The 72,089-nt window shown below is 33.0% G+C and overlaps 4 protein-coding genes and 1 long non-coding RNA gene across 5 annotated transcripts in view; 1 reads left to right on the plus strand and 4 right to left on the minus strand.

Moving 5' to 3' along the window:
* Window positions 1-21,938: 21,938 nt before the first annotated feature.
* LOC106391235 lies at window positions 21,939-23,331 on the minus strand. Its single transcript, XM_013831843.3, has 5 exons — window positions 23,206-23,331; window positions 22,861-22,956; window positions 22,670-22,785; window positions 22,390-22,595; window positions 21,939-22,295 (listed from the first exon to the last, which is right to left on the minus strand). Exons 1-5 carry the CDS (start codon window positions 23,216-23,218, stop codon window positions 22,076-22,078), a joined length of 651 nt encoding a protein of 216 aa, XP_013687297.1. The 5' UTR covers window positions 23,219-23,331; the 3' UTR covers window positions 21,939-22,075.
* An 11,117-nt stretch (window positions 23,332-34,448) lies between these two features.
* LOC106434985 lies at window positions 34,449-36,980 on the minus strand. The gene is made up of 6 exons (XR_007323394.1): window positions 36,645-36,980; window positions 35,841-36,172; window positions 35,633-35,760; window positions 35,443-35,550; window positions 34,808-35,317; window positions 34,449-34,725 (listed from the first exon to the last, which is right to left on the minus strand). It is a non-coding gene; the product is annotated as an uncharacterized LOC106434985 (long non-coding RNA).
* Window positions 36,981-51,739: 14,759 nt separating this feature from the next.
* On the plus strand, window positions 51,740-54,031 carry LOC106377759. Its single transcript, XM_048757312.1, has one exon. It carries the CDS (start codon window positions 51,740-51,742, stop codon window positions 54,029-54,031), a length of 2,292 nt encoding a protein of 763 aa, XP_048613269.1.
* A 1,623-nt stretch (window positions 54,032-55,654) lies between these two features.
* Window positions 55,655-59,858, minus strand: LOC106376207. The gene is made up of 6 exons (XM_013816274.3): window positions 59,383-59,858; window positions 58,091-58,944; window positions 57,309-58,010; window positions 56,775-57,049; window positions 56,599-56,680; window positions 55,655-56,521 (listed from the first exon to the last, which is right to left on the minus strand). The coding sequence occupies exons 2-6, from the start codon at window positions 58,940-58,942 to the stop codon at window positions 55,835-55,837; spliced, it is 2,598 nt and encodes an 865-aa protein (XP_013671728.2). The 5' UTR covers window positions 58,943-58,944; window positions 59,383-59,858; the 3' UTR covers window positions 55,655-55,834.
* A 9,703-nt stretch (window positions 59,859-69,561) lies between these two features.
* LOC106411529 (pentatricopeptide repeat-containing protein At5g39710) overlaps window positions 69,562-72,089 on the minus strand; it is a 3,023-nt gene continuing 495 nt past the window's right edge. Inside the window, exon 1 of the mRNA XM_013852313.3 lies at window positions 69,562-72,089. This exon is cut by the window's right edge and continues 495 nt beyond it. Coding sequence (XP_013707767.2) covers window positions 70,018-72,089 — 2,072 coding nt within the window. The 3' untranslated portion in view covers window positions 69,562-70,017.

Consider the following 72,089-nt stretch of genomic DNA (forward strand, 5'->3'; position numbering starts at 1 on the left):
ATGGCTTAAGTTTCTGTTGACTCCAGCATACACTCGGAACAAAATTGTTTTTGTGCACTTGTAAAATATTTGGTAACTTATAAGTCTATGAAATTACCAATATCCCTGTTCGTTTCTCCATTTGTCATCTTCGTCCAACTGTTCCATCTATGTGATCCATTCAAATGATCCATCCAGATTTTAGCGATTGTTCGCTTTTCCATTTAGATGAGTCATCTAAATGAACCATTTAGATGGATTTTATGTTTGTTTCTTTTTTTTCATTCCCATCCAAATGAGTTTGATTCACAAATTACAAATATAATCTTGTTTTGATTTAATCATATGTTTAATATTAATTTTAACTATATCTAATTTTTTATTATTTAGTCTAAAATATATTTACACTGAAATTATTTTAAATTAGCATTTCACATTTATAAAATTTTATTTCGTATAAAATGTATTTTTCGATTTTGGTGGAAAAACGTTTTTTATTTTTATTTTAGCGGGAAAACGCATTTTTAAGGTTTTGGCGGACAAATGCGTTTTTACGGTTTTGGTGGGAAAACGCGTTTTTACGGTTTTGGCGGGAAAACACGTTTTTACGTTTTTGGCGGGAAAACACGTTTCTACGGTTTTGGAGGGAAAACGTGTTTTTATGGTTTTAGCGGGAAAACGTGTTTTTACGGTTTTGGCGGGAAAACGCGTTTTTACAATTTTGGCGGAAAAACACGTTTTTACGATTTTGACGGAAAAATACAATTTTATGGTTTTGGCGGAAAAACGTAATTTTGTGATTTTATTATTTTCATGAATGACAAAATGATATTAGGTTTATGTTTGTAATTTGTTAATTACATAGGGGTATAATAGACATTATAGTTTTTTTTACAAACTCATCTCCATTCAAATGATCTAATCTAGATCAGCCAGCTGATGTTTAAAATTTAGCCTAAATTTTAAAAACTCATTCAAATGAACCATTCAAATGAATTGTACTTTTAATGTCTAAACGAACAAAACTCTCATTTTCAACCAAATGATTCATCTGAATGGAGAAACGAACAGCCCCTTATAATTCTATGAAATTACCAAATATCCGTCCATTACCCGCTGGATCACTATTCCCATTAGCCATGCAGCAGTTGGTACAACACGATGAGAAAGATCACCACATTTTTATGGATATTCATTTGGTTTCAAGCATGGGGTTATCCTAGAATGATATATGATCTGAGACGCTACAAATATTATACTCTTTGTGAGACCACCATAATTTTTACTTTGTCTATATATGATCTGGGACGCTACAATATATTTAAAAAAAAAACGATCATACATTTGCTAAGTCCTCATTGGCTAGGTCCAACGTACACTCGAACATGATTGTTTCTCAATAACCTACAAAGTCTAATTTAGTTTTTTTTAGTGGTCAGTGGTCACCGTAATTAAAAAAAACACGGACTCGTGGGTCGGTATAATATTGTTTTCGAGGTCAAATTTATCAATTACCGGCGGGGAATCTACGTTTCTTAATCAGGATTTCATTTTCTTTCCAAACACAAAACTATACTTTTCATAAAGGTTAAAGTGTTAATCGTTGCAAGCTCCAGCACTAAACTATTCATTTTATCCAAATTTCTGTAGTGAAGTTCTTAAATATTCTAAGCCAAATCTTTTGAGAAACATGGCAAAGTTCGTGGATTTACATCAGCCCATCGAAGATTTTGTTTTCTAACATAAACCATCAACCCATCAGACGATTAGCGCAACAAACATAAGAAATGAGAAAAACCTCTCTGCCCTCCTCTATGTGACTATGCCCATTTGATTTGTCATTTTTTGAAAAGCTTTTATGACGTTAGGAACATGTTAACTATTTCACACATGTTCTTTTTACAATCAATTTTATTTAAAAAAATAAGACATATCTATCTATAATAATAAAGTAGAGTTGTCTCTCACCTTATGCCGCCACGTCATCAATAAGCATAGGGCGTTTTGTGCCACGTGACATCTCAAAATTAACTTACGAATCTTTGAATCTTGAAGTTCCATTGGGCCGTCCTTTGCTATTTAGTTTTACAAACAAGCCAAAATGTTACACGATATGTACATCTATCTTCATCTAATCTGGTTTATACAAAAACGCCTCTCGGTACCTCTCTACCGACGGCCTTAGGTTATCATTCAATCTCTCCAATAATAACTGCATTTACGTCATCTCCACCACTTCCTTCACTCCCTCACATTCATTAGCCCTCTCACTCCTCTGTAGCAACGGAGGAAACCTTCTCCTATAAATAATATTGCAGTCTAGGGTGAAACTCATCACTCACACCAAATCATTACTTACATTCTCTTTAAAACCCAGATTCCATCTCTCACCTATTGCTCTTTGATTTGAAAGTCTGTCGTTCTGCTAAGACCGTGGTGCCGTGACTGCTCAGGTTTAGGGAGGCGCCTAATGTGACGAAAGGAGGAGATCACCTAGGAATGGGCATGATCTACCTCGATGAACAGGTAACTCGGCGGAGAACATACAACTTTTCTGATTACCAGTTTATCATAAATATCTCCCGCTGACCTCATGATTTTACGTTCCTCTATCCAAACCGGTAAAGCTTATCCAAGGTTGGTCAACGCCCACCGCTTGAACACTTTCAGATACCTACTAAGGAAGGTTCAATCTACTCGAGAACTGGGATAAATGGTTTGATGTTACAAGGAAAAACAGTAACTTCAAACTCTTTGACTCCCCGATCTCCATACACTTCAATAAGCAAATTGCGTTCAAAAATATACAGTTGCGGGCACTGCCAAGCTGCTCCTAGGAACTTAGGCCCTGCCGATTCACTTAAACCATGTATAAAGGCGGTGATTGATACAATTTGTTGTGAATTATGATGTCTAAACACAAAACAATCAGGGTACAGTTGGAACCTAAAGTGAGTATAAACTGACAGATACTTTTGAAACATGGTCTACAAACGAAAAATAAGACTAACAGTATATTGCACATAAAAAAGAGTATATACAGTATATTACCATACCGAAAGTGTACATTTTATAGTCTTAGAACGTACATTATGAGTGTAATCTATCTGGACATCTATGAACATCATATGAACATCTATACAACATTGATAATTTGACATCTAAGTTTGTTGGACATAGTAATCAAGAAATTACAAATCATCAATTATATTTTCTTGGCAAAACATACCACCTAAAAATAATTATGAACTGTATACGAAAGCATCAGACCAAGTCTAACTATTCACATTGTGAACAAGATAGTGTGTTGAAAGCAGCAGTTAATCGGAGCATAAGTTTAAAAATTAATGACCACAGCTTTTCAAAGAACATAATCATAATCGGGTCACAAATGCAATGACCACAACATATGGTCTACCATGTAACCACACTCACGAAACAGCATGTGCACTCTTGGAAATGATCAAACACTATCAGGTTCCAATTGTTATTTTTATATCAGCAAGCTAAAGGCTTTAACCATGACCCTCGAGTGTATTTGATTTTTTTTTTTTAAAATCAACGGCAGGTAGCTAAAATAGCTTATGTTTGTCTTACAACCAAACTAACAGCAAACAATCATCCCAAACATATCAAATTATCAATCATTGTTATAGTTCTCAATTAACTTTGATAAGACATTCAACAGAGTCAACATGAAGAGATATAAGATAGAATTATGAAAATCCAATAAGAAACCAACCTTGAGGATCCGATATTGATGTTCCTGTGAAGAACCCTGCCACAATCAGCACAACCGCCATCAATAAGCTCTCAGACCCAAAATAAGACATATTATACTATAAATGATGAATGGCTGATGGTTAAATGTGACATGAATAATTACATTTAATATTAATTTTTATTTTTGGTAAAACTTTTTAGAATATGACAATAATTCATATATCATCATTAAAATATATATATACTCAAATAGGATACTAAATAATATAATAATAAATATAAAAATACTTTATAAACTTTGAAATATTATTGAAGTCTATTTTTATACTATACAATTTTTATCACTAAAGAAGATTTTTAAAATTTTATACATTCTTTTAAAAAATTATAAATTAGTAACATTGTTATGAATCATGAAGTGGATGGTCCATAACCTAGACCATACAAGTTCACGACTAGAGTCCATTGGGGGTTTACATCCAGCCACATGGAAGACTCATTCAACCTTATGTCTTTATGAGTTTGACCATGTCATTATGTAGAGTATCTTTGTAATCAATTCTCCCTTTTACTCCACCTTGTATGAATCACTATATATAGTGGTGTAAGCAATAAGAAATATACAACACATTCTCACAAATCTTCTCTCAAATCTTAACACGTTATCAGCACGAGACTCTCTCCACCTGAGCAATCCCATCCGCCGGCGATCATCTCTTTTCCGGCCATCTCTTCCGGCCCTCAGCCTTGCTCCGCCGGCCAATTCTATCCCTCTCACGGTTTTCCGGCCAGCTCCTCCACCTCTCTCTCAACCAGCTCATCCGCGGATTAGCTCTCTCTCTCTCACGGTGGTCCATTCAGATCAATTTGGTGTTTTCTAAAAGGTAAACTAATCTATCCATAAAATCTAATAACACCACATATATGAATCCTGATTATTAGATCTATTTGAATCATAAAACTTATAAAAATCTATAGATCTAAAATTATCACAAATATTAATCTTGAATCTAAGATCTATATGAATCTTGATTCTAAAATTATTTGAATCTCTAAAGATCTAAGAATCTCTAAAAACTTATAAAACTTATTAATAATCTAAGATCTATATGAATCTTGTTTCTAAGAACTATTTGAAATTATAAAAGATATTAGAGAAAATCATAAACCCCTTTTAGCTAGCAAGCTTTAAAATCGGTTCCCCTTTCTCCTATTTTGATCCGGCCTTAAATCTGGATTGACTAAAGGATTGAGACCCATAATCTTTGTTTGGCCGTATTACCGGCTGTATAGCCGGATGAATAAGCTGGCCATCAAAATCTTAATCCCATTCGATGTGCTTACCGATCCAAATCGGCCGTTATCCACATCAAAATCTCAAATCCCCTTGTTTGTTTTATAACCGGATATGTATTTTGATGGCCATTATACATATAAATTCCCTAAATCCTTTTTGCTTGATTTTTATCAATCCCCTAAACTCTAAGCAATAATCGGCTGAATCCCTAAATCCAAATCCGGCCATGATTTTTTTTTCCGGCCATGACCTTTCCCGGCCACAATCTTTTCAGCCATAATCTTTCAGTCAACCCCAAAGATATCAAAACTTAAATCCTAATCAATGCATATCTTTGACTAGGTAGTATTTATCAAAATATTTTAACATATAGTCTTGATTTAAATAGTTATGACATAGGGTAAAATAAATACTAAGTTAAAATCATTTGATCACATAGTTGTTTGTCAAAATTTATCTAAATCTAAACCGGCCTTGAAATCGGTTCATTATAGTTCGAACAAATGATATAAATTTATCTTGATCTAAAAACCAACCTTGAAAACTGATTTTGTGATGATTGAATTATATACTGATCATATATACATACCTGATAGCATCTATTAGATCAAACATGGATTAGTAAATTGTTATATCATACACATATCATGAACTGATCATTTACATGCATCCGCTTGTCATATAGTTTTATTAAAACTGAGCATGCATACATATAATAGATCATTCTAAATTGGTTCATATTGCTTGCATCTAATTAGATTAAATCGGTTATTTTTAAAGTTAAGCATGTTTGTTTAATTTGAAAACATAAACCAGCTTTGAAACCGATTGATTGAAAATCTAATTGAATTTGTTCTAGACATATCCTGAAAATTATAAAATTTTCTTGTCTTGGTTTACCCTGTAAAAGGGGGAAGGAATCAGTTTTTGCTTTATGATCTTTGAAAACCAAATATCCTCATGCATTAGAAATCACATATAGATTGTTTAAGTCCAATGCTTAGTTCTGAACATGCATTCAGCTATTTCTTGATCCATGCATTTGCTTGATTTCATCCATCTTGCTTGATCTCATTTAATAAAATGATGATTGATCCTTATTCAAATTCTAAAGGGCCTTAATACCCTATATATATATAATCAATCCAATTTGAATTATAATTAAAAGGATTACTAGATGCAATGATCAATTGATCATTCTCATACTAAGATTGCTTAAGCAAATAGATTATATGATTTGGGGGAAAGCCTTATTGAAATCATATACATTGATTTATTCTATTGCTTACATAGAATTCTGAGTGCTTGAATTACTCGTTAAATATTCAGATGTCGAGATTTGAACCCTCAGATTACTCTGCCCTAAATCTCTCTGGAGATAATTACCTAGAATGGGTAAAGAATACTCTTGTTGCCCTGAGATCCAGAGGACTCGGACAATGCATCAATGAGTACAATGATATCATTGACAGTGAAAGGCATAGAGCTATAACGATTATTCGTTATCATCTCACTGAGGAATTAAGAGACATGTATCTCCATGTTGAGGATCCTTGTGACCTTTGGTTACAGTTAAGGAAAAGGTTCAAACCGGTATCGTGGCAAAAGGCCAACCATGAATGGGAGATCCTCAGATTCCAGGATTTTGAATCCGTGGACAAATATAATTCTGCTCTGATGGATATTGCTTATAGTCTTGAACTATGTGGTGAAAGGATAACACATTATTCTTTATTATATAAGACCTACTCCACATTCCATCCAAAGGATGTGCTGTTGCTACACACGGCTAAGAAGTTCACCACTTATAATGACCTTTTGTCATATCTTTTGGCTTCTGAACAAAGAAAGCAGAAAATCAAAGATACCATCAACAGATTTGACAAGCTTCAGAAAAGATACATTGAGCTAAAGAATAATGAGATGAGGCCTCCTATAGCTGATGAAGCTGAAGTTGAGCGCCATATGGCAACACATGCATTGTGAAGGCCATATTATATAATTGTCTTTTGACATTCTCATTTTCATGTTTCCTGAGTTTATGTTTCATGAATTGCTTTGATACTTTGCTTTATACACGACTTCATTAATAAAATGAATTACTTTGAGTTCATCATTATCTTATTCAAACTGTTGTTTGATAAGAAACTATATCTATATGCCTTTATTGTGCCAAGATAAATATGATTGAGGATTAATACCCCAACTCACTTTTTCAAAGAGTTCAAAGAAGCCTTTGACAAATGGCACGACATGCTCTACCATCCAGGCTCAGTTATAAAATACTCTTGAACTCAACTGGACATTCCTTGAAAGAAAGGAAAAGAAGCTCGACCAAGGCTTTGCCTAAATGGCATTATATTCACCCTATAAGGTCCATTGAATTAAGAAAGAAAAAATGGTTTCCAACAATGGACAAAAGGGAATAAGAGTACCTAAATTAAAATCGCCTAAGTGGTCGAGACTACATTCTCTATTGATCTAGTGATCAATATGATATTAGGCAAATAGCCAGGGCAATCATGTTTGATTAACCCACGAAATTTATCACTTAGATGGCATTACCATACTTAGCCATTCGGATTATGATGCAAATATTTAAAAGGGCACAAATGTTATCCCATAAGATCTCACGTGTGTGCAATATATCTATGCACAAGGGAATTTATTGTCCCAAGCACCACGAATTTGAGTATGTTCATGAGGGGGAGTGAGGACAAATCCCATGATACATGACCATACTAAAATCCGTGAAACATGGTCCACAACCATATTACATATTGGTTGAATTTGATATAAAGACCATTACCTATAAGGTTCAAATTCTAAAAGTCCATATGCTTGGGGACACCATGAGTTATAAAAGAATGAACCTGCATCAGGCCATAGTAATTATATCAGGCCATATAAGTGATCATAGATATTCCCACCTCAGACTGATACGGGTCATGAGTCCAGACATATATCATCTTAAGATATTATGAAAGAATCCACCACAAATATATGTGCCATCTAAGATCATGTGATCTTAGAATCTCATAAAGAGGATTGGGAATATATGTTGGATATATATTATGAATATACTTTCTCCATAAGTTTAAAAGAAACCTTGAGCCAAAATGGGTGATCTAATTATAGACCAAGGAACAAGGATTACATAAGGTTTATGAATCCGAATATCCAACAATGAAAGGAGAAAAGTAATAAGCTGGTATAAAGAATGATAAAGAATGGTATCAACCATCAATGTTTTGGCAAAGATCCTCGGACTAGAAAATAATTTATAGACGTCCATATGCTACAATGATAGCAAAATAAAATGCCAGACACATTGACCCGAGAGAAAGAATGACTATGTCATCCCAGCTTAGCACCACACGGTTTTGATGTCTTAAAGACACAACCAAGTTGCTACAAAGTCTATATAAGATAGACCAAATAAATGTTCCAAATAAAGTTCCATAAATTCTAAGGAACCTCGGAAAGAAAGAAAGGTGCATGATATAAAATCCGAGTTTTATTAAAGGAAACCATTCCAGACATTGAGATATAAGGCTGGCCAGCTGAACAACTAGGTACCATACCATATAGCTTGGGACGCCAAGTTATAAGGTTATTAAGGTCCTAGATAATGAAATCTCAAATTGATTTATACCATGTCTGGAACTAAAAGGAACTATATATATATATATATAAGTGTGTCGACACATACATTCATAGAAAATGCGCAAGTATGTAGCACATGAATACAAAGATATGTATCGAGGATCATAAACCCACACAAGAGTACTCATAATGAATAATGAAAGAAACGTGGGGTTTAAAGTGATATATAAAAGGCGTATTGTATTGGCCATGAATATGTAAACGCCATATGATGCCCAGTGAATATATAAATCCTGAAAGAAGGATAAATCGTGAGACAGACCGGGAAAGGTCTATATAATCCAATGTGGTGGATACTACTACATATTTCACTACATATGATGTCTGGAAGAAATTCAAAAGATGTAGTATGCTATATATGACTCACTGGATGATGATGATAATATTATTGGTACCAAAAGGTTTACCAAACGGTATTGAGCTCAGAATCAAAAGATGAGAAAAGAAGTTCTCTTGAACAGCATTTTCCTAAAGTTGTTCATGGACTGAATTAAATTACTACATGTAAGCAAGTGAAGAGTTCTATAAGAACAATTCAAATCAGTCCATAGAGGAATTTTAAATTCCTTGTGTTTTATACTAACCAGCCTAAGATAGGTTAAATGGTTATTCATTAAACCTTAGAAAAGGTTATAGACCATCACCACAAATTAGCCAAATTTTGGTAATACTTATGGTTGGTCGAATTCTCAGCATGAACCAACCAAGTTGTGGTATGAATGAATAAGCTATCATAAAGATAAGCTATAAGATCGAAGTTCATCTTTGAACAAAAGGTATAGGACCACATTATGCGTCCATATGCGACCCAACGGGTCCGACCATCATATATGAAGATAATGCAGCTTGCATTGCTCAACTCAAAGACGGGTATATCAAAGGTGACCGAACCAAACATATTCTACCCAAGTTCTTCTTTACCCATGAGTTGCAGAAAGCTGGAGAGGTCAACGTCCTTCAGATCCGGTCTAGTGAAAACTCAGCCGACCTCTTCACCAAATCATTGCCCTCTTGCACATTCAGGAAGTTCACGCAACAAGATTGGCACGCGTAGACTCAAGGACCTTCAGTGATGTCCAAATCAGGGGGAGTAATGTGTGTTGTACTCTTTTTCCTTTCTCTGGTTTCCCTTTTTACCACATTGGGTTTTGAGTTTTCCGGGAGAGGTTTTAATGAGGTAACATTAGCATGTTACAAACCCTATATGGTTATGGCATCGAAGGGGGAGTGTTATGAATCATGAAGTGGATGGTCCATAACCTAGACCATACAAGTTCAAGACTAGAGTCCATTGGGGGTTTACATCCAGCCACATGGAAGACCCATTCAACCTTATGTCTTTATGAGTTTGACCATGTCATTATGTAGAGTATCTTTGTAATCAATTCTCCCTTTTACTCCACCTTGTATGAACCACTATATATAGTGGTGTAAGGCTGTAAGCAATAAGAAATATACAACACATTCTCACAAATCTTCTCTCAAATCTTAACAAATACAAGTTTTTTAATATTTTTAAAATTATGTTTAATTTTATTTTTTGATAATAATAAAAAACTTATATCATTTTTTTAATTTTATACAAATTTATATAATATATCTTGACCAAAAGAAATATACAAAATGTTTTAATATTACAATTTAAATATATATATATATATATATATATATATATATATTCTTAAATATAATTTAAAATAAATCAAATTATTTAATTTATCATAATTTATCTTAATTTTATGTTTAACTATCAAAATTCATATTAAATATTAGTATCAAAATTATTTTAAAATATTAAAAGAAAAAAATTTAATCTAATATAAGTTCAAATTTTTTTTATTGGTCGTTTAAATAATATTTAAAAATATATAAAACTAATAACTCAGTAACTATAATAATTTACTATATAATTATTAACTATTTTCTAGATTGTATTAAAAAATCAGGTTGTCTAAAAAATAGTATAAAATTCAGAACTAATTTATTGGTATGAAAAGTTATTAAAAATTTGTAAATTAAGTTGCAAAATGAAATTCATTATAATCTGCAACAACTTATTTTTTACATACAAATTATTATTTATTATAGTAGGAGAACTATATATTTACATAGAATTTCGTATTTCATTATTTTATCAATTATAGAATTGTATTGTATTCTGACTTAGATACTAATTTATACTTTTTATTATAAGTAGAAATGAAGTATCATGCTAAGAAGAAGTATATGGAAATAGAGTCCACTACGGATTAATCTCACAAATTTAATAGATGAAAATTTTCAATTTGTCAATATTGTTATACAAAAAGTATAAGTGAAGAACAAACAAAATGGGTAAAATACCAGCACTCTTAGTTTCTTTGTTTTATTTCAATAGGAAATTTAATGAAACAAACCCTCAACTATAATGCCATCCATTTTAAAACCCTCAAATATTTTAAAACTGAAATAAATCCTTAAGTTGAATCTGTTAGAAAACATAACCCTCCGTTTAAAGAGACGTTAAAATTTAAAATAATTTTTTGGCCATATATCATTTGACTAGAAAAAACAACGAGACATCAATATTAGTACAAAAACAACAAGTTTTTTTTATTTATCTAAGGCACACATACTTTGGTTGCTTGCAATATATATCCAGCCAGATGACATAAATTTATCACAAAAACAGAGAATATTATTTCACCAAAAAAAAAACAGCACATCTTATTTTACCAAAGAAACATAGTACTGTATTTTGCCCCAAAAAAACAGAGGATATTGAAGTGTAACTTGGTTTTACCAAAGCAAATGAACTTCACAAAAAGCCAACGTAAAAAATAAATCGGAATTATCTTCTAAGAAATTATGGAAGATTGTGTTGGATGAGTGGTGACATTTTCTTCAGCCATCGTCTTGTCTTCTGTTTTTTCCTCGGCCTTCCTCGAGGTTTCTTAGTTGGTTCAGGCACGGCTTCACGCTTACATGACCGTATATTATGTCCAACTTGTTGACAGTTGCTGCAGGTCTGTAAGTTCAATAAGAATAAAGAAATATATGATAAAAGACAAACAATGTAAAATAAAGTAAATGTGTAGTAAATACTGATACCATTTGAATTTTTTCATGTGCAGAGGTAACTTGCGATGGAAGAACTTCAGCTGTCTCACGGATTCTATCATTGTTTTTTGGTCTTCCTAGCATGATCCTGTCAGGAGGAGGCATAACTACAACATCAGTGTGAGTTTTCCACAATTGCATCCCGTTCACAGGACGAAGCAACGAACTATAACATAGCTTCCACTTCTGAACTGAATACCAATCAGAGACAACTGTTTCTCGTAGCTTTGTTTCTCCATATTCAGTCCACATAGCAGACATAGTATGGCAATATGGTATGCCACTCACGTCATATGCTCTGCAAGTACAAGAAACAGCACCTCGAACATACACTCGATATTTTTTTCTACCATGATCCACCTCATACCATCCTCTTCCTGAAGGAAGGGGATGACACCACGTAAGATAATTTTTTCGCTTTTCCATCACAGCTCTTGCCTTTGGTGTGATCAGCCCAGTAGCATTATGCATCTCTTTAATTTTTAACATGTTACTGGACATAACATGTCTCCTTATGTCCTCTAACAATGCGACCACTGGTTTCCGTCGAGCATCTTTTAGCACTGCATTATAGGACTCGCTATGGTTGTTTTCTATGGCGATCTTACAAAAATGCTCTACAACAAGAAAAAAAACAGAATAATGTTAAGCAAGTGGAATACATATAAAAATGATTTATAAAAGTAGAGATACACGTTTGTGATACCTTGACCAGTTAGAGCCCACACTTCTTTTCACTTCTTCATAAGCTTCAGGTCTTACACTCTTCATCTTCTCAAGTCTTCTGTCAAAAACTTGCTTGTTGTATGCTCTTGCACACTTCCAAAATAAACCATGCAAATTTCCCGACTCACCATGTCTTTTCCTCAAGTTGGACCAAATATGTCTAGCACACATTCTATGTTCTGCATAAGGAAGGACATTTTTGATAGCATATATCAGCCCTTTCTGCTGATCTGATGATAGTGCAAGTCCATTTCCAAACTCCAAGTCCAAATCTTCTTGTAGCAATGTATGAACCACTCCCAGTTAACTTTGTTCTCTACTGGAACAATAGCCCACACAATGACAAATGTTTGGTCATTTGGATCTCTTCCCACAGCAGTCAAGAGTTGTCCTTTTATTTGTCCTTTAAGAAACGTTCCATCCAAATGAATTACACGTCTACATGCACTTTTCCATCCACTTTTTGAGCTTCAAAGCATGTGTAGAACTTTTCAAAAACCTTATCCTTTGTCCCTAATATAACGGTTGAACCAGGATTTGACTCACGAAGCTCTTCTGCATAATCAAACATCCTAGTGAACTGCTCAGCATATTCATCACTAATTATGTGTAACATGATTTGTCTTGCACTCTGGCATTTTGATTTTGGAACCCGAAGACCTTGGATTAGCAACCTTTGCATCATCTGATCCGCACTCAACTTTTGATTAGTCCTGAACTCATTCAAAAAATCAGATGCTATCTTAGGTGCACTATATAATTTCACTACACCTGTTGGATAACAAGTGTGAGTGCAAATGTAGGATCTCACAACCATATTAGTAGACCGGCTCTTGCCTTTGGTGTGATCAGCCCAGTAGCATTATGCATCTCTTTAATTTTTAACATGTTACTGGACATAACATGTCTCCTTATGTCCTCTAACAATGCGACCAATGGTTTCCGTCGAGCATCTTTTAGCACTGCATTATAGGACTCGCTATGGTTGTTTTCTATGGCGATCTTACAAAAATGCTCTACAACAAGAAAAAAAACAGAATAATGTTAAGCAAGTGGAATACATATAAAAATGATTTATAAAAGTAGAGATACACGTTTGTGATACCTTGACCAGTTAGAGCCCACACTTCTTTTCACTTCTTCATAAGCTTCAGGTCTTACACTCTTCATCTTCTCAAGTCTTCTGTCAAAAACTTGCTTGTTGTATGCTCTTGCACACTTCCAAAATAAACCATGCAAATTTCCCGACTCACCATGTCTTTTCCTCAAGTTGGACCAAATATGTCTAGCACACATTCTATGTTCTGCATAAGGAAGGACATTTTTGATAGCATATATCAGCCCTTTCTGCTGATCTGATGATAGTGCAAGTCCATTTCCAAACTCCAAGTCCAAATCTTCTTGTAGCAATGTATGAACCACTCCCAGTTAACTTTGTTCTCTACTGGAACAATAGCCCACACAATGACAAATGTTTGGTCATTTGGATCTCTTCCCACAGCAGTCAAGAGTTGTCCTTTTATTTGTCCTTTAAGAAACGTTCCATCCAAATGAATTACACGTCTACATGCACTTTTCCATCCACTTTTTGAGCTTCAAAGCATGTGTAGAACTTTTCAAAAACCTTATCCTTTGTCCCTAATATAACGGTTGAACCAGGATTTGACTCACGAAGCTCTTCTGCATAATCAAACATCCTAGTGAACTGCTCAGCATATTCATCACTAATTATGTTTAACATGATTTGTCTTGCACTCTGGCATTTTGATTTTGGAACCCGAAGACCTTGGATTAGCAACCTTTGCATCATCTGATCCGCACTCAACTTTTGATTAGTCCTGAACTCATTCAAAAAATCAGATGCTATCTTAGGTGCACTATATAATTTCACTACACCTGTTGGATAACAAGTGTGAGTGCAAATGTAGGATCTCACAACTATATTAGTAGACCGGCTATTCACTGACGCATATATCCTCCAACTACAACAATCTTGTACACATGCTGCAGCTACTTTCTTACTTTCAGATTTTTGAAAATGGATATTGACCTTCTCTTTGATAGCATACTTCTCAATCGCTTTCTTGCAACTTTCTTTGGAGAAAATTGCTTGACCAACAAAAAAAGAACTTTGATCGCCATCATCATCTGACTCATCAGTCTCAGCATAATCTTCACGGTAAAAGTCAGTAGGTTCATCATCAGGTTCTTCTTCTTCTTCCTCTTCTCCAACAAGCACATCTTCCAGATATGAATCCTCATCCCTAACAACATACAAATTCATACTTTCCAATTCATGAGTGCACTTAATCATTTCCGCAACATCGGCGTCCCCACACAATTCCTTCCGACTATTATCTTCTCTTGATGGAAAATATGAAAACTTACTCATATTATCTGCAAAACTTTCATTCTGAACCATACCTACTAGCATTGATACACTTGGACTTTCAAACTCTACTTTACATCGTCTTATACCAATATATAAACCGTCTGAAGTCCAAAATCCACCCACATATAGTCTAAAGAAACTTGTCCTGCATCAACATAAATAAATTATGTATAAGTCAATGTTCTTGACAAATGTATTATACTTATAAGATAAGGACTAAACTTTTGATCAAAAAAGTGACACACGACAAAGCTTCTTGGCCACTAAAACTCTAGAAGCATTAAAAGAAAAGCAAAATAAAAATATGGACTCATACAGAGTGTGGTGACTCACGTAAGATGACCACTAAACTCGTAAAGTTAAGACAAAATAATGTGAAAACACAACGACCAACAAAAGAATTTGATTTACCTTATCATCTTTGACCACAGAGAATCGATGAGTACGGTTCCCTGGTCTTCCGATCAGGTTAACAATCTCTGTCTCTATCGCCCACCTCCCGTTCAACTTTTTTATAAATTCTAGAGTTTATTGTTGTGCGTTAATGACCTCCAAACTTTGTGTAGTTTTTAATAAAAATCTTGTTGTTTCTATTATTTAATAGATGTGTTTTATTTTTTTATTTCAGTTAAATGGGTTAAAGAGGAAAAGAAAACGTTTGACAAACGGAGGGTTAAGTTTTTTCTAACAGATTCAAGTTAAGGATTTATTTCAGTTTTAAAATACTTGAGGGGTTTAAAATGGATGACATTATAGTTGAGGGTTTGTTTCATTAAATTCCCATTTCAATAACGTAGACGGCATAGAGATTCCTACATGTCAAAAAAAAAAATTTATCCTGTTGATTCATTAGATAAAATGATAAAATTTTACCCACACGGTCCATACTATATACATCCCCTATATATTAAAAAGGAAGCATTTTTTAAGTTGTAACTTAAATACAAAGCTGACTTGTCAGTCTATCAGCCTTTCTCAGAGTCATCATTAAATGCTCTTCTTTTTGCTAGAGATTTACGTTTTGTGCCATTACATGGACCAACCTAATAATAACTAACGAGAACCACCTTATTTTTTATTGTAATGTAACAGACGCACGCACGGTTCATTGAACCGTTTACCAAATTTAGCATTTTAATTCTGGTTTTTCTTTGAACCAGTAACATTAATAACGAATGAATAATTAATTTTTGACAGGTTTAGTTCGTAACACTCTATCGATTAACAGTGTTCGTTTGAAAAATGTATAGATTCCAAGCAAGCACTAATACATTTCAACATCACACCGTTTTATTTTAAAATTGATATCCTCTATGTACAAGCATATATTTCAACATCACGTCGTTTTAATGTAAAATTGATATCCAGTTTTCTTTAGTTTATGCATTCTTCACAACATAGTTAGTATTATAATCCCATGTATATTACTTGAGATCATTTAAAAAGTTATAACCTTAAATTTATACTAATTAAAAAGAGACTATACTTAGGTGTTACTTACTTAGGATGACAATCTAGCTTATGTGACAGCTTAAAAATTAATTGAAAAAATGTTGGTCCAAAATCTAATTACTAAGGAACATTATATTAACCCAAAACAAAAATAAAATAAGCGTGTATTCTTTCCTTAAATAAAAACTACAGAGTTACTTAATATGATTAATATAAATGGCAATTAATGATTATGAATAATAATGATTTAAAAACAATTTTTGCATCCAACCTCATTTTTGATTAATTATATATTATTAAAAGAAATTAAATAATCACATTAACCATAAAATAATAGATTTTTTCTTACATGTAATGTTTTCAATTTTTTAAAACTACTTTAAATTACAAAAAAATGTAAAAAATCCATTTGAAAATTTTGTGAAGGGCTTAATTTTTTTTTGTTATAACAAGATACAAATGATCATACAATTGTATTAATATGAATTTTATTTAATAGATATTCATATTATATATATATATATATATATATATAAATATGTTGATTTTGAAATTTGCATTGAAGGAGTATTGAGACCTTAATATTTTAAGTTTTAAGTTTTCATCGAAAAATACCACATCAAAGATTTTGAGATTAATAGTTTAAATTTGTTACATCAAATATACAAATGTAATAAAACCATATGAGTATAAAGTCTCAAAAATAAATATTTATATGAAAATATACTATATATTTATGTCAATATCTTTGAAATATTATTATATACCACATAAAATAATTATTTTGATTTATTTACCATAAATATATTGTAAATAAACATGAGGTATTGTTTCGATTTATGTGATTACTATAATCTCCTATATATTAATTGAGAAACAATTGATTACTCTAGTAAGTGTAAGATTTTATTAATTAATATTGTTCGAAAATCTTACAAGAGATCGATACAACTAAGATTTATTTAGATGTTATTGAAATCACCTAGCAAGAACATGGATTGCACGACAAATTTGTGTTTCTAACCCTAACCGCCTTTCTATTCGTCACAACACCGACAGATAATATTTTAAAGTGTCGATTGACAATCTGAAATTGTAACGTTTCTTTAAATTCAGCCAATTTTGTTTTCTTAAATGGGCCTAGAACAGTTTTTAATGATTAACTAAATGGGTCACGAACATAGTAAAATGTGTTTTGGTTTAAAAATTGTTTCATACCCAAAATCAATACGAACCATCATCATTTTTGTTTAAAATTTTGTCACAATAAAACTATAGGGCTGAAAAAAAATTCTGAATCTCAAAAACCGAACCAAGGCCGATCCAAAAATAGTACTGAACTTTAACCAAAATTGGTTAGATATCTGAATGGGTTCAAAATTTTGGTATATAGAGAACCGGAACCGAACTCGATCCAAACCGTAATATTTTAGGTATTCGAATATATCCTAACAAGATTTATATACTTAGATATATTAATTATTTTTAAATTTAATATCTAAAAGAATATACAAAATATATAAGATGTTTTTAAATTGTCCAAAATACTTGGAAATATATACAAATAGTTATAAGTACATGTTTACAATAGTTAAACGATACTTATAATGCCTAAAATACTTAGAATATCTATTGATTTCCTATCCAAATATTTAATCTAAACCATTTTTTATGTTTTTTTTATCAAAACCAATTTTTATGTTAAGTTTAAGTATTTTGGCATACATAATTCAAATTTATATGTTATATATTATTTTTATTTTTATATTTTGAAAATTTTAAATTATACATGAACTTTAATTTTTGAAAAAAATTTAAATAGGTTTCGGAACCCAAACTCAAAATAAACCTGCAAAGATCCGAACCAAAACCCTCAAGGATCCGAATCGAACCAAATGGTACTCGAATGTCCACCTCTAATCAAATGTAAAAAGTGTTATTGATAACAAAATGTATATTGTTTATAATATTTAAGTACAAAATATTTTTAAAAAAATTTTACTCCGCGCAAAGCGCGGGTTATCATCTAGTATGTATATAAATTACATAGTAGTCAGTTTCAACAAAAGGCTTACATGGAATGCAAAACTGCTTCATAGGCTACGGTCGATCAGGGTAGGAACCAAAACAAAACAACCCTCATGACAAGTTGACAACAGGTTGACACTAATATGTCACCCCAACAATATAAAGAATAAATTCAAGCAAATAAAATAATATATATTTCATATAAATCTTTCTTTCACAAGTTCTTATAATTAATCGACTATATTTTAGCCACTCCATTTACGTTTAGAAATAAAACATCGACCCTAAGTCAATTCCTTCACAAACAAGTCAGTGGCCCAAATGATTGAAAAAAATAGTACTCATCAACGTCTCTGTAACTTTCCCAACACACAAGTCCCCATTGTAGCTAGACAAATATCATCATGCTACCACTGAAAACCACAAATAACATTCCCGAACCTGACGGTCAGATGATAATTTGCAATATAATTTCTCAAACAAATACAAATTATTGTGTTACCCAATTAATACATATTCCGCGCGAAGCGCAGAAATACCACTAGTGTATTTATAAATTCAACATAATATGATTTGATTTCTATAACAGAATTACAATTTATTGTACGGATTCTAAAATTGAATTGTAATTCTAAAGTTTTAAAACTAAAAAAAATATATATATAATTAAATGAGATCACACAAGTTATCAAAATATATTATTTCCTTAGATCTCCTCTTTGTATGTACGTTCAAGAAAATAATATTATCATAAGATCACCCATTAATACACAATGAAAACAATGAGCAGTGAAAAGATAATAACACATCCGAAGTATCGACAGGAAAAAATCTCAATTTGATCTGTAATGCAACGAAAATCTGGGTTTGGTCAAACGATGAAATCTGTATTTTAGGTTTGATCAAATGACTGATATAGATGAAAATGCCAGATGCTAATTTATAAACAAAATAGGAGACACTGACTTTATAAAAAATCTGTTATATATTTTCTGGATACAAAGTGAGAAATGTTGCCAATGGATGAGTGCTTTCAGTCACGTCATCTTTTTTTTTTGAGTCGTGGTTTTAGTTGAAGCTGTTTATAAAATTATGAGGTAATACATTAGATTTTGACTCATAGATTTTACACATAAAATTGTATCCAAATCGATTGAAAGTATTTCAAATCAAGGGAATTGAAATTTTTACCAAAACATGAATAACACAAGATTTTAAATCTTAAATTGAATAACAATGGATTTTAAATGGGAAAATTTGGAAAAATACAATTATCTGAGATTTTAATTTGAAAATTACCCTATTGTTTAAATTTTTTGAAAACTATACTTCTGTAAATATAAAAGGACTAAACTATCCAATCTAAATATCTGAAATTATTATCATATTTTTCATCATAATTATTTAGATATTTAAATTAATAATCGATCAACAAGAATAAGATTTATTTGGTTTTGTTGTAAAACAATGTTGTTAGTATCTATCCAATATCTTAGTAAAATATATCTGAAATTTATTTATTTTTACATAAAGCAAACGTCTCTTTAATTAATCGTTTTAGTTCCCTATTTTTGTCAAGCATCATCTCTTTCCTCTCATTTCACAAGTTTTTATATCACTCATGTACTTAGATTATCTCTATAAATTTAGAAATGAGTTCTCTCATGATATTAAACTTAGATTTACTGTATCTAACTATGCTTGTTGCTTTATTCTGAAATTAGTTCTGCTTTTGTGTTAAACTTATAGTTTTCTTCATTGTACAGCTTATTTCGGCATTTGAGTTTGCCGTAAGCATATCCAGTGATATCAGAGAAAACACAGAGCTCATCAAAGGATGATTGGACAGAGAAATGGTTCAGTGAAAAAGAAATAGATAAATATAAGAAATCGTTTGTGGTTCATCTGCACGTTGAGTTCATGGTTGTATATAGATTTTAAAAACTCTAAACGGAAACAACCTAAAACACATAGAAATTCATGAGTTAAATATTACAGAAAGATAAAATGAAGAATATTCCATTGAAAAACTATAAGTTTGGATTTATCCATTTTTTTTTGTCATCAACATAAACAGACTCATATAGACTCTGAATACCAAACCGGATGCTCTTCATCCATATGAACGACGAAAGACGGTTGTTGTCTCACACTGCGTGCTAAGGTATCCGCCTTTGTGTTTTGCGTTCTTGGTACATGAATGATTTCCAAGCTCGTAAAGCTTTCTTTCAGGTGCTTGATATCTTCTAAATAACTTGCAAAAGCTGGTCATTCTTCTGGTGCCGACACCATCTACCACTCTATCATAACGTTTCTAAATATACAAACGTTATTTAAAATTAAAAGGTATATCAACCACATCCTCTACTGCTATCAAACCCCCTATTTCTTGTAGTGATGTAGGTGAAAGATGAAAAAGCTGAATAAGAATCAGATCATCTTCTAGCTCTCACCCTCTCTCGTTGTTTCATTTTCTCCAAAATACAAAATATAAAACATATAATAACAATACATAAATACATATATGTAGAAAGATATACATCTAAGCTAATAGTTCACAACAAAATTGTATCAAATCTAAATCTAAATTATATTAAAGCAGGAGGAGGCTTTGGATAATGACGAACAAGAGTTCTTTACAAATAAAATGAACATCATATCTACTAACCAGTGCCAAAGAGGTTTGTCACTCACTAGAAAGCTTTATTAGATTACATTTCTTAAAGAAACGATATCACTGACAAGATGATGTCATTTTTTGTTTGCTTTTTTGTTACCATGGACATGGCCATGACCAAAAGCCTAACACGCCTTGTTGCGTAGTATTAGTGGATGTGTGTTTTTTTATCTCAAACTTACTTTAAACATATATACAATTGTACGAAATAATTCTTAGCTTGAAGCTTTATTTCAAGTTGCCTATGAGTTTGTTAAAGTTAATCTGATAGAGAAACCAATGTAAAGAGAAATTATGTACAAAAATACTATAAATGATATAAAAAAATAATGTGTTTATAGTAAAATTTCTGAAATTCTTGGTAACATTTAATAGTTAAATGACACACTAGCATATATGGTTTGTTAACAAGATAAATTATTAGCTAATCCATTTTTATTACATATAAACATTTGCCAAATACCAATCTTTTGAATGAACTAAATTGTAGGTACATGGAACAGGTGTTGAGAAGAGTGTGAGTCCATGAAATACAAGATACGCTTGATGGCATTTTCTGAAATTAGTCTTGCTGATTCTAGCAAGCTTGTCTATAGTTGTAGTAAACAACAATATTGAGATGTAATGATCAACATCTGAGTTTACTCAGAGTAGCAGTTATAGTAAAGTTTATGGTTTACTATTTTAGAAAGCAAAATTTATGGTTTACTATTTTAGAAAGCAAAAGATATGTTCATATTGCATAACTACAAGAAAATTTAAATTATAGTGATGTGAAAACAAGAGGCAAGCGTTCGATTCACTTTCGTAAAACTAAGATTTGCAAAAGAGAATTTACCCACACAGAATTAACTTCGGCTGAGAAGTTGTGGAAAACTAAGATCCACGAGTTTCTTACATAATTTTTAACCAAATCATTTTTCAACAAAAATTTCAGAAAACCACCGTCTCCATTTTCTTACATAATTTGATTTACGCATAGCAGAGTCAAAATCATATAAGACAAAATAATTAGATAATAAAAATAAGCTCGGGTTCAGTGGTACAATTCGAAAGAAACCTCGTCAAAGTCAATCGGCCTACGAGATCTGAGCTTGCCTGGCCCTCCACAAAGGTCACACCCATCAAAGTCATCAAACCCGAAGTATTCATCACTATCAGTAGCCATCATCACCTTAAGCTTTCTTCCTCCCATGTAACTTCCATTTAGTTTCAACGCCTTCTCTTTGCCATTTAAGAGATTAATGAAAGCAAATCTGTTATTAAGAAACGATACAATCTTTAGTTTATATGATAAGAGTAGATAAAACGAAACAAAAATAATTCAAAAAAAGGGAACAAGTGACAAACCCCAAGGGAACACAGGTGCCACATTGCATGGGAACAAAAACGCTTATTATCTTTCCACAAGAACCAAAAATGTTGCTCAATTCATTCTTGATTTCATCCCTAGGACGCAAATGTTGAAATCCCTTGACGAAAATGGTTTCATCATTATTTTCGTAGGCTTCTTCACATCCAAAACAGCAAGAATCTTCCTTCTTTTTTCTCTCTCTCTTGATAGACAAAAACAACAAGGACAAATAAAAATCTAACCTTTCCAGTTTTCCTTTTTAACAATCAATGTAACCTCAGTTTTCTTCTGCTTCTTCAAATTTGCTTTACTCTCCTTAAGTATCTTCTGCCTCTTCAGATTTGTTTTGCTACTGGAACACAGGTGCAGCACGGTCCTACTTAAGAGAGAGACTGAAAAAGAAAAAAAGCTCAAAATCAACACAAAGCATTCAATCTAAAAAAATAGTTTATCTTCTTATTTTTTACCTGTCTTCATTTTCTTATTCGTCTGCTTCTTCAGATTTGTCTTCAGAGTAGGAGTTACTGGTTTTGCAATAGACATCGAGTCCTCTTGTTCGTCAGCTGTATGACCAACAATAGGGCTAAATCAGAATCAAATCGAATGGAAAATAGGACAAGATAATGTTGATAACATAACAGAAACTTCAAAGACAGAACAAGAGATCTAAGAATCGAATCAACCAATCGGATGATTCAACGGGATAATTAAATCGAATCAAAAATAAGGCTAAAACAGCACATGATTCAACAGGATAATATTGATAACATAACAGAAACTTCAAAGACAAAACAAGACGTGATTCGACTTACCCGAGACATTCATTGAGAGGATATTGTTTTTTTCTTTTCTGTTAGCAGCCCCGAAGAAGACGTTTCGTGGAAGAGTTTTATGTAAGGTTGTAGGGTTTGCCTAACGGTGCCGTTTTTGTGTCTGCAAGCAAGGCTCCAAACACTTATAGTTATATCTATTCTATTATTAGGGGTTATTGGTTGTTGTATTTTAATGGATTTGAAAATCCGAACTAAATCTAGTGTTATTGGTTCTATGATTTTCAAATCTGTATTAAAATCATGTGTTATTGGTTTAATGATTCATAAATTCTATATCAAATCAAGTGTTATTTAATCGTAGGGATTTACTAATATATTTGATTTAATAATGGATTTGAATGGATTTGTTTGGATTTTTTAGTTAAAAATACAAAGACTCAAATCCGAGGAAAAACCTCCGGATTTGCATATTTTACTTGGATTTATAAATACTATATGGATTTCTAAATCAATCAAAATATATAAACCAATAACACCTCCTTAATTTAGAATCTTATTTTTTTATCTACTTATAAATGTTGCTAAACCAATTCACTAGAGATTTAATATATCTTACTAGGATAAGACCTGCGCCTTGCGCAGGGTGAATTTATTTGTTTATATTTCGATAGTTTCTTTTATATATTTGATCATTTTATTTATATATATAAAATATTTTTTGTTGTTATTATATAATTTCTTTCCGATGGATCGGATCAATTTTTATCAAAAATAATGGAACAAAACTATAATTAATTCATCATGGGTTGATCGGATTGGACATTAAACAAATTATGACATAAAAACCTTATTTTTCCATCGAACACATTTTTAAAAAAATGAACAGTATTGTTTTCACAGTTGAATTATTTTGACTTTTATCTTCCATATGGTTTTGAAAGCTTTCAAATCAACCATCGAATTGATACATGTCATTTTAATGTTTTTAGTTGTATACTTAAGGAAAACTTACATTTTTGTAATTTAAAGTCGTTTTAAAAAATTCAAAATATAACATATAAGAAAAAATATAACATATAAGGTGTCATCATTTTTGTATTTTAAAGTCGTTTTAAAAAAATGTATATAACATATAAGGTTTCCTCATTTTTGTAATTTAAAGTCATTTTAAAAAATTCAAAATATAACATATAAGAAAAAATCTAATTTTTTTATTACATGGTTAATGTGATTGTTTATTTTTTTAATAATATAAAATTAAACAAAATGAAGAAGGATGCAAAAATTGTTATCAAATCTTTATTATTTATAATCATTAATGTCATATATATGTAAATCATATTAGGTAATTTCGTAGTTTTTATTTTGGGAAATAATACACACTTCTTATATTTTAGGTTAATATAATCTTCTCTAGTGTACATTAAACACATTATGACATAAAAACCTTATTTTTTTCCTCGAACACATTCTTGAAAAAGTGAACAGTATTGTTTTCACAATTAAATTATTTTGACTTTTATCTTACATATGGTTTTGAAATTTTTCAAATCAACCATCAAATTGATACATGTCTTTCTTTTTTAACACAAAATTAATACATGTCATTTTAATGTTTTTAGTCGTATACTTAAGGAAAACTTACATTTTTATAATTTAAAGTCGTTTTAAAAAATTCAAAATATAACATATAATAAAAAATCAAACATATAAGAAAAATATAACATATAAGGTGTCCTCATTTTTGTATTTTAAAGTCGTTTAAAAAAAATATATATAACATATAAGGTTTCCTCATTTTTGTAATTTAAAGTCATTTTAAAACATTCAAATTATAACATATAAGAAAAATCTAATTTTTTTATTATATGGTTAATGTGATTGTTTATTTTTTTAATAATATAAAATTAAACAAAAATGAAGAAAGATGCAAAAATTGTTATCAAATCTTTATTATTCATAATCATTAATTGTCATATATATATAAATCATATTAGGTAATTTTGTAGCTTTTATTTAAGGAAAGAATACACACTTCTTACATTTTAGGTTAATATAATGTTTTCTAGTGGACATTAAACAAATTATGACATAAAAACCTTATTTTTTCCATCGAACACATTCTTGAAAAAAGTGAACAGTATTGTTTCCACAGTTAAATTATTTTGACTTTTATCTTCCATATGGTTTTGAAAGCTTTCAAATCAACCATCGAATTGATACATGTCATTTTAATGTTTTTAGTCGTATACTTAAGGAAAACTTACATTTTTGTAATTTAAAGTCGTTTTAAAAAAAATCAAAATATAACATATAAGAAAATTCTAACATATAAGAAAAATATACCATATAAGATGTCCTCATTTTTGTATTTTAAAGTCGTTTTAAAAAAAAATATATAACATATAAGGTTTCTTCATTTTTGTAATTTTAAAGTCATTTTAAAAAATTCAAAATATAACATATAAGAAAAAATCTAATTTTTTTATTATATGATTAATGTGATTGTTTATTTTATTTTAATAATATAAATTTAAACAAAAATGAAGAAGGATGCAAAAATTGTTATCAAATCTTTATTATTCATAATCATTAATTGCCATATATATGTAAATCATATTAGGTAATTCCGTAGCTTTTATTTAAGGAAAGAATACACACTTTCTATATTTTAGTTTAATATAATGTTCTCTAGTGTTATATAATTATGGAATAATGTGTCACCATTAGATTAAACTATATTTTATATTAGATGTTCTAGAATTCTTTGAAATGGAATTTAGAAGACATTTAGAGTGTCACCTAGGATTTGGGGTTTTTTTTAATTAATACAAAATTAAGGTTCTAATTTTTCAAATGCTTCTTAATTAATATATAGGGGATTTATTATTTAACATAATCAACTAAAAGTATAATATTTAAAGAAAATTAAAAAGAATTTTATTCCCCTACATATTTGCAAGTAAATTTTTGTAACCGATCTTAACCACAATTTCGAAAATAAGATATATTAAAATAGTAAATATATTTATTTTAAAAGTTAATATTAGATTTACATAATCATAGGTATATATGTTCTTTATTTATTTTACAAATATCTATATAAGTTTCCCCACCTAAGTATAATATAATATTTTGGGATTCCATATGTTGTTGAAAATAGAAAATATTGTTATAAGAATAGTAGAATATATGAAATCTTGAAAACAGAATGTAAATTATATAATGATGAAGGCTTAAAAGTACTGTAACAAAAAAGTAATAGTTTAATATAATATATTTATGTAAATAGATATTTGAATTTAAAATTTTATATTTTAAAAATCTGTTTGTTTTTGATATATAGATATTAATATCTTATTTGAACTGAGAAAATCTAGAATGATTTAATAAAAATATATATAATCGAATATTATTTAAAAACTTAAATAAATTGATTGGTTAATATTCTTATATTTTTGAACTTATATATTAATGAAGTCAATTTTAGTTGGACCATTATAACTTTTAGGACAATCCAAAAACCTGTCGATAAAAAACATTTTTTAAAAGATTAAAATTTCAATGATAAAATTAGTTACATTACTATTAAATTATTAATCCAAATTTTATAATAAAATTGTAAATATATCCGCGCATCCGCGCAGATTTGAATCTAGTTACAATTAAGCTGGAAAAAAAACGGAAATAGATAAATCGAACCGGAACCAAACTGAAATATCCAAAACTGAAACCGAACCGAAACTCTCAACTATCTGAATGAATATCCGGATATAATGAATATTAATGTTGATCCGCGCATAGCGCAGGATATCTATATTTATGTTATGAAATTTTGAATTTTGTTTTATTGCTTTTGAGATTTTAAATATATGGTTATTTATACATATGGTATATGTGTTAATATTTTTTTACTAATAAATAATATTGATTACTGAATTTTTTTATTATAACGGTAAATTATTTTTCATGTAAATGGAAAATGTTAACATCAACAATACACTGGTGATGAAAAATATGGTTGCATGGCAATTAGTTGACAATCTCTCCTCTTGTAATTTTGTTAATGCATATAGTGCTAAGTTCATTTTTTTCTTGAGGTGTGGGTGTTCTTATAGCAGCGTAAAGGTGTATGGTAGCTATGTCAACGTCAGTTCTATAAATAGCATGGGGGATTTTAATCGGTTAGATAATGAATGATGTGTAGATTAGTATCTTCGTGGTTGTTGAGTTTTGAGACAACGGTGAAGACGTAGTTGCTAGCCCTTTCTATAATGCTTATTGCGGAGTTAATGTTGAAGTCATGGTACGTTATGTGTTCCATGACATTGGTGGTTGCATCGGATGGATAATTATAAATAAGGTTTAGGTGAATATTTGTGTGTATTGACTCAAAGGCTGAAAGTCCTCATATATACTTTACAAGAGTTTGTCGATAAGGATGATCTCCTAGTGACTAAACCGGAAGAGTTATCTCTAACTACTTACATGATTATTTAAATAAATACATATTTATCATAACAATTCCCCTCAAGTGGGAGCACGTGGAATACAAATCCCCAACTTGGACATAAAATTAGTAAACTAGAATTATACAAATATATTAAAATTGATTGTTTGTTTGTGGTTTTTTCTTGCAATGACGTTATAGTTTAATGAAACAATGTTAGTGACGAACACCCAAATGCTCAGGTCGGTAAATACTATCAGTATTTTTGAAATGATATTTATCTGTAAACAAAGATTGTTTTCTAAAATATAATAAAGTGCGAAAACTAACTATTTATATATATATATATATATATATATATATATTAAAATGTATTTGCTTTAAATTACTCTCAACTAGATGATGGTCCACACCTTGTGCGGATTAATATATATCTAATTAATCCAAATTGTAACATAAATTTAATTTTATTCTAAATTATTTAATTAATTTCAAATATTAAATTAATCAGAAAATATAATTTACTTTTTTTATTACAATGCAACATAGATAACGGTTTAGTACTTGCAAAATCTTTTATTTATTCTATCACCAAACCACACATGTAAAGAGAATCAACATCATAATAACACAATAAAGTTTTATTAATACTTTAATACAATATAAAAGATAAATTTACAAAATAAACCATAGTTACCAATTATTAGTGAAGTCTATGAAATCAAACTCCTCTTCGTCAAAGTCTTAATTGCATTTTATATGAATTTCCTTTTCGTAACAAAATCTATGATATTTAAAAATATACTTCTATTTAACTAAATTTTATAAACAAAAAGTAATAAATTATATATGTCTGGATTTTTTAGTTATAACAGCAAAATATTGTATTCTTCGGACTTATATTCTTTTTGTTGGTAAAATAATTCGGTGACAAAAAAGAGAAAAAAAATTCTTTTGAAAATAAAAATATAAACAATCTAATATTCCTAAACTAAATATAAGCTGTACGAAACTATAAAATTATTGTTACAATTTGATAATACTTGTTAAAAATGTTTATCCCTGAATATAATGAAAATATTTATTAAACAATCACTAAAAATGTTTAAAATCTAACAATTCAAAATTTATTTAGTAAAACTAATGAGTCAGCCTAAATCATGGAATATGATGAAATACGCATGATAATGAATGTTTATATCATGTGATGATTGTTACTTTGTTATGAATTTTTGCGATTGAATGTAACTTGTTATTTTTCTTTTGTATATCAGATGGATTCATCTTCAACACCTAACATTGTTTCTGACAACAACAATGACTTAGAAGGAGATGAAGAACTAGAGTTTCTGACTCCAGACAGTAGAGGCAAGCGTAAAGAGTTTTTTACTCCATACAATAGAGGCAAGCGTAAAAAATCACCTGAAGCTAGTGGAGCAATGTTTCAAGCACGGAAAGCGCCGAGGTATCTTCCTCCAAGGTCTAAGATATGGGGAAACTTCACAAGAACAAAGGAGAATCGTGACAGATGTATATGTCACTATTGCAATAAGACGTTCTGTTGTGTTACAAAGTCGGCCACATCCAACTTGTTGAAGTATCTTAGCATATGCAAACGCTACATGCCGTTTTCCGAGGGTCAAAGCTCTACTCAGCCTGGCATCAACGAAGAAGGAAAGCCGAAGTCTAGAAAGATAAGTGAGTCTACCTTCAGAGAAGCAACAAATGAGATGATGGTGATATCAGAGCTACCACTGAGCTTCATTGAAGGTGATGGTTGGAAACATTTTTGTGATAAGGTCAGTTAGACATTAGGTTATTATTTGAATGATTATTCTTTGAATTTAACTTTGGTTTCTAACTTCGAATTTTATAACTGCAGATGGAACTAGACAAACCAGTTTAAAGAAGGACATTAACAAGAGACATTGTTATGATGTACGTGCAGAGGAAAGCTGCTATGAAGAAGTGGTTTAAATTTTTTACTTATCTGTGTTTATTTCTATGTATAGTAAACACTTTTTCAGTTTAATTTGATTTTATGAAGTGTTTAGTTAGTTAATTTAGTTTAGGGGTTATGTTTAGGGTCTAGATGACTAACTCGTAAGTCGTCTGGTGAATAATTTAAACCAGACGACTTACATATAAGTCGTCCTAATATTCCCGCCTAAAATTTAAGAAAGTTTTATTCAGAAAAAAAAATTTACGAAACTAAAACTTAATATTAAAATGTTTTTTTTAAACTAAATGTTTACCTATATGTGTTTATTTTTGTGTATAGTAAACACTTTTAAGTGTAATTTGATTTTATGAAGTGTTTAGTTAGTTAATTTAGTTTAGGAGTTATGTTTAGAGTCTAAACGACTTACTTGTAAGTCGTCTAGGAAATCTTCTATTTTAGTTTCCCGTTAAAAATATTTTAGTTTCCCGCTAAAATATTTTAGTCTCCCGCTAAAAATATTAAAGTCTTCTGGACGACTTAAAAGTAAGTCGTCTAGAAAGTCGTTTGAATCAAAAATATTTAACCTAATTGGATTTTTTGTCTCTCTATATAAAGAAAAAATTACACATTCTCTCTTCTCCTCTCAAATGGCTGCAACAAAAATGTAATGTTCATCATTCTAAAACTCTCCGACCTCTCTCTAATCTCTTTGAATTTATAAACACCAAACTTTATATCAATTTATTGTTTTTGTATCATGTCTTTCTCACTAATCTATTTTGTTTTTGCAGGTTTTTCATCACATGGTTCTCATCTTCCACTCATTTAAAGGTAGATACATTAATTTTAGATATATATTTTTGTGTGTTCTATAAAAGTATATATATCTAATCTTCTACTCATTTTCTCTGATTTTAAGCCATTTGAACATTTTTAGATGTGCAGGTTTTTTAGATCTGGATTTGAATATGAAGGTTTTTCAGATCTGGAAGACTTCTGAGAAGTTTTCACGGAAGTCTTCTAAAATATAATGTTCCAGATGACTTCCAAGAAGTCTTCCAGACGATTTCCAGGAAGTCTTCTGAAAGTCTTCTAACAGAATCTTCTCCCATGTCTTTCCTTTTCATAACAAATCTGAGCGTTTTGGTAAGTTTTTATGTCTGATTTTTATTCCTTTGGTAACTTCTTGTTGCATAAAGTTCTTATCTTTTTTCCAAACTAAAACTCTCCAAACCCACTCTAATCTCTTTAACTTGAAAACACTAAACTTTAAATGAATTTTTCAGTTTTGTCTTATGTTTTTCTCACTAATCTATCTTTTTTTACAGGTTTTTAATCGGATGGTTCTCATCTTCCACTTGGATATGTACGTTGTGTGTTATATAAAAGCCCTGTTCTAAAACGCGGCCGCCGTGACCGGATTTGCAGCGGTTAAACGCTCGGCGGTCCCTGGCCGTGGCGATTGATCCCAACTCGGCGAACTAGGCGGCTGATACAAAAAAATCTTCGTTTTTCGTCATTCTGATACTTGAAATCGTTTAATAGATAGCTAATGTGTTGTTTTTAAGTGTAAATCGTGATTAAACAGCAACAATAGTTAAGATTAGAAGAATAAAATCAATGGCGGCGAGGAAGGAAAATTGCAGAACCTAGAAAACCCTAATGATTTAATGAGAAAGACGACAAGATATTTACAAAAATGCCACTCATTTATTTTTTGGTAAAAAAAGCAAAAAATAAGGAGAATGGGAGGTTTGAACTCGGGTCTAAGGGACATTAGAGTTAAACCGTTACCACTATGCCACCGCAACTTTCTCGGATATGAATACATAAACTACATATTATATATATACGTATTTAAAAATATAAAATAGACTTAAAACTAGGCCCCGCGTAATCCCCGATTAATCCCCGATTTTTTCTTTAGGCGCTAGGCCCAACCCGACCGCCCGACTAGCGCCTACCGCGTTCCGGAACAGGGTATAAAAGTATATCTATCTAATATTTCACTCATTTTCTCTTTTTTAAGCCATTTGAGCGTTTTTTGATATGCACGTTTTGCAGATCTGGGTTTGATATGCAGGTTTTTTCAGATCTGGAAGACTTCTCGGACGACTTACATGTTAGTCGTATAAAATATAATGCGCTAGATGACTTCCAGAAGTCTTCCAGACGACTTCCCGGAAGTCTTCTGACGAAGTTTTCTTTCATATCAAGTGGAGTCCAAGCTTGTCTTTGTAGATGAATGATCTATAATAGTTTTGTTTGTGTTCTGTTTTGTGATTTGCATGTATACTACTTTAGTTGTGATGTTTTTATAAATTTGAAGAGATGTTAATGAAAAAATCTGGTAATTATGTTCATTTTCACAATATTATCTTGCCAAAATTACTTGACATAATTGAAGTTATTGATACAACTTCTATAGCAAAACACAATAACACAAAAAAATTAATCAAATTTATTACAACTAAGGGAGAAGAATTCTCAAGAAAACTTAGTCAAATTCACAAAAGATCAAACATTTCACTAATTTAAAAACTAGCATAGAAGACACTAAACCACATAACTTGATATTCTTGAAATTACTTAATATTTTTGAAATTTAAAATACATATCTTGATACTTACCACTCTTGAAATATACAAATTTTACAATAGTTAACGTAGACGGAAGTCTTCTAGACGACATCGTATGAAGTCTTCTCTCATTAGTTAAAAAATTTAATTAACATGAATGTTGGTAACCTCATAAATATCATCAATTAAGTTATAAATTTCATTCAATAGCTAAAATATTGATTCCTAAAACATGAATTAACAAGAAAATGTTAAAAATTCTTTATAGTTTTAGAGAAAATACAAGTTTATTAAACATTGAAGCAGACGACTTTCACGGAAGTCGGCATGACGACGTCCAGTTAAGTCGTCTTTGAGGTCATTTTTCCAATTAAATTTTTACAAAGGACAACTTTCATAGAATTCGTCTCAACAGCAGATTTCTTTGGAAGTCGTCCGTTGTAAATATTAGCATAATTTTGTTTTAAAAAAATCTCCAGATGACCATCGACGACTTCCATATAAGTCATCTAGGATAAAAATGTTAGTTTTGTATTTGACCGGATTGTGTCAGAAATTTGACTTTTCCCGGACGACTTACATGTAAGTCGTCTAGTAGAAAACTAAAAAGTCAACATTTTATTAAAACTAGACGACTTACATGTAAATCGTCTCAGGTTAATTTTACAATTGAAATATTAAACAAATTTTTTTTTCTGGACGACCTACACGGAAGTCGTCCGTCTGACGACTTACACTTCAGTCGTCCAAGATAACCAAGGTTTGACCAGAATCTTGGAATAAAATCTTGGACGACTTTCGTGTTAGTCATCAACTGGATGACTTCCGTGTTAGTCATCGAGAATAAATTAAATATTTAAGTTTTATTTTTCAATTGCAAAACTAACCTGAAACGACTTACATGGAAGTCGTCTAGAAAATAATAAAATATTGATTTTTGGTTTTCTACGGAACAACTTATATGTAAGTCGTTCAAGAAAAGTCAAATTTCTGACACAATCCGGTCAAATGCAAAACTAACTCGTTTACCTTAGACTAGACGACTTCCATGTAAGTCATCCCGAATTTTATTTTTTACATAGAAAGATGGACGATTTTCATGTAAGTCGTCTAGAAAAACACATTTGAAAAGTCAATTGCAAAACTAACATCTGCTTTGACCAGAAGACTTCCAAGTAAGTCGTCTAGACGAATTCTATGGAAGTCGTCTGGACGAACAGATCTGGGGAAAAAATCGATTTCATTCCTTAAACTAGTGAAATAACTTCCTTAGCTCCCAGAAGTCTTCACCAAGAACCCAAAAACTCAAACGAAAGTGACCCACCAAGAATCGTAAGTTTCAATGTCCCTATGAACCATAAATAAAATTAGAATCAAAATTTTGGGTTTTTATGGATGAATATGGAGAGAAAGTGAAAGAGATGTTATCTTTAGTTGATAAGAATGGAGAAAAAAATGAATTAGATAACGATTTATTTGCATTAAGAGCTTCAACTTGGTTGTTCATGGTGGTTGGTGAATTGATGACAATGACAATCTTGTAAATAGTTGAAGATGATGAGGTTGAGAGAGGGTAAAAATAATATTTTCGAAAAGAAAAAAAAAGTCAGTGGTAATTTCGTGAATATTATGAACTTTTGAGGTAAATAGAAGAAAAAAAAATTTCAAAGAAAAAAGTTAGTTTTGTGTTTGATTTTGAGTTTTGAGTTACTTTTGCAAATAGCCCTATAATATAAGTCATGTAGACATAGAGATGTCAATTGGGTTCTCTCGTCCCGTCCCGTCCCGGACCGCTGCGGGTTTGTCTTCGGGCGGGACACGACGGGCCTGTCCCACGCGGGATGCGGTTCTGAAAATAGCTGCCCAATCCCGTACCGCATTCTTTGTAGGCCTTCGCGGGCCGTCCCGCGGGATATCGGATATTACACTATTTACTTCTTCCTGCACGAACAAACATAAACAACAATGAGTTTCTGCAGGAACAAACACCAAACAATAATGACTTGATCATAGCAAAGTCTATTTCATTCACTTAAGACAATTTTTTTTATTGTGTGTACGTATACGTATACCATGAAGCACAATACCATGAAGTATTTTAATTATCAAGCACAATGCGTGTACGTACACGTGTCTAGGACAATTGGATAATCAAGAACAATTTAATTATCAAGCACAATACCATGAAGAAACAATACGTGTACGTGTAGCTATGGAGATTAGTCTTTCAGCTGATATGTATCATTGTTATATGCATATATAGATTAGTTGACAAGGCTGTAACTACATATAGCATAGTCTTGTTGCTGACTTGATAATAGCAAAATCTCTTTCATCTTATCTTAACCAAAACACTAATGTAATAAAGCAAAACACAAGAAATCTCGCATTGTAATAAAACAATTCATAGTACTAAAAACAAAATCAATCAATTTAAGTAAGAAATCTCACATTGTAATAAAGCAAAACACCAAATCAATATAAAGCAAAACACCAAATCAAACTTTGATCATCTTCATCTTCCCCATTAACGATGGACTCAAATGATGGTAATTTCTCTTTTTCACCATCACCATCGATTTCTTCATCTGCAAATATCAGAAACTTCCTTTACTTAGGATAAAGAATAATGGTAATTTAAAAAAAATGTATATAATGTGAGTTATTTACCATGTGCATAAGATTCGTATCCCTTAATCCAATAGGATGCATATCAGAGCTTGCACATTTTTTGGGAATAGACGGCTCCTATATTTATTCAGAACTTGTGATCTGTGACCTAACTCCTAAGATACGTGAGTGGTAGGGTTTTCATAATTTGTTAACATTTTTAATAAAAATTTAGAAAAAATATACTTAAACTTTAAAACGCCAAGGAAAAAATTCTCAAACGACAAACAAGCATAAACATTCTCCACACGTGAAGCTTGTGGTCCTGAAGCCTCCTTGTTCACCATAGGAGGATCTTCATGACCAATAACACTTTGGTCTTTTGGCTGCTCAAAGGAAAACGGAATAGGCGAAGGCGGCTTTGGCTGCCCGGTAGAAGAAGAGGTGACAGCATCCGGGAGATTCAAGAGCTTCCTCACATTATTATATACACACACAATATGTCACATCAAAACTCTTTTATCTCACGTCTCAAGACTCTGTGGGAAAGAGAGAGGGGAGGGGACTTGCCTAATCCATACCCAAGAGTAAACAGGTTGGAAGTGAGCCAGTAACAAAACAATGCATGCCCAAAAAAAATCATTGCTTATTATCAACATCAAAGAGTCAAGAGAGGGAGGGAGAGTAATAGTTACCTTTTCAATGCCCATCAGAATTGGAATAGAGAGAAAGGCAATGATTCTTGAGAATTTCTTCATAGTTCCAGCTACTGGATTCCCTTCCATACCTTCCTGCAAGTTCGACTAGAGACAGAAAAACAATACAAGACTTGCTTTCAATATATATTAGGTCTGAAGATAAGGATTTGTAAAGAGCTCCTACTACCTCCACCATATGAAAGTGATGGCGGTGAGAAGTGACAAGATATATGTAGTATCTGCAGTGGTGAGATCAGTAAACCAAAGAGTTCCACCGGTTTTAAATGACGGTACTTTCTCAGCCATGTTCCTGATCTGTATGTAGACAAAAGCATCAATCATTGAACGCACAGAAAAACAATGATAGGAGTCAAGTGAGATCAAACTAATCTTACAGCGAAGAAAAAGCTGATGAAGATGGCAAGCCTCTCAACAGATTTCCTCTCAGTTTATTTTTGCTTCAGGAGGTTCTGGACTTGGATCCGTTGCATCAGAGAAGCTCCGGTGGAGGCTTGATGAAGCAGAGAAGCTCCGGTGGTGGCTTGATGAAGCAGAGAAGCATCGGTGGTGGCTTGATGAAGCAGAGAAGCATCGGTGGTGGCTTGATGAAGCAGAGAAGACGAGAAGCTCCGGTGGTGGCTTGATGAAGCAGAAAAGCTCCGGTGGTGGCTTGATGAAGCAGAGAAGACATAATCAAGGAGAAGCTTAGGGACACTTGCTCTGATCACTGAAAAAAAAAAAAAACTCACTTTCAATAACATATTCATCACTTTCTAAATCAATGTTGTTTACACTTACCATCAAAGACATAAGCTTGGATTTGGCTCCTAGTGTTACTAAGTTTGTAAACGCATCAGTAGTCTTTTAAAACACAATCACAATCACACTCACATACTAATCGCCTTTTCAAACAGACAAGTAACAGTTAACAATAAAACCATAAAAGTTTCTAATAGAACAGCTCATACAGTTTCAAACATCAAGCCACAAGAAAAAACAGAACATGAACTAAACATTTAAAATCGATTAAATCCGAAGCTAAGCTAAGCACAATCACACTCACATCAAGAACAATGACTTAATATCAGATTAAGAATCATCATGTTTCAATGGACCATTTTAACATTTACGAAGTACACATGCAGAGATTGTAATCAAAAGATAAAGTCTAGAATTCATGAGCGAAAGAAATTTTATACCTTTTGGTGGAACGAAAAGGAAGAGAAGCTCCTCTGCTGCAGATTGAACACGATGTGGTCACCAGAAGCATTGTCGCCTGTCGGACATCAAACGGCCATCGTCGGAGCTCCATCTTCCCACAGCCATCATCGGAGCTCCATCTCTTCCAACGGCCATAGTCGGAGCTCCATCTCTTCCCACGGCCATCATCGTCATCTCTTCCCACGGCCATCATCGTCATCTCTTCCCATGGCCTCGTCGGAGCACCATCTCGTCCCACTCTCTCTTTCGTTTTGTTTTCAGGTGACGAAAGCAACTGAAGCGTCTAGCGATTCATCTGGGCCTTCCCGCGGTTGTCACGGGCCGTCCCACTTTAAACCCGGTACCGTGCAAGCCCCATCCCGCAAAGCCCGTTTTTTGCGGGTCATGAATTCCTAGGCCCAATCCCGCCCCGCACCAAACCCTTACGGGCCAGGCCCGCGGACCAGTACCCAGTTTGACATTTGTATGTAGACATACCTATTATAGAATTACATAATAAATAACACTAAATTACATTAAATTATTAGTAATTTTTATTATATAAATTTAAATATTTTAGTATATAAATAAAAAAATTCACACAATTGTGTGGATCAAGATCTAGTAAATATTATATTTAATATTTCCAAAATGACAAAATGAATACAATAACCATGTTAATTTATAGTTCATTATTAATTTTGTAAAATAGAAAAAAGAGAAGAGAGGAATAATATACATAAAAATGATATATACTTATCAAAATATATACCTTTCCAATTTAATTACATAAACGGTATTTATGTTAATGAAACTTCTTACATCGATAGCTGAAAACTATATATATAATGTTTAGAAGTTTTTGTTGTTTTAAAATGTAAGATATTTTTTATGTTAAATTTTATTCTATTAAAAATTACTTAATCAATTATACTCATTTATAATTGATGAAATTATTTTTAATTTATAACTGTAAAATACTTTTTAGAGACAATTAAATTTCTTATTCTTATGCTTTAAGTCAAATTTCATATATTATGAAACAAAGGAATATAAACTTACAAACTAAATAGATATATACATAGAATGAGTAAAGAAAATCACTATTTTTTCAAACAATATTACAGTGTCGCTGTTATTCATTAAATAATGTTGAAGTGTATGGATCATAATAAAATCAAGCCGTGAAAATTTCGCGTTGATGACTCAATACTGCGTCACGTGAGATCTTGAAGTCTTAACCACTCACTTGGTTACAAGCATCTCCGAATCAAACAAAATCTAGTTTAGTTTATGGTGAAAATGAGATAACAGAGGGACCACATAAATCAATAAAACAAGTTTTAACTGTTGAAATAACATAATCCATCAACTAAATTTCCAAATGATTGTTGCTTGGTTAGCGCATAACAAGCAATTGATATGAACGGTGCTGAACAAAATATATTTATCAACAATCATACGATATTAATAAATTCTTATATGTAATATTTTGTATTCTTTGATGTCAGTTACTATATCAAGTATGGGTAATTATCTCACTTTTTTTTTTTGTGATCAATGGATTAAAAGTTTTTTATAACAAGATACAAATGACTATAAAACAATATGAGTAGAAAATCTTATTAATATATATTCAGATTAATATATATATATAAATATTTAAATTTTAAATTTTGCATTGATCAAGTATTCAGAACTTAATATTTTTGTTTTAAAATTTGCATCATTTTTTTTAAATAATTATAAATTATTAAAATTATTAAAAATCCGATACTGAATTTACTATCAATAGTTTAAAAAATTTGTTATAAAAAATACAAATGACTAAAAAACCATATGAGTAGGAAACCTTATTTAACTAGTAATCATATTAAAAATATACCATATATCTATGTTACTATCATTTAAATTTAATTATGTATTATATAAAATATATAAAAATGACTGCTTAGATTTATTTTACGTAAAATGATTGTAAAAAAATAACAATAATTGTGTTGGTTTATTTGCTCATACCAATTTAATTATATATGTACTAGGTGTTGATTTTCAATTATTCAATATATATTTATAATATGTAAAAATAATAGTACATAAAAGTATTTGTATATACAATTCATCCTATAGAAGACATAAATCTTAACTTAGTAAATATGTATTCCATAATGAGACAGTGTATTGCTAACACAGCACATTATAGGGCTACTATCTATCTATAACAATAAAGTAGAGTATTCTCCCTTCTCCTACTGCCACATCACCATGGAGAGAAGGGCAAATTGCAACACGTGTCATGGTTAAAATTTCAAGTTTTCGAATGATTGTGCCTTTTCTGAACTGGGCATTTGGTTTGCATTTTTTTTTATCATAGAGAAGTTACGTTTGGGCTTTTACATAACATTCAGTCCATTGAAATCTAAATTTTCATCTTCTTCTCAGTTTCGAACTTTTCATCTCCAGACGAAATCTCCAGCCGTCGATCAAGTGACTGTAACATCTCCAGGTTGCAATAATGATAGCATTCAATCAGATGAACTCTGAATCGGCAGCCTTATCCTTCCTGATTCCAAGCGTTTGTCATCTTATTCATACATTATAAATATGAACCTGAAGAGAGGAATCGGTACATCTCTTTCTCTCCCAATTTTCTAAAATTCTGAACTCAGTAAGATCCTCTTCGATCATGACCAACCCTCAATTGCTTCTGTCTGATTTAAAGGTTGGTAATTTCAGGGAGACTGTTGTGACAGGGTCCTCCGTTTTTGGGAAGCATGGAACCTGAAGAAGGGTGGAGAGGAGAGCTTATGGGGTGGACAGGGTTATATTAGATGAGAAGATATTTGTTCACATCTGAATCTATGATTGCTTCATACCTAGATGAGAAGGTTTGTTCTGCTTTTTATTTATACTTCTCGAGTCTTCTACTTATGTCTTGAATCTGACTATACATGTGCAAAGGCAGGAAAACAATGAAAGATATCTACACAGATGTAGTTGTATCAAGTAGGTATGGAAAATACAAGTTCGTTTTCCACGACGACCATATGTGCGATGTTAGGCTTCTCAATAATCTCTAAAGGACGTGAACAGTCACGTGTAACATTGAATAATTACAATGCTATTCAGATTAGTCAAGCTAACAACATGGGGTTTGAGACAAATGTTACTGATGTGTTTTGCTATGAGTTGACTAAGAAGTATCAGGTTGGTGAAGATGAACTCTAATATTAGTAGACCGGTTTTCTTATCAATGTTATGATCTGTTTTAAAAAAAAATATTTATTTGTCTTGGATGATGATGGCTCATCCGAACTCTGTTTGTGTAAACTTCTTCTATAGCTCTATTCATATGTCACTTCACCACTGCCATCAGCTTCACCGAGATGACTATGTTTGTTGGATACATGCTTGTCAGATCCTCCACAGCCCTCTTCTGCTAGCTTTCGTGTGGCACAACCTGCAATAATCAAATCAGATTTAACCAGTAAGCAGAGGAAAAACACTCAAAATTGTGATAAAGGCTTGACTTAGCTTCTTTGGATGTCTGAAGGAATTTTTTTTTTATTGATCAAATGTGTGAAAGAATTTCCATCCATCATATTTGTAGATGTAATTATTGTCTTGTCCTGAAACTCATCACTTTTGGATCCAGTCCACTAATCAACACCTTTATATTTACTGAGGTAGCTCCAAAGTTTACAGCCTGCGTACGAATTTGGAAGTCAAAACACATTTTAAAAGAATCAGATAACTCAGGCTCTATACTTTCTGCATATATTTTCCCCGACGTACCTTTATGTGTATGTAATCTCGCCATTTCCACAATGTCACTGCAACAAAGAAAGCATGAAAGATGTTTTGCTCATTTGGTGTTTTAAGTTGTGATCAAAAGCCCGGAACCTGGGTAGACAAAAAAAACTGAAGAAACAATTTCTTTTCAAGACCAATGAAAAATGCAACTTCTGCAAGAGCGGCGAGAAGGCATTCTATGCTAGCATCTTCACCAAACTCACCATATTTACTGGCAAAAGCCTTCAAACAAAGTTACACGAGAGAGAAAAAATTGACAAAGCATAAAAGCTTCATTTGGTCTCTTCTCGGAGTTACGTTTTGTTTAATCTATTAGCCCTCCTTTGGACCTTGCATGAAGTGCTGTTGAATTGATGATACATAGCAAACGACTTGGTTCCCTATAAAGTTGTAATTTAAATTAGAATTAGAAAAAAATAGAAAACAAAATAAATAAAAATAAATTAGAATTAGAATTTTAGAAGCAAATAACTCAGTAATATATAAGTCAAATGTACTTATAATACAAAGTAGTCATTTGTATTTTATTCCAAAATCTAGAAAGACTAATATATTATTCATGAATATATTTATTTTGCAGATCAGAAAAAAAAAGAATATATATTTAGTTTTTACTAATTTTATTAATTTCAAAAAAAATTGATGCGAAAAGGATTAATAGCTAAATCATATATTTGACTATTATATCAAAATAACTTAAAATCAAATTCAAAACCAATAGTACAAGATGTTTCAAAATACTCTTATGTAAAAAATAATATATTAATTATGAGAAGATCAAACTTTACTTATTTTTCAAACTTTCTAAAATAAATGTACCGTAAGTGAAATAAAAACAAAACACCCTCATATTTTTTTACAATAATATGCCATAGAAAATTTGGTTTTAAAATTAAAAAAATCGTTTTAAATTCCATATTAACAGCTAAAATATGTATTTAAATTTTTATGTCAAAATCATTATAAAAATAATATTAAAAAGGTGTGAATCATCAAAAATATAAAACACATTAAAATTGTAATTAAAAAATAATTTATCCACGCTCAATAGCAAAACACATTCTCATATAAACAAAAACACTGTCAAACTTCTAGAAGAAAAAAATCACACTACTTCCCAAAAATTATACCATCTCCACCACTCTTCTAGCTTTACCAAGAACACAAACAATTAACATATACACACAATACATTTAATTTTCCCGTCAAAAACACATTCAACTAATAATACATATACCCCGCACGAAGCGCGGGCACACTTCTAGTACACAATAATTGTGTTGGTTTATTTGCTCATACCAATTTAATTATATATGTACTAGGTGTTGATTTTCAATTATTCAATATATATTTATAATTTTATAATATGTAAAAACTATAAATAAATAATAGTACGTAAAAGTATTTGTATATACAATTCATCCTGTAGAAGACAGAAATCTTAACTTAGTAAATATGTATTCCATAATGAGACACTGTATTGCTAACACAGTACATTATAGGGCTACTATACATACACGCTCTTTAACAAAATAGCTCTCACAATAAATTATTTTTGTCATCAGTGATGATATTACTACGATGGTATAAAAATAGATGTTGTTTTTTTTTGAAGAAACTAGGGGGTTGTTTCTTAGATAACCAAGTTTATTGTAAATTTGCAAAACAAATATGGTGACAAAACAACCATTAGTAAATAATATAAACTAGGTAATAATTTGTGTCATGCACAAGTTGAAATATTTATAAAACTTATTTGTAGGAAACATCTGCCATCTATGCCAATGTTCCAGGTAGACATACAATCACCAGTGGTTAGACGATTGCACAATCAAGCCACATACAAAACCAAAATTTAGGTGTAGCTTTTCAAACCAGAGGCTTTTATGCCAAAGAAACTATTAGGGAATCCTATTGTGATTAAGATGACTTGTTGATAAGCTCTATTGAGTTAACGATATACATATGTTGTTAGAGATAAACATGAGTAGAAGTCAGTCATAGTCTTGTATATAAGTCGTACAATGTTCTAATGAATACAAGTTAAAAGTTTATCATACAATCTCTACTTTACATGATATCAGAGCAATAACTATCCTGAAACCTAAATTTTTTTTTTCCGATTCATTAGCAAATCAAGTTAGATGGCTGGTGAAGAAGAGTCCTCTGCAAGTAAAAGCAGTGCTCAAGTTGAGCAAGGTAACGTGGGCGCAGTGAGCTCAACTCCATACTCGTTGTTTGCGTCGGATAACCCTGGAGCATTAATAACTTCGGTGGTCTTTACTGGCGACAACTACAATGAATGGTCTACAGAGTTAACCAACGCCTTGAGAGCTAAAACAAAATTAGGGTTTATCGATGGAACAATACCTAAACCGTCCATTGATGACCCAAAATTTGATCTTTGGTGTTTGGTTAATTCCATGATTGTTGGCTGGATTCGATCGTCCATTGAAGCGAAAGTTCGGTCAACATGTCTGATTCTCACAAACTCTGGGAGAATTTGAAGAAGCGTTTCTCAGTAGGAAAAAAAGTCCGAGTTCATCATCTGAAAGAACAGCTGGCGTCGTACATGGTCAATCGGTGATGGACTACTATGGGCGTTTAGCAAAGATGTGGGAGGAGCTAGATACGTATAAGCCTCTTCCAGCTTGCGATTGCAGTGCGGCTGCGAAGTATGAGAAAGAAAGAGATGAAGAAAAAGTCCATCAGTTTGTCATGGGAATTGAGAAATCCAGGTTTGGAGGAGTTTGTCAAGGAATCATATCTAGTGATTCCTTAGTTGATCTTGGAGAAGCGTAGGCTAAAGTAATTCGAGATGAGCAACGACTTGCATCATTTAAAGAAAGAGAAGTTCAGCAAAGTGCAGTCGGTTTTGTCGCAAAGAAGAATCAGGTTGATTCATCTCAGCGACGATCTTCCCAGTGTTCTCATTGCGGTCGCAAAGGACATGAGAAAGCTAATTGTTGGCAACTGGTTGGTTTCCCAGACTGGTGGGAAGAGCGTTCTGATAAACAAGAAAATAGAGGTTCTCAGAGTAACAGAGGACGTGGTTCTTCAAGTTCTGATCGAGGGAGAAGTAGTGGACCAAAAGCTCACAATGCTCATGCGACGTCTTCTAATGATTCGAGTTTTCCAGTATTCACAGAAGAGCAATTGAAAGCTCTTACACAGATGATAAATCAGAGAACTAAGTCATCTTCCGATAAGTTGTCTGGTAAGCCATATGGAGATTTGCTACTAGACACTGGAGCCTCTCATCATATGACTGGAGAGCTCTCGGTTCTTAATAATATTACCAGCATATCTCCATGTACGGTGGGCTTTGCAGATGGAAATAAGACGTTTGCTACCCATATTGGCGTGTTTCATCTTTCTAAAAACATCACACTATCTAATGTGTTGTTTGTACAAAACCTCAACTGCTCGCTCATATCAGTGTCCAAGCTTTTACGTCAAACAAATTGTCTTGCACTTCTATCAGATACGATTTGTATATTACAGGATTGTTTCACGAGGACGCTGATTGGAGCAGGTGAATAGAGAGATGGGGTTTATTACTTCAAGGACGTCATGGCAGCTAGAGTTCACATTGCTGAGAAGACTGTTAAAGAAGTTGATCAGTATCGTTGGCACCAGTGGCTAGGGCATCCAGCGTTTTCAGTGTTGAGTTTGTTACCTTTGTCATTTTCTACTAATAAGTCGTTAGCTCATAGTCCTTGTGACACATGTTTTCGAGCAAAACAGACAAGATAATTATTTTATCAAAGTTTGAATAAAACTAAAGAGTGTTTTGAGATGATTCACTGTGACGTATGGGGTCCTTATCGAACATCTTTTGTGGCAACTCCACAACAAAACGGTCGTGTTGAGAGAAAACACATACATGTTCTTAATGTAGCAAGGTCATTGCTATTTGGAGGAAATGTGCCGGTTCGTTTTTGGGGTGAGGCAATACTAACAACTTCTCATCTCATCAATAGAACTCCATATGGCTTACGAGTTACTGTACGGAGAAAAACCATCCTATGAGCATCTCAGAGTATTTGGAAGTTTGTGTTTTGTGCATGCTAAGTCAAGGGACAAGGATAAGTTCGGTTCAAGAAGCAGAAGGTGTGTGTTCCTTGGCTATCCATTCAGTCAAAAAGGATGGAAAGTATTTGATCTTGAAACAGAGGAGTTTCTCATATCTCGTGATGTTATATTCAAGGAAACAGAATTTTCGTTCTCCTCTCAGTCATCAGCTCCGACGATGAGTCAGTTACCAACACAAGTCCCACTTGATGATGACTGGGAAATCACGAATTTGTCTCCTATTGTAGACAGGGGGAGTTCAGTTTCTGTTAGTAGTACGCCAGTATCATCTACTGATCAGATAACCACTTCGCAAACAGAGGAGCAAATTGATTCACCTGATAAGTCACCATCGTCTCCGGCTCAATCATCTCAGGAAGGTACAGTTCAGAAGACTACAGATTCAGTGTCAGCTGGTCCTGAGTCTCCAATCAATATCGCTCAACCTGAAACATCTGGTCATGGTCGACGAGCGCGAGTTCCATCAGTTAAGCTCAAAGACTACGTCACATACAATGCGGTTAGTTTGGAAGACCCCTTTCTCTCCCGCCTGTTCTGCATCTTCTTCGTCGCGTAACGGTCCAGGTACGACACCTTACCCTCTGAATGATTATGTGTCTGATCTAAAGTTCTATGTCTCCCATCAAGCTTTCTTAGCAGTGGTTACGGCTGGAGTAGAACCACGAACGTTTTCAGAAGCTATTAAAGATAAAGTACGGAGAGACTCTATGAAAAAGGAAGTGGTCGCACATGAAGAGCTTGGTACATGGGAGTTAGCAAGTCTTCCTCCAGGAAAACGTGCTATTGCATCTAAATGGGTACACAAGATTAAGTATAATGCGGACGGCACCATTGAACGTCACAAGTCGCGACTGGTTGGCTGTGGAAACAAACAGGTTGCAGGTGACGACTATGGAGAGACGTTTGCGCCATTAGTTAAAATGGCAACGGTTCGAAGCTTGCTCAGTCTAGTTGCAGCAAAGAGCTGGGAAGTACATCAAATGGATGTTCACAATGCTTTCTAGCATGGTGATCTTGAAGAGGATGTGTACATGCGCTTACCGCCTGGTTTTACACACGAAGATCCACGCAAAGTTTGTCGACTTCGTAAAGCAATATATGGTTTGAAGCAAACGCCTCGTTTCTGGTTTGCTAAGTTATCTACTGCCCTGATCGAGTTTGGTTTTGTGCAAGCATATTCAGATTACTCGTTATTCACATACATGTTTGGGTTAAAAACGGTTATGACGAAGTTAACATCCAAATATCCATAAAAATTAGCATAAACATTTTTTACGGAAAGTAATCTTCGTACAAAAGAATTTTTACGATGAACTTTGCGATAAAATCTTGCACTAAACACGATTGATTCGTCAAAACTAAACGCCGATAATCCAAGGACACGTTCGCAAATATCAGAACAAGGTCGCTACATAGCGACCGAACCAGCACGTTCGGTCACTATGTAGCGACCGAACAAGACGTCAGTTCGGTCGCTACGTAGCGACTGAACAAGCAGCCTGTTCGTTCGCTACGTAGCGACCGAACAAGCACCATGTTTGGTCACTACGTAGCGACCGAACAAGCACCCTGTTCGGTCGCTACGTAGCGACCGAACTGTAACGAACATCCATCAGCGGAACAATCCAACTCCGTGCATTCTCGTCTGCTCCTCAATGCTACCTCTCCTGTACCACGGACATATCACTTCTCACATCGTTCCGATTGGAGTTACCGTTGGGACTTTACGATTTGTTTTTATCAAAAAGAAATCGTAACAAATGTTTTATACGGTCCACGAGGTCTAAAACGCGATAAGAAACCCACTTACGATTCTTTAAGAGCAAGCCCATAGATTCTATGACGGTTTATATTTTTTATTTATTAAAAAAATATAAAGATAAGTTTCCGCAGAAGAGAAAATTGTTAAGTTTCCGCGGATAAACCCGAAGATAGGAAAAATGGAATATATCCATTTTTCATCTAAGACGGCTTAAACCGACCCTAGAGGAGTATATAAGGAGTTCTAGGAAAGAAGCACAAAGGGAGAAGTTTTTCAGAGCAAACTTAGCACTTAGAGCATTTAGGCAATTTTCCGTTTTCGTTATTCGAGCTGCGACTCAACCAGGGTTTCATAGTCTTAGGACATTAGAACTAGGGATCTCGCCGACAGCTCTCGTAGCCAAGGCTATTACCTTGTTGTAACGCTCATACGCGGAATCGGAATAAGACTCATTTTTGCTCTTTTTACGATTTCTTATTTTTCTCGTTTTTATTGTTCGTGTTATGATTGCTTGGCGTGTGGTATTAGCAAATATCCCGGACCTCTGGGAAATTAGGGTTTTCCTAATTTCCTTATTTAAAAGGAAATCGACGGTGTGAATTTCGGTTCCCACAGTTTGGCGCTAGAAGGAGGGGGGGGGGGGGGGGGGTCAGCCACAACACGCTCAACCAAACATGACAGTTGACGACGCGAACAACTTGCAGACTCCTCTAAACGGAGGAAGCAATAACAATCAAAACACTCCAGCAGCAGCCGTCTCCGCGGCCAACGCAGTAGCTAACGCCGCGACGCTCGAGGAGTTCAAAAAGATGTTCTCCGCCTATGAAAAAAAGTGGGAAGAACAGGACAAATTCGTGGATACCTTGACCAAAAAGGTTGAAACTTTATCAAGGACCCGTGTAGTCCTCCTTCACGGATCGACAAGGATTCGCAGAAGAAAACTTGACTTTGCCACTCCGCTCGATAGGCCTGGAACTTCGCGGGAACGTCCTTCAGGTCAAAATCCCAGCGAAACATCCCCGGTCAAGAAACGGAATCTTGAAAACCCTCAGTCTCCCGCAAAGGATACATAGGACAATGAAGTCGAGCGTGTCAACTTGGATCCAAGCAACTTTCCAACGATACGGAAGAAGACGCTGACACGCCTTTCAAATCCTCCTAGCTGTAGATCCTACAATCTACACTAAATATTTTGTAGTATTTTGAGATGTAAACTGGGGAATTTAGAAAGAGTGGGGAACGAGATCCTTAGAACACAACGATATAATCAGACAATTGTAAGTAAAAATGGACTTTATTGAATAGAGAGATCAATTACAATAACTGGGAGAGATTGCTAACTAAAGGAGATCGAAGATCGATTACAATAAGAAAAGGGTAAACAAAGAGTTTGATGTGAATAGTGTGCTCTCTCTAGGGTTTTGGACTTGTCTCTTTACGTCGACTTAGAGCTCTTCTTATACTCAGTTGACTCTGCTGAAAGCTCAACCGATTCTGCGATCTCGTGTTATCCTCGATCTCATCTCCCCTTTGATCTCTTCACTCCGAGCTTGCTGTGGGCTTTAAATCTGTTCGGCCTCGTTTCTATCTCGGCCCATTAAGGATGATACCGAAATTGGATCCAACATTTGTCCCCCAATCTCTTCTCGTTGGGACGGTTAAGAGATGACCGTTTTGATCCGGGTTTTGTCGTTATACTTGTTTCACCCATTAGCTCGCGCGTTTTGGTTTGACGCGTAACGGCTACTTCGTCGCTTTTTAGGGCAAACCTAATCGACGCTTGATTTTATCGAGAGAAGCGATAGAGCCGTTAGGATTTGCCGAGATTTATAAATACTCGAAGGCTCCTCTCTTGCTCTCATCTTTGATTCCTTATTTTTCTTCTAAGATTTGCGAATCCTTTTTTCCTTCTCTGTCGCGATGGCTTTATCGTTCTCTTTTCCTTGCCCGATAACCACATCTGATAAACTCGAAGAGCTTTATATTAAGTACGGAGTTGATCGTGCTGTTGTTACCGATTTGGCGTCTTCGTCTAAAACTCCGGAGACAGTTCGAGAAGGGTATTGCGGGGCTTAACTCCCCTTCTTTCAGTCTTGCGGTCTTATCTTCCCGATTCCGGAGTCCGTTCTTGAGTTAATCGCTGGACTTGGCTTAGCGTTTACCTAGATGTGCCCTAATCTTTTGCAGCATCTCATAGCTTTCTCCGTTCGAACTAGGGAAGAAGGCCTTTCTTTTGGTCTCGATGAATTTCGTCAATTTATGTTAGTGAAGAGGAACGAGCAGAGTCCCGGGACCTTTCTCGTATCTACACGCCCAGGTCGCCATGTTATCGAGAACATTTCGTATCGTGACGACTTCTGGCGAGAAGAGTTCTTTGTTTTCAAGGTCGATCGAGCATCGGTGGGAGACTTCGACTTCTCTCGTCTTCAAAGGAATTGGATTACAGGCATAGGTATCCTATACCTTGATAACTTTCTTTTAGATTTTTTCAAACTTTTTGCTTTTTCTTTTATTTTGGAATCCTTATCGTGCATATTTTCAGCTCGCTTGGGTCAATCGAGTTTCTCGGATCAAGTTCGAGGTCTTTTACACGCTTTCCGACGCGGTCAGGTTCAATGGGAGAGTTTTAGCATGGACAGGATTCGGTCGGCGTTTCTTCTTCCTCGTGGTGAGGGCATTGCTCCGACTATCGGGGAAGTTACTCCGACGTCGGGTTGGCTCGAGGCTTCTTCTTCGGAGCCACCTCAGGATTTAGCTTTGACTCGGTCTTCTAGACGTCGACCTAGAAGATCGTCCTTTCATGCGTCTAGGTCGATTCTGCGAATAGGTACCGGTACTGGCGACTCCCAGAGATCACCGATCTCGCTGAGCTCGGGCTCGCAGGGGAATTCGGCTTCGCCTAGTCGTGGCCGTGCTGGTCCACCTCAGTCCGATATTCCTGATTCATCGTGTTCCCGTTTGAGGAGCAGATCAAAAAGGCAGAGGGTCGAGGATGTCGGTCCGGCCGAAGTCGATCTTGGAGGAAGCGACGCTCCTCAGGCTGCAAGTTCCTCATTCTTTGCTTCCAAAGAGAGGGAAGCTTATGCTAAGATTGCTGCCGCCAATGTTTTGGTATGTTTTTTTTTTTTTTTTTTTTTGCTTGGGTAATACTTTCGTCGCCTCTATTTTTGAGTGTGATGATTTGACCTTGATTCCGGTTTTTTAGGCTATGGATGCTTGTAAGGAGCTTGTTTCGGCGATGAGGAATCATGCTGAATCTTCCCAGAGAGATGCAGACATCGAGAGTGTGGCTCTCGATATTAGGAGAATTTTGAGGGAGCTGGACATCGCGAAGCTCGAGGGAAAGAGAGATGCTGAGAAGATCAAGGCGATGATTGAAGATTGGGAGAGACTTTCCTTCGAGAGGGCGATGTTCGAATCGGAGGTTACTGCCCAGAAGGTTAGGATCGATGAGCTCAAATCCGAGAGGGATCGAGATGTCAGGCGAGCCGTCCGGACCGCACGTCTTAAGGCTTTAACCATGACCCTAGAGTGTATTCGATTTTTTTAAACAGGTAGCTAAAATAGCTTATATTTGTCTTATAACCAAACTAACAGCAAACAATCATCCCAAACATATCAAATTATCAATCATTGTTATAGTTCTCAATTAACTTTGATAAGACATTCAACAGAGTCAACATGAAGAGATATAAAATAGAATTATGAAAATCCAATAAGAAACCAACCTTGAGGATCCGATGTTGATGTTCCGGTGAAGAACCGTGCCACAATCAGCACAACCGCCATCAATAAGCTCTCAGACCCAAAATAAGACATATTATACTATAAATGATGAATGCCTGATGGTTAAATGTGACATGAATAATTACATTTAATATTAATTTTTATTTTTGGTAAAAAATTTTAGAATATGACAATAATTCATATATCATCATTAAAATATATATACTCAAATAGGATATTAAATAATATAATAATAAATATAAAAATACTTTATAAACTTTGAAATATTATTGAAGTCTATTTTTATACTCATACAATTTTTATCACTAAAGAAGATTTTTAAAATTTTATACATTCTTTTAAAAAATTATAAATTAGTAATACAATTTTTTTAATATTTTTAAAATTTTGTTTAATTTTATTTTTCGATAATAATAAAAAAATTATATCATTTTTTTAATTTTATACAAATTTATTTAATATATCTTGACCAAAAGAAATATACAAAAATCTTTTAATATTACAATTTAAATATATATACATATATATTCTTAAATATAATTTAAAATAAATCAAATTATTTAATTTATCTTAATTTTATGTTTAACTATCAAAATTCATATTAAATATTAGTATCAAAATTATTTTAAAATATTAAAAAAAATATTTTTATATCTAATTTAAGTTTAATTTTTTTTTTATTGGTGCATATAGTGCAGAAAAACACCTAATACTAGGTTAAAGCCTTTACTAGAATTTGTCGTTTGTATTGAATTCAATTCTTTTGGATACTTACACAAGATACTGTAAAATCTTGTGCTTGTCATAAAATCAAGACAATGTACTTGTTAGATTTTAGAAGTAAAGCTGTTTTTTTTCCTGAGAAAGGGTCTGCTAAGTGAAATATTGATCCAACTGATGCTGAAATCAGTGATTTAAAAATGAGAAAATTGCTAAAAGAGAACAAGAAAACAGCATAGTTGTCCCTATGGTATAAATCTTTTTTTGTCCATTTTTTCTCCGTTTTACCCTTTCCATATGTTAAAATTAATGAAATAAATAGTTATATGAATCAGAAAAATTATTAAAAATATAAACAATTAATAAAACACCCATTTACACAAACACATATTTTTTTTGGGTTGAAAAACATAATAAATAATATTTTTAAATTACGTTCTACTAAAAGTAGAATTCTGTTTCTACACAAAACGGGTAAGTAGAAAATGAATTCTAGAATGAACACATCCATCTACTTGTTTTAGAACGTACAAACTACTTTTTACTATAATTCTAAATATGGGGAATACGTATTCTACTATTTGTAATGATCGCTACTTTTATTCAGAAAACTGTTTCTACTTTTATTGAGTATTCTAAGTTATCAGGAATGCAAAATCTAAAACATATACGAACGTCCACATAGTGTAGAAATTACATTCTGGAATTTTGTTATGTTCTACACAGTGTAGAAGGTGCCTTCTACGGATAAAAAAACTGAATTTTCGAAAATTAAGGAAGTTGCAGTTTTTAAAATATTCTCAAAATATTCTAACTTCCTAAAACGTGTTTTCATTGATTTGGTTCGTGAAAAATTAAAAAAAAAATCGATTTTGAATGTTCTTCTTCACCAATCTATGATTTTCCAATGATTTCTCTATAGTTTGTCTTGTGATTTTTACAAACTCTTGTTCTATGATGCATATCTATACAACATGTGGTGTTTGGGAGTTTGGAGCAACCACGGGATGGGTTTTTACGGCTGATGAGAGAGGGGCTAGGCTACTGTTATTGGAATCAACTTCTACCTTAGAGGATTTTAAAAGAATGGTTTTGGAAGATTTTGATATGGAAGAAGATAGCTTACCCGATTTGGAGTTGAGTTATCTACCTAATGAGTTGATCAATACATCAACTTGTCCGCCTGTGATCATTGCAAATGATCGACAGCTTCAGAATTTTGTTTGTTTTGTTCAAAAGTGTGTTTCTACTCGATTGTGTGTAACATCTAAAGCCAAAGTTGAGAATCTGAATGAACCAGACTTTGATCTTAACAAGTCGCCAGCTGATTCAACTACTGCTCAAGAGGAGGGAAACTCGGTTGATAGGGGGAATGAACCAGCTCCTGTGTTTGTTGAGAGGCAGTGCGAGGAAAAGAAAGAAAAGATTAGAAGAGTCGAAGTTGATGAGGATGCCTATCATGCCGATACCATGATCTCGGCCAAAGAGGACGTACATAAGATGTCAAAGTTTTCTGTGCTCAATGTTGTTAAGAAGGGACAATTGTTTGAGAACAAAACTTTGCTGAAGGCGACTTTTGAGATATGTGCAATGAAGCATAACTTTCACTATGAGGTTATCAAAACGGATAGACAACTTTGGTACGTTAGATGTGAGGATAATGCATGCAATTGGTGTGTTCGAGCAGAGTGTTTGCAGGATTCTGAATATTTCATTATCAAAAAGTATGTCGGTGAACATACATGTGCACCTTCAAACAAAACCAAACCGGGTAGGACTGCTTCGGCCAAAACTATAGGCAGTCTGATTATGCATAGGTATGAAGGGGTTAAGGAAGGGCCGAAATGCAATGATATAATACAGATTATGCTTATGGATCATGGCTGTGAGATCACGAAATCTTTAGCATGGGATGCTCGTGAATATGCGGTTAATGCTGTTAGAGGTATACCAGAGAGAAGTTATGGAAAAATACCGAAATACTTGCACATGCTCAGAGAGGCTAATCCGGGAACACATTCATCGTATGAGATTGACAGCAAAGGGAGATTTCGGTACCTGTTTATTGCATTTGGGCAATCGCTACGAGGATTTAACAGAGTCATAAGGAGGGTTATTGTGGTTGATGGCACTTTTCTGAAGAACAAATACAAAGGAGTTCTATTGGTTGCAACTGCTGTAGACGGAAATTCTAATTTGTATCCTCTTGCATTCGGAGTAGTCGACTCAGAGAATGAAAATTCTTGGGAATGGTTTATGAGACAACTAAATAGTGTCATTGCTGATGATCATCATTTGGCTTTCATTTCGGATAGACATGCGGCCATTGCTAAGGCGCTTGAGACTGTGTATCCAACAGCTAAACATGGTATTTGCATTCATCATTTGTTGAATAATGTGGTAACATATTACCATGGGAAAGGACTTGTTGGGTTGGTTGCAAAGGCGTCCAAGGTTTATAGAGTTGCTGAGTTTGAAAAGATATTTGCTAATGTGTGTAATATCAGTCCGGCAATTGGAAAATACCTAAGGGATGCTGAAGTCCAAAAGTGGGCAAGATGTCAATTCTCTGGATATAGATATGACATAAGGACAACAAACCCTGCCGAATCCATCAACTCTGCTTTGCGTTCGCCGAGAGAGTATCCAATCATTCCCTTGTTGGACAGTATCAGAGAAATGCTGACTCGGTGGTTTTATAACCGTAAGAAAAAGATTTCAAAGCATAATCATCCTCTTACCGAAGATGTGGAGAAAAAGATTGAAAGGAGAACCGAGAAAGGCAAAAGATTTGCAGTTTACCCTGTCAGCGATGGTCGCTTGCTTGTTAGAGGTGATAAAATCGACTGCTTAGTTGATTTGGATAGACGTACTTGCTCATGTGGGAAGTACAACCTGATGAAGATACCTTGTCGGCACGCAATTAAAGCTGGGTTTCATGTTGGCAGACAGCCACACACATTAACTGATTTATTTTACACTACAGAAGCTTGGCGAGAAGCTTATCATGAAAGCATCAATCCTATTGCTGTTCCTGAGGATGCTTGGTCCATGCCAGAAGATGTTGTCGTGGACAATGTGCTACCACCAGAGTCAAGAAAATCAGTTGGAAGGAATAGAAAACGGAGATATGAAACTGTTGAAGATAAACTTCGGTCATCGCAAACATCACAAAAGAGGCAGCCTCGCAAGTGTAGTAGATGTGGTATTAGTGGGCACAACAGAGCAACTTGTAAAATACCAATATAGTCAGTCACATATGGTAAGGGTCAGCTTATATAGCCAGTTCGTTTATATGTTTTTCAATCTCGATTTAATTGTGTTTCAGGTATTTATGTTTCTGTTACAGGTTGGTCTGTTCAAGTATGCAAGTTGTGGTGTTTGAAAGTGCAGTATTGCCTTGTCTCGTATGGTTTTTTCTTCTAAAAACAATCAACTTTGTTTAACTTTGGATACTTTGGATAATTCTTGTATGGTTATTTTATCAGTTTCATTGTTATACATTGGTATTATTTTCACTTCACTTCTCTATCTCTCTGTTTGTTTAGTTATGTTCAGCTATGCTTTTGAGTTCGAGTTTAAGTTTGTTTGACAATAGCTGATGTCTGATTTTTCAACAAAAAAGGTGGATTGTAAGAACAGATCACTGAGCACAAAATATAAGAACCATTTGACTGGTAAAGTCGACACAAATATTGTTGCAACAAAACACTTATTGAAGCCAATACTAAGAACCAAATGACTGGTAAAAATGAAAAAAACACACTAACAAGAAGATACTTAGAACCAGTAGACTGATTTCACTCATTCTTGGCTTCTTAATCTTCCAAAAAGCCATAGAATGCTTCCTAAGCAACCTAATTCGAGTGAATTTTTCTGCTTCCTAACTTCTTCTTCTATTCTCTGTGTGATACTACTTTTCAGATCTTCAATCTCTTCTACAATTCTCCCTTGCTCAGCCTCTACCCTTCGAATCTCATCAAGCAAGGCGTCATCAACCCACTTAAATAAATGATTTTCCTTCTTTCGCTACATAGAAACGAAAATCAAATTAGGAGAAGTAAAATGGAATGAAAAAACATGCTGTTTATCCTACACAATCGAAAATCGAATCAGACAAAAAAGGAACATAACAAATCGGTAATTGAATCGAAAAACAAATCAAGACTATGAACCTGTGCCCCTATTTCACATCTATAGAACCGTCGGTAAGGATTGTCATCAGTTCTCGAGTAGAATATCACAACCCCTTTCCCGCACCAGCACCTAGATGGCACCCCGTATGAATGTCGCCTTGAAGTATTCATGTGTGTGAGAAACTGCTTCAGAGAGAAAAAGGAGATTGACGAAAAAGAAGAACAGAAAAAAATGGGAAAAGTCGGGTTTGGTTGCTGAGTTGGTGTTATATATGTCGGGTTTTAGGTTTATTGTGGATCTAGTTCTGGTCGGGTTTGATTGTTGAGTTGGATCAAAAGTCTGGTTTGCAAGAAGCCAAGTTAAGTGTATTACATTTGATTCGATTTATTTACTCCTACGGGATGATCTAGTAAAACAATTATTCTAAATGTTCTTGTGGTCTTGTTCCGGGTTTTTGTTTCGTTTAGGGTATGTTTAGGGTTTAGGTTAGGTTTGACTGTGGTCTTGTTATGGGTTTTTGTTTCGTTTAGGGTATGTTTAGGGTTTAGGTTAGGTTTGACTGTGGTCTTGTTATGGGTTTTTGTTTCGTTTAGGGTATGTTTAGGGTTTAGGTTAGGTTTGACTGTGGTCTTGTTCCGGGTTTTGTGTTTCGGTTAGGGCATGTTTAGGGTTTAGCTTAAGGTTCTAATTTAAAACAGTGTTAAATTCTAGCATTCTTCAGCTAAAAACTCTTAATAACAAAACCACAAGATGTACATTTGATTACAAGAGTCAATCCTAAAAATCATAATTAAACACTAGAAGTTATACAATAAACTAAGCAGTCTTGTTCCTAAAAATGATAATAAAATCTAGAAGTTATACATCAGATTAAGCAATCTTGTTCATTACATTAGAACTTGAAACCAAGCAGTCTCACAAAATCTCTTCTACAGTCGAAGAGAGACACTCCGGGGATTGATACTTTGACATCCTATCAATCAATTCCGGATCATTAGCTGCTTCCCAAAGATCCCATAGAATCCTGTGGCGAGCTTCGATAATGTTACCATCATGCAACAACGACAACTCCAATCCAAGCGCATGACACTCAATGAACTTCACTGCATAGACGCCACAGTCGCATGCACTTTTATTCAGATTCCCAACGGGGACATAGGAAACAGTATATGCACCGACTGCGAAATCCTTCTGGTGTCTCATAGGCTGAACTGCCTTGACAATACGCGGAATAAGGTTTGCGAACCCATCCACCTCCTTGTACCTTTTCTTACCCGAGCAGTCGAACACTTCAATGCTCCTCGTCACGAAACTGATGCACAAGGCGATCCAATGATTCCCACTGACATGAACAGGGACATACAGGCGATCCACATCTATATTCCATATCTCATGTGTCCTGCCATGTGGTGGAAGGACTCCTTTACCGAACTGCAGTAGCAAATTATGAAGCATGTAGCTCTTTCTACCCTGAGCTTCTAAATGACCATACTCTTTTTTAATCATATTGCTGAAGACGACAGTCATGAAGGCGACACGATGAGGTCTCCATCGTTTCAAAGATGTTCTCTCCCGGAATACGTACATTGCAGCGTCAATCTCCTGCATATTTTGAAAATCTTAGCACACACAATGTATTTAAAAGACACATATGGAAGCAAATAGTCTCTAAGGTTTACCAAGCTATTTAACCACTCAGATTTATCCATAAGACGATTAGCAATCTCAAAATCTAAAGTGGCAGGTCCAATCCGTATAGGTCTGAAACCAAATACAATGATAAAATTGTAAAACATTCATTAGTTTATTTTAAATGTATTAATACATGTCAGATGAATGAGAATAGAGTACTTACGTGGAGGAAGTTGACCAAGTTCTAACTTTTTCCCAATCCTCTTCACGGAAAAACACCAACGCGGCATCTGGCGAGTCTTCTTTGGTTCGATCCATTTCCTCATCATTCCACTGCAGTGGAGCCATGTTAAACGGTTTCGATTTACTTAACGTCTCAACTTTCACTTGAGACAGATCAAAACCGTCAACAAATGTAGCTTGGGACAGGTCCCGCAAGTCTTGTGTACTCAATCCAAAATCAAAATCATTAGTTTCTGTAGCAATCTTTTTCCCGTCCTATTCATTAAAATTTAAAACATTGCATATAAGAAGAAGCCATTTATTCATAACACAAACAAAGCATTACATTCATAGAGTTTAATACACAAACATTCAAACATATTACACTTTAGAAACCTATTACACAAAGTTTCACATTCCATATTACATAATATTACACAGTCAATATAAAGTTCCATAAGCCTAGCTCCAGCACCCTAACTCAAGCATCCTAGTTCCAGGTTCATCAAGTTCTACACTTTCTCTTAGGTAGTACCTTTTTTGTTGGAGTAGGTTGATCGCCTTTGCGCTTAGGTTGAGCTTGAGCGCCTTTGCTCTTAGGTGGAGCTTGAGCGCCTTTGCTCTTAGGTGGAGCTTCCTTGGCTTTGCTGTTTAGTGGAGCTTCTTCAGTTTCTTTCTTACTAGGATAGCTTCCTTCACCAGTCAAACTGATTGCGTCCTTGAGCTGTGAAACCTCAATCTCCATCTTTCCCATCCTCTCTGTAAACACCCTCTCCATATTCGCCATTTGCATACTGAGCACATCTCCCAATGAAGTGACAGATGTGCGGATAAGACCCTCAATGAAACTCATAGTTTCAGGACCAAAAGTCAGAAACTTTTCTGCTGATCGCTTACACAGCACCTTCTTCTTTCTTGTCTCTGCTCCTTCATCAAGAAACTTTCTCTTGCCTTTTCCTGCGACCTTAACCGAAGAGTTCTCCTCGTCTGCTACAACATCCGTATGATCCACGATCTTATCAGCTTCTGACCCTCTATCATGGCTGTCGGGTTCCTCCATTTTAGACTCTTCAGGGTCTAAAACTGGCCAGTCTGTGTTGCTCCAATCATACTTGTTCCTGATCCTCCCCAAAACAAGGTCCACTCGTTCATCTTCCATCTCACCCTCCCTTGTGTACTGAGCATCTAGAAACACATCACCATTACCAGTCACTGATATGACCGAGAAGAAGTTATCCTGCAAACAGTTAAAACATGAAAATCCAAACAAAATATATACAACAACCATATAAAAGAAAAAAACAGAGAGAATGTTACCTTCTTAGTTAAGGAGTCCTCGAGCTCAATGATGTCTTCATAAGAAACTTTTGCAACTCCTTTCCAATTGCCACACCTTGGACCTTTGAAGCTGTCTGAGACTCTTCTGCCTAATATTTCTCCAAAATCAGGAATTGCCTCCATAATCCAAATCTGGAGAGCATAGGAGAAACCCTCGAAAATGTAGCTCTCCTTCTTACCCAACTTCTTCATTGCCTTCTCAATCGAACTCAACAGGAAATCATACGAGTGAAGACCCCAATGGAACTTCCGAACCTTGTCAAAATCCATCACCAACTTGATGTACATATGAGGGATGGACACCTTCTCATCTCTCCCCATCACCACACCCACTATTACACACAAGTAGATCAACCTCATCCTATCAAGCCGCGTCCAAGTGTGAACTTCTTGTAGATGAACCTTTCTGATCGACTGCAAGGTGATCTTACCACCTGTGTGCAGTAGGTTACTCCAAAAACCCCCGTCGTTTTTCCATTTCACTACGTCACTGTTAGTTTCCCGTGTAATCTTGAGGCCTGTCACAGCATGGTACTCCTGAAGCGAAAACCGGAGAGGCGTCCTCGCAAAAACAAACCACTTCTCATGCAGCTTTGAGGTAATCAGCTGTCTACATATGAAGCTATCCACTAGTTTCCCAGAGAACTTGAGATCATTTTCGGCAATAGCCATGATATGTGTGAAAACAGGATCTCTCTTCACATCATCGTACTCTGCACACATAGCTTTCTTCAGATCTCTGATAAGTTCCATGCGGCAACTGTTGTTGATCTTCTTAACCCGAGGTTCTGAACCCTCTGCATATAATCGTTTAGGTAGCTCCAGCTCCATATCTACAAAAGATAATAAAACACATGGTTGTTAACAGCAATATCATAAACATGCAAACGTCCGAAACAAGCGTAAGAGTGAAACTGAGCCAGAGTGAAACTGAGCCAAACACAAGATAATAATCAAAAGCAAAACACCATTGTCTAATCAAATTTAAATTTAGAAACACAGTAGATCGATTAATCAAATAAGACAAGTCAATCTCCATCTCGCAATCAAATCAGCAAATTAAGACAATTAACAGTCAAATACACACAAACTTTGTTCAGCGAAATCAGTATCGTAACACTCATAAAGACAAACACAAACACTAACATTGTTCACCAAAATCGGTTCACATAATCAAAAAGTCAATTCAGACAAGCAAACAAATATTGATCCAAGTCAAAGTAACAAACTTAATAATGAAACAAAGACTAAGACAAATCAAAGAAACAAACCGTTCACAAATTGAGACCAGATAGCCGGATGAGAGAGGCGGAGAAGGGGAGAGAAGCCGAAAGGTGGAGAGAAATGGAGAGAAGCGACGAGAAGCAGAGAGGCGGAGAGTAGCGGAGAGGTGAAGAGAATCAGAGAGAAGCGCCGAGAAGCGGAGAGGCAGAGAGGCGGATAAGCTCGATTTTGCCTTTGATTTCACTGGTTCGTCCACAAGATCGCCATCTTCAAAGTCTCAATTTTTTGGCCATCAGAGAGAGGCGGTGAAACAAAAACGAAATTAGTTCAGAGGTGGAGGCAAACAGAGAGAAGCAGCGAGCAGCAGAGAGGCGGAGAAGCTTGATTTCGCCGTTGAATTCACCGGTTATTACACAGGATCGCCATTTTCAAAGTCTCGATTGTTTTTCTTGAGAGAGAGGCGGAGAAACCAACAAGAAATTAGGGTTACGTGTTTTGTTCCCTTTTTGTTTTAACTTTTTTAATATATCTTTGTAACACGTTTTTTAAAAAAAAAAATTACTTAGCACATGAAACAAACACAATTAAATTATGTTTAATTAGATTAATTCAAGGTTAGTTTTGGAATTTTGGAAAATTTTATACTAAAGGGACAATTTAATGATGGATTTATACCATAGGGACAACTATGTTGTTTTCTTGTTCTCTTTTGGCAATTTTCCCTTTAAAAATTAGGCTACCTTCTATTTGTATAAGAGTAATGATTAGTCCAAAACAGTTTTATTTAAAAAAGAAAACTACATTAAAAGTTTAATATTAAACACTGTTTTGTTATGAACTTAATCCGTGCGAGTCCACATTAACTAGTACTAACAAATACACTAATCTTCACTATTAAAAGAGATGTACTATTTTTATCAACTATAAAATAGTAATATTAGGTCCATATATTTAGTTACATTTTTTATTATTTACATTAATTTATTTAATATATAACATTTCTAAATAATTATGAAGATATTAATAACAAATCTATTTTGACGGTAAAATTTAAATTTTAGTATTAGTAATAAAAAAATCTGTTGAAAAAAAATCTAACAAAATCTTTTTTTTAATAAATAAATATTTTAATTAATACACTGATTAATTTCGTAATTAATAGTATAATATTATTATAAATTAATTTTAACTAAAATTTTATTATAAAAATGCTAATTTATAAATTTTATAACTATAGTCTATATTATATTAAGATGAAGGAATAAATGAATTACATATACATATTATATTAAACTAGTAAACTAATATATTTTGAAAAATATTTTAAAAATAAATAAATAAAATATCATTCATTTTTAAAAATGATTAAATTCGTAAATTATGTAATAAGTTTTACAAAAATAAAATTGTTAGCATATGTTAAATTTTAATATTTATAACTATATATTATCTACTTAGTTATTTTTAGAATAATAAAAATATATTATCTAAAAATGATTATATACAAAATATTGCTAAAAAATTAATATTTATTAAATAAAAGGTTATCCGCACGGATATGCTGGTTAAAATATAGTGGTCATTTAAATTAAGAACGACATAACCATGTGCAAAGTTTTCATTGGCCACAATGTAAACATGGTTATTGTTTGTAGAGCTCCATGTACAAATTATTATTTTGGGTTTTCGATGTCAAATTTTTAATATGAATGGCGAGGAATATTCTTTTTCTAAATAAGAAAGTCACGCCTTCTCAAATGCATCAAACCAAACTAAGACCAATAAAACATTATAGCCATTATGAACTAACGTGGACTAACGTGAGCAAGCAAAGAAACTCAAGAGCAAAAATGTATTGAGGTAAAACCTGTTTAGGGTTTGTCTATTGATTATGTGAATTGAAAAAAAATTACAATCTCTTAGACTCAGTATTTATCTTAGCGTCAAAATCAAATCTCAATTTCTTTTTAAAAAGTTCGTGAAAATGTAATTTTCTTAAACCGAAAAACCACAACAAATGTTGGTATTTTACTGGTGGTTAAAACATTTTCAGAATTAACATGACATATAATGAAACATCTCCGCAAAATTAAGAACGTCAAAATAAGCCGTAAGTTCATAAGCTTGCTCAACTCTGCTTAAATTTTTCATAAGTATGGACATCTTTTAGGCTCATTTATAAATGAACTTAATAATCAAGCTTAATTTAGATCACAAGTTACATTAAAGCTTAACTAATTCATGAGGTTGGTATTTTTAGAGTTAAAACTATATATATATATATATATTATATCTTAACACTTGAGCTTTTGTTTCACTTTTTAATTTTATAAATTAAATATAGTGACATATAAATTATCTTTTATAAATTTTAAATAGAATCAAGGGAAATTACACTATATTATTAAAGTTGCTTTGATACCTGTTTTTATTTTTATTTTTACGTAATAGGAGGACTATTACCCAAAAGAAAGCAAAGACACTTCAGAAGTCATACAATCAATGCACATTATACCTCACTATTTATCACTTCAATTGTTATGACTTATGAGTAGAGGTGTCAAAATGAACTAAATTAGTCATCTTATCTTATACTTGTGATGAGTTGGGTTTATCATAAGCTACCTCAATTCATTTATTATATGAGGTTTAATATATAAACTTGAGCTCATATGGGTTTGAACAAGGGTTAAATCGCAATCTAATATAAAATAAATAATTGACTGTAACAATTGGAAAACAAACTTAAAGAACGGTTGTGACTTTAACTAAAGTAGAACTTAATTAAAAAAAAAAAGTAGAACTTAATTAGAGGATTGAGACTTATAGTACTTGATTGTAAGGTGTCACTTATATTCAAAATTGTGAGTAACAAACAGAATAACTAGTTCTGATTAACCCGGTTTCCACACGCCAGGAATATCAAAGAAGAAATACAACACCATGATCTATATTAATTGTTATCAACTTAACAACAAATACAACACCATGTAGTTATCATGTCCATCACATGGACAAAGTTTATATTAGTTAAAATCTCTTTGCTTGAAGCCTACCAAGAAGCTATACCAATGGATCATACCAAACACAAGATCTTCAAAGACGAAATTATAGGTCAAGCACAAAGAATGGATGGTCATCGAATGTGCCTTTTCTTGACAAACGCGTAATACGTCCCAACTACTAACGCAAAGTAATAAGCTTAGCGATAAGCGATCGTATAAATAAAAATACAAAATACAAAATATCTTAAAAGACACGGTCTAGGTCAAGCACAAAGAATGTATGGCCATAACCAATGTGTTTTCTCTTGACGACGCGTAGTACATCCTATGACAAAGTAATAAGCCAACGAGGTAAGTGATTGCAAACATAAGCCGACAAAAAACAGTGTACATTTAAACTTAACCTAAATGACACAAAAAAACACATGCAGTATTTGCATTTGTAGAGATAGGTGAAAAAAAAAAACATAAATAAGGTTGATATTTTAGTTGCTAAAGGATACAACCTAAATGAATTTTGGTGTTTTGTCGCAGAGTGACTTCAGTGATGTCAATAAATAAACCATAAGATGAAATGCAAAACACAGCTTTTGAAAAGTATGGAAGAAAAGAAGGAAATATTATATAAATGTTTATGTTTTCACAGAAGAACGTTAGAGGAACAACATAATCCTGCATTTCTAATGGCATGGTTTAGCACCGGTTGACCCCAATAATGTGGCTGCATGATTCCTAGGGAAGTAAAAGAAGGATTCAACAAGGTTGTTTGTGATTAAACTAAACGAACGGTATCTAGTTCATTTAGGCTTCCAAGGCCAAAGAATTTAACTTCCTATTGTTAAACCATAAAGTAACAAAAACAAAACTTACTGGATGATAGTTCAATCAAAGCCGTCGAGTTTCTACAAACTATTTTTTTTGCTGTAAAGTTGTAACCGTAAGCTAACTAACCACAGAACATTCAACAGTACTGTAAAGAGATTGAACAGTTCTCACGCTGTGGGCATCCACAACTAACCTGGTAGGCTAGTTGGTGGGTAGAAATTTTTTTAAGGAGTTTCGAGCAATACAAAAATAGAAAAGAAAGAGAAAATGGAAATTCTAATTTTATCACATATTTAATTTTAAAGAATAACTATTTTCAGAAATATATTAAATTTGTGGTGAAAAATACTAAACTAACCCTCTTAAATCATTTATAAATGTTTAAAAACTATTTATAAAAGTTTATAAAACCAGTCTCATCCATAAATAAGAAACCCTATAAATAATCATTAAATTTTAAACTAAAAATATTAGAGTATTTTTTATTGAAAGTATATTTGAAAAATAATATTTAGTTTATGGTATTTCAAATAATTTCTAAGAGAAAATAGATATAAGTGGTGATTGGTAAGTGTTGTGAGTGTTTTTCACAGCTCATTTTCTTTCTACAGCTAGCCACTTTGGTTTACCAATCATGCTTTAAAAAATTAATTTAAAGCTACAGCCCTAAAGTTAAAAAAAAAAATATATTAGCTTTGGAAATCAATTTTCTAGAGCTTTATATTTAATACTTTGAAAGCTATTGATATAAATCTACAGTAGTAAAATCTAAAGCTACAGCAGAAAAACTTACATAATATATTCTAAAGCAAACAAAATAAAAACTACAACCTCTACCAATTAAATACTTTTCCATAATTTTGAGAGATTTTATTGCCACATGCTAACTGTTTAATGCTTCATCACTTTTATAAATACAGAATCACCCGATTTTTACATGTGTGATTTTTAATGGACTAACCTTGTAAATTTTATTTTAATAGGAAAATATGTTAAAACATTGATATCTTTTACCAGTATTAAATATATCATGAATATATTTGTAAAATCAATGGTTAATTAATTAATTCAAAATTTAAATGAATAAGAATATTTTTTGCATATCCTTTTCATATACTTTTAAACTAATTATAAATAGACTCTTTTAAAATTCTTTTGTACACTTCATTATTAATAAATAATAAATTAATTAATAAATCCCTCGATATTCTCTTTTTAATTATAGAGAATTGATAATTTTACTAAATATTTAGTTATTTTTTCTGTTTGTTAAATTTTAACCATTTTATTAAAAGATATTTTCTGAATAACAGTAAAACATATATCAGAATTATCTTTTCTTTTTAAATATATCTTTATATTACGAATAATTTTTATTTTTATTAATTTTAGTCACTTATCTAATCAAATAAATATTAAAATCACTTCGCAAATAATAATATATATATAGATAAGCCCTTTGTCAAAAAAAAAAATAATAATATAGATAGATCTCTGTAACATATCATAATAATTATAATTATTTTAAAATATATACATATTCAAAAATTAACATATAAATAAAGATTTTGAATCAAGTTTAACTGGATCAAATCATATTAAGTTGTGACCTAAATAGTTATCTAGTTTCATCTTTTGGTCGGGTTTCAAAAATAGAGAAAATTGCCAAAATGGTATAAAAGAACAATATGGTTGTCCTTATAGTATAATATCAACTTGAAGTTGTCCCAATAGTATTTTTTTTTCTATAATCCCAAAACTAACCTTGATTAATCATATTAAACAATTAAATATAATAATGAAAATGTTAAAGGTTTAATTAAAAAAAAATTGTGTTGTCAAAAAAAAATTAAATATAATAATAGATTTCATATTAAACATAACAATTAAACATAATAATATATTTCATATTAAACAATTAAATATAATAATATAATATTAAAGGTTTAATTAAAAATGTGTTGTCAAAAAAACCAATTTAACATACTAATAGATTTCATATTAAACAATTAAATATAATAATAAAAAAAAGAAAAAAAAAAAAAAATGGTAACAAAAAAAGAACAAAAGAAAACCCGAACCCTAAATTTCTCCCATACACCACATATTGTATAGATATGCATCATAGAACAAGAGTTTGTGAAAATCACAAGATAAACTATGAAGAAATCATAAGATTGATGAAGAAGAAAGGCAAATTCGATTTTTTTTTGATATTTTGACATAGAAAATCGACCAGAACACGTTTTAGGAAGTTATAATATTTTTAGAAATTTTTTTAACTGAAACTTCCTTAATTTTCGTAAAAACAGATTTGTTTATCCGTAGAAGGCACCTTCTATACTTTGTAGAATCATGAAAAAAATACATAATGCAATTTCTACTTCTTGTATACGTTCGTGTTAAGTACATAATGCAATTTCTACTTTTTATAGACGTTCATATTAAGGCCAGATTTCGTTTTCTCGAAATCTTAGAATACTTTATAAAAGTAGAATCTATATTCTGAAGAAGAGTAGCGACATTTACAGTTTCTAAAATTCACTTTCCACTTATTTAGAACTTTAATCAAACATAGATTATTCGTTCTAAAAATAGTAGATGCCTTCGTTTATTTTAGAATTCGTTTTCTACTAACTCATTTTCCGTAGAAGATAGATTCTACATTTAGTAGAATGTAATTATAAAATTTTATTTATCAAGTTTTTCAAAAATAAAAAAATCTGTGGTTGTGTATATTAATGTTTTATTAATTTTTTATATTTTTAATAATTTTTTGGAATAAAACTATTTTTCCTATTTGATTTTAGAAATAGAAAGAGTGAAAAAGAAAAAAAAATGGACAAATCCCCTATATATTAATTGAGAAGTATTTGAAAAATTAGAACCTTAATTTTGTATTAATTAAAAAAAACCTCAAATCCTAGGTGGCACTCTAAATGCCTTCTAAATTCCATTTCAAAGAATTCTAGAGCATCTAATATCCCCTATATATTAATTGAGAAATATTTGAAAAATTAGAACCTTAATTTTGTATTAATTAAAAAAAACCTCAAATCCTAGGTGGCACTCTAAATGCCTTCTAAATTCCATTTCAAAGAATTCTAGAGCATCTAATAAAAAGTATAGTTTAATCTAATGGTGTCACATTATTCCATAATTATATAACACTAGAGAACATTATATTAACCTAAAATATAGGAAGTGTGTATTCTTTCCTTAGATAAAAGCTACGGAATTACCTAATATGATTTACATATATATGGCAATTAATGATTATGAATAATAAAGATTTGATAACAATTTTTGCATCCTTCTTCATTTTTCTTTAAATTTATATTATTAAAAAAAAATAAACAATCACATTAGCCATATAATAAAAAAAATTAGATTTTTTCTTATATGTTATATTTTGAATTTTTTAAATGACTTTAAATTACAAAAATGAGGAAACTTTATATGTTATATATTTTTTTTAAACGAATTTAAAATACACAAATGAGGATATCTTATATGTTATATTTTTCTTATATGTTAGAATTTTCTTATATGTTATATTTTGAATTTTTTTAAAACGACTTTAAATTACAAAAATGTAGGTTTTCCTTAAGTATACGACTAAAAATATTAAAATGACATGTATCAATTCGATGGTTGATTTGAAAGCTTTCAAAACCATATGGAAGATAAAAGCCAAAATAATTTAACTGTGGAAACAATACTGTTCATTTTTTTTCAAGAATGTGTTCGATGGAAAAAAATAAGGTTTTTATGTCATAATTTGTTTAATGTCCACTAGAGAACATTATATTAACCTAAAATATAAGAAGTGTGTATTCTTTCCTTAAATAAAAGCTACAGAATTACCTAATATGATTTACATATATATGACAATTAATGATTATGAATAATAAAGATTTGATAACAATTTTTGCATCCTTCTTCATTTTTGTTTAAATTTATATTATTAAAAAAATAAACAATCACATTAACCATATAATAAAAAAATAGATTTTTCCTTATATATTATATTTTGAATTTTTTTAAATGACTTTAAATTACAAAAATGAGGAAACCTTATATGTTATATTTTTTTAAAAAAACGATTTTAAAATACAAAAATGAGGACACCTTATATGTTATATTTTTCTTATATGTTAGATTTGTTCTTATATGTTATATTTTGAATTTTTTAAAACGACTTTAAATTACAAAAATGTAAGTTTTCCTTAAGTATACGACTAAAAACATTAAAATGATATGTATCAGTTCGATGGTTGATTTGAAAGCTTTCAAAACCATATGTAAGATAAAAGTCAAAACAATTCAACTGTGAAAACAATACTGTTCACTTTTTCAAGAATGTGTTCGAGGAAAAAAATAAGGTTTTTATGTCATAATTTGTTTAATGTCCACTAGAGAACATTATATTAACCTAAAAATAAGGATTAGTATTAAAAAAAATAAACAATCACATTAACCATATAATAAAAAAATAGATTTTTTCTTATATGTTATATTTTGAATTTTTTAAAATGACTTTAAATTACAAAAATGAGAAAACCTTAAATGTTTTATATTTTTTTAAACGACTTTAAAATACAAAAATGAGGACACCTTATATGTTATATTTTTCTTATATGTTAGATTTTTTCTTATATGTTATATTTTGAATTTTTTAAAACGAATTTAAATTACAAAAATGTAAGTTTTCCTTAAGTATACGACTAAAAACATTAAAATGACATGTATCAATTCGATGGTTGATTTGAAAGCTTTCAAAACCATATGGAATATAAAAGTCAAAATAATTCAACTGTGAAAACAATACTGTTCACTTTTTTCAAGAATGTGTTCGATGAAAAAAATAAAGTTTTTATGTCATAATTTGTTTAATGTTCAATCCGATCAACCCATGATGTATTAATTATAGTTTGTTCCATTATTTTTAATAAAAATTGATCTGATCCATCGGAAAGAAATTATATAATAACAACAAAAAATATTTTATATATATAAATAAAATGATCAAATATATAAAAGAAACTATCGATAATATATACAAATAAACTCACCATGCGCAAGGTGCAGGTCTTATCCTAGTTTCATATTATATCATAGGGACAACCATTTGTCCCACTATTTTTTTTTTTGTACCATTTTGACCATTTTCCTTTAAAAATATTGGATAGGTGGAGAGGTAATCCAAAAAAGCAAGGTAACTTTACTACATATACCCAAATACAAAAAAAAATCGCTGTCATAAACAGGGACATACCATTTAAGCACTACCAACAAAACAGCAAATCACATCACCAAAAAGCAATATTTTTTTTCAAACACCTTTTTTCACAAGAGATTCTTAAAGTAAAACTTTCTTTTTAGCTACATGAATGTGTTTGAAAGGATGTGGTAACGTAGAAAGCAGGGTAAAAAACGAGTTTTACGTAAGTGTTGACTCCGCCTTCACATGGAAATAACAAACAGCAACACGCCGAAATGGGAATAGGCAAAAGTTTAAACCATTATTGGACAAGCAGAGAAGACATGATCTTTTGTTTTCAGAGTATAATAGTCTACAACAAAAGTAGTGATTCAGGAAGGTGCCATCTCTTTACTCACTTTCCTAGCAACTGTTTCTAGCTTTGGCTTACTATCAGAATCAGCCAATAAACAGGCATTATCACGAAAGTGATGTTTTATAAGTACCTTCAACACATTAGGTTCACCCCAAAGCAAAATAAACCAAAAAAATACAAAAATACAATAACAGAGCTCTAATGCAACGAGATACCAAACAACTTCACTATATCCAAGAACAGAAAATAATGCATAGCTTTAATGATAAAGCGATGTGTAAAGATATACCAAAAATATTTACTTTTTCTTCTCATAATTGATGTTGTAACCCTTAGTCCAGTGGTTTAAGCTTAATTAATTCTTCTACACCAGAAGGTCTGGGGTTTAAACTCCAAAAAACGTAAATTATACAGATTATAGGAAAAAAAGGTTACAAGAGGTTTTCAGCATGGTGCAGGGCGGTTCGGAGTGACTCAGTTAGACGTGAGTGACACAGTGAGACGTGTATTATCATATAGTGGTTAAATTATCGACTGTAAAATCGTCTATGTAATATTTTTCAGCATTATAATAGCAAAAAACTTTCAGAGAAAATGAGCATCCTAAATGCCCAGAAACTTTGGTGTTACAGTCACGCTTTCTCAGTTGCACCTTTTACGTAATCCAATGAAGAAGCAGCAACCAGCAAAACATCAGTCTGTAATAAACTCACTACTCAGAATAATCAAAGTGATCAATAAATAGAGAGGTATACTTAGCATTGCATGACTGTGAAGTGTCAATAACCTATAGTCTTGCTATTAAGTAAAGTACAAATCAGAAAGAAACATGATTTAGGCCACAATCGGTTCTTTGCATTTTCGTTTGCGTATCCCATATTACAATGTTCTAACTATTATGACATGCGGACACAAATGCAAACACAGAGAAACAATCGGTGACCTTAACTATAGTAAGAAAAACTTAAGAGGACAGAGACATTAAAACTTGATAGTAAGTTTTCACTTAAATTTGAAACAGTGAGTAGTTAACGGGTCGCTTCCAGGAGTATGTGAAGCAGAATAACTGGTAGCCAAGAGCATCAACTACCAAATCCTTGACCGCTCCGGAGTGAGAGCCTAGGTGCTTGGCTTGAGACCTGGAAGTCGTGTCTAACCAGCGACCAAATACAACAGCATGTAGTTATATTCCATCACTCTTTTCGCATGAGCCCTCAAGAAGTTTACCAAGAAGTTTGTGGTTACGATGATGAAAGTAAATCGAAACAGATGCTTATGATACCATGGACTGTTTTAAGGGAATGGGAGAAAGACGACCACGCTCAACCAAACGTAGCATTAGCTGATCTGCCTCCTCAACTTTTCCTTCCAGAACCAGTCTCTTGCTAAGCTTCTCACACATCTTAACATCAGGTATCAGATCACGGTTAAACATCCGACAAGCCACTTTATATGCTGATAGAGGTGCACCTTTCTTAAGATACCCTTCCATAAGTACATAACATGTCTTAGCATCAGATGTTGAGGCTGTCCTCAGAACTTTACCCAAAATTTTGTCTGCCTCCTCAAGCTTTCCCAAACCACAAAGCTTCTCAATGACTTGATTATACACTGTCCTGCATTTCTGCCGCAGTAGCATCTTCTCCAGTATAGCCACGAGATCATCAACCTTTCCCATTTGGCAGTATCGATGGATGACAGTCCTGTATGTGACAGGGGTGGGATCTATGCCCTTATGAAGCATCTTGTTCAGAAGTTTCGTTGCTTCTTCTATTCTACCTTTCTTTCCCAGTGCATCAACTAAAGCGGTATATGTGAAGACATCTGCGTGTTTGTTGATCAGGTACATGTCATCGAGCAGTGAGAGAGCAGCGTCTACCTCATCGTTCTGACAAATACCATGAATCACTGTAGTGAAATTCACGACATTAATAGCACACCCCTTGTTCAGACACTCCTCCATGAATTTTCTGGCTTCGTGTGTTCTCCCATCCCGGCAAAGACTCTGGAGCAGTAAGTTAATTTCAACTGGGCCTGGGAAAAAACCTTTTAGTACCATCTCTCTTACCACATCGCAAGCCTCAGACAACTTCCCTTCTCTACGAAACCCATGCATAAGTACGCTGTAGGTAATAGAGTTTGGACTCCACCATTGCTCTTCACTCATGTTCATCATCTCTCTTGCCTCTAACGATTTCCCCGTTCTGCACATCCCATTTAACAGAGCCGTGTACGACACAGTATTTGGTTTGTATCCATGTGCGTGCATAACCTGAAGCAGCTTCTTGGCTTTGTCCACCTCACCCAAACGACAGAAGCCATTGACAACTGTTGTATAAGTCACTACATCGGGAGGGCAATGTCCCTTTGACAGCATTTCGTTAATGAGATCTTTTGCCTCAGACATTCTTCCTTCTTTGCACAATCCATGAACTATAGCACTATAACACACCTTATCAATCCGAAACCCTTTTCCCTCAGCCTCTTTAAGAAACAAAAGAGCCGCATCAGGATGACCATTCTTTGTGAGCATATGAATAAGATTATTGTAAGTGACTTGATCCGGCACCAGACCATGCTCTTTCGCCATTTTCTCCATCAAGTTTCTCACTTCCACAATACGGTTCTCTTTGCAAAGAAAGCCCATTATGGTATAGTAACTAACTTTATCCGGCGCACATCCTTTACTAGGCATCTCCTCGAGTAGCTCAACAGCTTCCTCAACTCGACGCAAGTCACAATACCCTCTGATCAAACAATTATAAGTCACCACATCTGGCACTATACCAATAACCTGCATTCGTTCCATAAACCGTAAAGCTTTCTCCAACCTATTCGCCCTCACGAAAACATCAATAGCCGTGTTGCAAACCAACAAGTCAGGCTCAACACCAGCTCTCTGCATAAGAGTCAACACCTTCAAAGCATCCCTCAGCTGACCTGCTCTACTATACGATACCATCACAAGCGAAAAGGCTTTAGGGGTTCGATGTATACCTCTACGTTTCATCAAAACAAGAACTCTTCTCGCACCTTGACAGAGCTTAGTCTTGCTAAGAACCTCGAGCATGGAGTAATACACAACGGGGTGGTGGCGATACCGCCACTGACGATCCGCCCAGTAGAAGAACTTGAGAGCAACACGCTCGTCGTCTTGCGAGCGTAGAACGGCGCAGACTTGCGGTGGTTTAAGGCTCCTTAGAAGATTCCTCATTTCGCCTTCGTGCTTTGGGTTCCAAGATGACCTGAGATTAATCAATCGGTTCGTCTCTCTCACCAGAGGGTGCCTAGATTCATCTTCTTCCACGTCGAAGCTACGGTTTACGTCTTCTCTCGATTGCGGGA

This window comes from Brassica napus, chromosome C5, assembly GCF_020379485.1.
Source record: "Brassica napus cultivar Da-Ae chromosome C5, Da-Ae, whole genome shotgun sequence".
In the NCBI taxonomy this organism is placed as follows: domain Eukaryota; kingdom Viridiplantae; phylum Streptophyta; class Magnoliopsida; order Brassicales; family Brassicaceae; genus Brassica; species Brassica napus.

Excerpts from the sequence above, each read along its gene's own strand:
- LOC106391235 (XM_013831843.3), bottom strand. Across the intron at positions 22,786-22,860 it reads GAATAAGAAAATGAAGACAG|TCTCTCTCTTAAGTAGGACC; the intron begins GTAAAAAATAAG and ends TTTCTTTTTCAG. Across the intron at positions 22,296-22,389 it reads GGCACCTGTGTTCCCTTGGG|ATTTGCTTTCATTAATCTCT; the intron begins GTTTGTCACTTG and ends TCTTAATAACAG.
- LOC106377759 (XM_048757312.1), top strand. The coding sequence starts at position 51,740 with ATGCATATCTATACAACATGTGGTGTTTGGGAGTTTGGAGCAACCACG.
- LOC106376207 (XM_013816274.3), bottom strand. The coding sequence starts at position 58,942 with ATGGAGCTGGAGCTACCTAAACGATTATATGCAGAGGGTTCAGAACCT. Across the intron at positions 58,011-58,090 it reads AGGACTCCTTAACTAAGAAG|GATAACTTCTTCTCGGTCAT; the intron begins GTAACATTCTCT and ends AACTGTTTGCAG. Across the intron at positions 56,681-56,774 it reads ACTTGGTCAACTTCCTCCAC|ACCTATACGGATTGGACCTG; the intron begins GTAAGTACTCTA and ends ATTTGGTTTCAG.